Source organism: Anoplophora glabripennis, unplaced genomic scaffold (genome assembly GCF_000390285.2).
Source record: "Anoplophora glabripennis isolate ALB-LARVAE unplaced genomic scaffold, Agla_2.0 scaffold377, whole genome shotgun sequence".
In the NCBI taxonomy this organism is placed as follows: Eukaryota; Metazoa; Arthropoda; class Insecta; order Coleoptera; family Cerambycidae; genus Anoplophora; species Anoplophora glabripennis.
In genome coordinates, this window is record NW_019416510.1 from 434,702 (window position 1) to 498,007 (window position 63,306).

At 32.9% G+C, this 63,306-nt stretch overlaps 1 protein-coding gene and 1 pseudogene across 1 annotated transcript; both read left to right on the forward strand.

Annotated features, from left to right (window-relative positions):
• The first annotated feature begins 30,215 nt into the window (after window positions 1–30,215).
• LOC108911418 (piggyBac transposable element-derived protein 3-like) lies at window positions 30,216–31,271 on the forward strand. Its single transcript, XM_023454792.1, has one exon. The coding sequence runs from the start codon at window positions 30,216–30,218 to the stop codon at window positions 31,269–31,271; it is 1,056 nt and encodes a 351-aa protein (XP_023310560.1).
• A 447-nt stretch (window positions 31,272–31,718) lies between these two features.
• LOC108907307 lies at window positions 31,719–59,750 on the forward strand (annotated as a pseudogene).
• Window positions 59,751–63,306: the final 3,556 nt, after the last annotated feature.

Here is a 63,306-nt window from a genome sequence, read left to right on the forward strand (position 1 = left end):
GTAATGAGTACTTGTGGGTTAGGTGACTCTAAAATATGATATTCGAGTTAACAGCGCATGCTCCACCTCCCTCTCATCCTGATAAAATAGAGGACGCAGACAGTTGAAGCTCATTGTACGCTTGGTCTTAGGAATGGTACACAACTGTAAAATATATTTATTAGTGTTTGATTTTAAAATTAATGTGTAATATAGTGTAAATTTCCTGTGTTGTGATCATAGTAAATAAAGTGAGCATATTTATATTCATTACTAACTAGACTGAGAAAAATATTTTCAAAATGGAATTATCACGAGAGGATTTAAATAAAATTAATAATGGTATTACTGGTGAATTTTGAAAATATTGCAGTAAAGCAACTTGCTCTGTTAGACGTAGATAATCCTTATATAATTAACAAATTGTCAGTTGGTCAGTTGTGAATACAAAATTTGGAAAGTGTGTATTGGCTATACTGTTTGATGAAAAATATAATTGTGAATTTAAATGTTTTTTTGCCACAGAGAATTATGAAACATTTGTCAGAAGATACTCTTAATAAAATGAATTCTCCCAACATTAAATACACATTAACTTATGTAGGTCGAAGTGTTCCAACTTTTAAAGATGCTAAATCCATGGCATTGATAAAATTTGGATTTTTAGAATTTTAATGAAATAAATCTAGTAGTAATTAATATATTTAATATTAATACTTTTTGATCACGTTAATTTATACATACTATTTTTAATTGACAGCATCTCATAACTGGTTTTAAGTCTTCATCAATCCTTGCTGGTAATTACTTAATATACTTATACCGAAATATATTTTTATATATTTATATTTATTACAGAAAAATATCAATATGTGGATGCAGTATGCTAGTGAACACTGGACCAAAGCAATAGATATCAACACCGCCATTAATAGACTGGGGAGTGAATTAAGCTGCCTAGGTTNTTTTTTTATAGATGGTTGTGATAGGTAGGTACTTTTCCAAATTCCAAATTTTCAATTTTTCTTTTTTTGCAAGAATCACGAGTTACAGCCTTACGAAATTCTTTTTTTGAGGTACATACCTACCACACCTTTTTCTAGTTTTGAGAGTTTCTTAATTGTTGACATTGTCGACATTGTCTACATTGTCGACTCTTCCAAATTAAGTCTTCATCTAGATCATTGTCTACGCGTAGACAATTGCATTGTCTACGTCGATATTGTCTACCCGCCCATCCCTGGTTGTGAATACAAAATTTGGAAAGTGTGTTTTGGCTATACTGTTTGATGAAAAATATAATTGTGAATTTAAATGGTTTTTTTTGCCACAGAGAATTATGAAACATTTGTCAGAAGATACTCAAAATGAATTCTCCCAACATTAAATACACATTAACTTATGTAGGTCGAAGTGTTCCAACTTTTAAAGATGCTAAATCCATGACATTGATAAAATTTGGATTTTTAGAATTTTAATGAAATAAATCTAGTAGTAATTAATATATTTAATATTAATACTTTTTGATCACGTTAATTTATACATACTATTTTTAATTGACAGCATCTCGTAACTGGCATAAGTCTTCATCAATCCTTGCTGGTAATTACTTAATATACTTATACCGAAATATATTTTTATATATTTATATTTATTACAGAAAAATATCAATATTGGATGCAGCTATGCTAGTGAACACTGGACCAAAGCAATAGATATCAACACCGCCATTAATAGACTGGGGAGTGAATTAAGCTGCCTAGGTTTTGATCGTCATCATGCAGCCAATTACGATATGAATTACTGTTTCTTTGAAGACAAAGTATTAGCTTTAGTGGAAGAAGCTGATATGTTTGAAGGTGGTTCATCATTATGTACCAACTATTGCAACGGCGAGATAAATTTGGATCAATTCTGTGGGGAAATGATAAGAATTGGTTTAAAACGTTTCGTTATTTCCAACCTTTGGAACTATTTGCCCAAGGAAATCATCGAAAAATATCAGTTGGTACGTCCAGATGTTGATGAAGAAAGGATGAAAGTCAAGATGAAGAGGAAAGTCATTGATAACTGACTATCTTTTTTTTAACAATAATTTATTTCATTGTATTTTGTATAATATATTTGTAACGCCCTTTCTACTTTGTTTTGATTTTGCTGGCGACAGTTCGGTTCAGACGTTACTTGTGGCCGCCCCCGGTATACTACCAACTCTAAACGGAATCTTAATTCGCAAATTCGAATTCTAATTTACTATAGTTATTGACGTCACTGACGTCCCTGTTTGGACGCCTAATTTTATGACGACCCTTGACTACTAGTTTATCGGCAGCGGTGGTTGGCAGCGGGCGGTGGTGAGTGACGTCACAGAAACGTACTCCGGATTAAATCTTTTTGTTCGGATTGTCTCGGGCGCCAGTTTCCCTATCTTTTACGTGGGGGAAACTCCACGTGAACCCTACCCTCGGCTTTGAGTAAGTACTCGCGATAGCTGCAGTGAAGAAAGTTTAAATTCAGGGGTCTGTTATATTTCTCTTAATTTTAATCAAAGTAGTTATTTGAGTGTAGTGTTATTTTATTTTTAAAATAGATGGAAAACAATACGATATTCAAGGTAATCAATTAAAAAATGTTGGGGAGCCTAAAGACGAGCTAGACGCAACGACATTGAAATACGTTAATGAAGTTGTGAATGTTTCTAGAAGAAATACCGTTTCCGCTTTCATAACATATATACAGAAAGAAAGAAGTGAAATAGATACAAATAAAAACGGTGTCAGGAGTGATAGAACATTTTTTAAGAGAAAGTTTCAAAATCAGGGATGACTTAAAGAATATCATACAAGATATAAATAAATGTAAGCAAGTCATTGCAAAACATCATTACAATCCAGACTCTTGAAGATTAGTATTCCCATCTGTATTACTATCAGAAGCTGACTCATAAAAATATTAGAAATGGTCAATAATGACATAAAACGACAAATTGTCAACGAGTTACACAAACCGGCTCGATTAAATTGTATCAGAAGGAAAACTATAATAAAAAATTTAGGTGATCTCTGGCAGATAGACCTGGCTGAAATGCAAGATTTTGCTAACAAGAACAGAGGCTATCGATACATACTCATAGTAATTTAATGTTACTCCAAATATGTATGGAGTAAACCGATAAAGAGCAAAACCGCAGCAGAAATCTCTGCTGCAATGAAAAGTATTCTTCAAGAAGCTGGATATTCCTCGACAAATATACAGAGTGATCATGGATCGGAGTTTTACAACCGCCAATTTTCGAGATTAATGTTAAAAAATAATATAAATCATTATTCAACATTTAGCACAAAAAAATCAGCCATCGTAGAACGTGTTATTCGGACTTAAAAAAACTGGTTATATAAAGAGTTTACTATTAGAAATAGTTTTAAATGGCTTGATATACTTCCTTCTATAATAAACAAATACAACAATAAAATTCATCGTACGACAGGGATGTTGATGTAAAACGTACAACACAGTTAAATGTGTACAACCGTCCAAAGGTGGCGTTGAAACCTAAATTTGCTCTTGGTACCATCGTTCGAATTAGCCGCCACAAAGGTGTGTTCGAAAAAGGGTATACGGCAAACTCTTCTACAGAGCTGTTCAAAGTGATCAAAGTGAATATAACAAACCCTAGAACATATATATATACTAGAAGATATGTATGGAAAGCCAATAAGAGGAAGCTTTTATGAATGCGAACTGCAAGACTAATTTTCCTGACGTTTATCTAATTGAACGAGTTATAAAATCAAACAAAGACAAATAACTCGTAAAGTGGAGTGGACTCCTTGCCAGCGAAAATTCATGGATAAATAAAGCCGGTATAGTTTAAAAAAGTATATTGTATACATAATAGTTTCAATTAATACATGTAATTTTATTTATAAATTTTATAAATCTGTATCAGCCAAGGTATATTAATAAAAAATTAATAAATATGTGCAGTGTTTTATTTTTATTTTTTATTATAGTGGGAAGAAATAATCAATTTAAAATCTATTTTATATAATATATTTATTAATTACAAATTAGTTTACATATTCGTGAGTTCATGCCTAAGTAGTTGTTGCTCACTCCTCAGACACCAACATCCTTTAAAGTGAGAGTTATTATTTAAAAAAATATATCTACCAATTGGGCATATACATATTATTCCAGCAATCATCTTTATAGACATCGCAAGCAAAACATCGTTGTCTAAGACTACGATCTTGTACATTACAAGATTCACACAGACTTCTAACTATCCCAACATTCATCAATTTTTTCTTGCTGCAGCTGACACATTGTGTTGTTTTTTGTTCGACAGGTTCAGGATTCTCTTCAAGACATTTCGAACAAAGTCCCGTATACACATTAATGTCTTTTTTGTCAAACATGGTATAACAGTTATGACAGGTTACCATATCATCAGCTCTAAAACGGACACTAATAACTTCACTTTAGAATCCCAGTCTTTTGGAAATGGCATCTTGATAGTTGATTTGTTGAAAATACAAACTCACTAAATTTTTCTGACAATTGCAAGAGTTATAGTTCCTCTTTACTGGAGGTGTTTAAAAGCACTGCACTCCTCTACCAGTTGTGGTCACTTATATAGGGGTTATTTTCAAATAACCGTTATAAAACATTTATGACATCAGAAACGCTATATAAACCGAGAGGTTTACTTTTTTACCAGTTTACCTGTTTATCAGTTGCAGTTTGCAAGTGATAGTGAGCTTTATATATTTTGATGTAAAAAATGCCTTTATTGGGAAGACTTGATTACCCCCTTTTGGAATATCTTGCTGTCCATGAATTGGAGGTAAATTTTCTTAAAATGTTTTGTTGAAACAAAACAATCTGAAATGTGTTATATATGATATCTGGATGGATGAAAACGATATGAGTGATGCTGGCATCGACGAGATGGGTGAAGAAGTGGATGAACCATATAATGGTGATATGGTTCATGACGATGGTGAAGATTCTGGCGTCGACGAGGTAGGTGAGGAAGCGGGTGCTGGTGACGAGAATGAAGATGACCCCGCTGGTGTCGACGAGGTGGGTGGGGAAGTAGGTGCTGGTGACGAGGGCGAAGACGTTGGTGGCGACGATGCAGATGAGGAAGCAGGTGTTGGTAGGGAACGTGGCGAAGGCGACGACGCCGACGTTGGCATCGACGAGGTAAGAATCTTCAAAATTTGTAAAATCACAGATTTCATATCAATTTTTTTATGTATATAGGTAGGGGATATGCAGGATGATTATTTTGGGGATGACGGTGTGGTCGATGACGTAAATAACGGGCCAAGATTTATGAGAGCTCGGTCCACCATAGTATCCAACGGAGATGTTGTGGACATTGGTCCCAACAATAGGGTTCATCCCCATGTAATGTTCTGCTTCACAACGTCCATGATCGTGATAACCTCAAACCCGAGATGGCCATACAAGTTGTGCATGAAATGCTACTTTATATTGATTGACTTCTCGGGTTTGGATTATCCCGAGCATAGGCATTATGATATCCACACTACAGAAGCATATGAGGAGGGACCAGAAGACTACTTCATCATGTCGACTGTCATTGGTGCAAGTCAAATTAACAAGGACTTGTGTTATTTGCAACAACGTTCCCTTCCAAGAACATTAATAGTGTTAGTGATTATTTTTACTACAGTTTAAGTTTTTGTAAATATAGTGTTAAGTTTAGTAATAAATTATTTATATACATTACATTTTCTTTAATAAATTATTTATACACATTATATATGCTATCTTTAATAAAAAATAATAATATAACTTTGAATATATTTTTTTCTAATCTTAAGAAAGCTATTAAGCTTCAATATTCTCAGTTGTACCTAAACCATCAAAGTGAAAACGTGTATTTGTGAAATTTGAAATTAATTTCATTGTAGTTGATATACAGGGTTTCAACATGCCCAAATTTACTCTAAAATATCATTCATTAATGGTGAATGTGTTGCTCATTATCTGTTAAAACCACAAGTTCCATACCAGACACTTGATGTCAAGTTAAAAAGAGAAATTTCATATTTGAAATATTTTCATCACGGATTAAAGTATGATGATGGTTTTATAAATTATGCAGTGTTGGATGAAATATTGATCAAACACATTATGAATTGTATCGTAAAACGGGAATCATGTGTAAGGGAATCAAAATATTGCTTATATCACTATTAATAAATGTGTTTGTAGTTTATGAAATTGTATGGATCTTAAAATGGTTAAAGGACGTTTATAAGAATGGGTGAATATGGTTCGAACACTAAATAATAATGGTGTCAAATAAATTTAATAGTTTTTTATTTTATATAATCGGGTAAGGTTGCTTAAGTTGTACCACGGCCTAAGTCGTACCCCGGATACTTATAAATTTCGCTATCTAGTGGCGTTGACGTGAGCTATTTAGTCGAGTGAGCAAACGTAAACAAGTGGATGGCCGACCGGCTTTGTGAAGCAGAAATAATTAAAAAGTAAGTTTTTTTATACACTTTTCATTAAAATTTTTGACTCATTTGTAAGCTTTTCATAGCAGGAATGTCATCCTCACCTTTTCTCTTTGTTAACGTCTATTTAGAATACTTACTTCGCAATAATTTAGGCATATTCAAACGGTAAAATACTTTTAGGTTATGTCAGAGGTTTTAGTTTTAAACTTAGTCGTACCTGTGCAAAATTCCTCACTCGTACCGGTACGACTTAGGTATTAAGTAAGAAAAATGTTCAATAATTTACATTATTTTTTACCAGGTAATAAATATGGCGAAGAGAAAGTACAATACTTGGAAGCAGGAGGATATGGACGAAGCTTTACAGAAACATCGGAATGGAGAAATTGGATTTAATGAAGCCTGTAGAAGATTTAATATACCAAAGCCTACACTGCGACGATATTTGAATAAAAGAACAAAATTTGGAAGACCTAATAATATGTCACCAGAAATGGAAGAAATATTTGCACAGCATTTGGAGAATTTAAGCAGGCAAAAAATGGTATTACAGGTTTATGAAAGAGCATCCTACTTTGTCCTTGCGTGTTCCAGAACCAACCCCGATGGCCAGAAGTAAAGGGTTTAATAAAGAGCGAGTTAATGAATTTTTTGATAAGTACGAAGAAATACTGGATAGATACAAGTTTGCTGCACACCAAATATATAATATGGACGAAACTGCATTGTCTACCGTTCACAAACCTACCAAAGTTATTACTCAAAAGGGAAAACACCAAGTGGGTGCAATCACAAGTGGAGAAAGAGGTCTGACTACAACAGGCATATGCGCGATGAATGCAGCAGGCGAATTTATACCACCCATGTTAATATTCAAGCGTAGCAGACTGAATGATGCCTTAAAAAAAGGAGCTCCACCAAACACAGCATTTGGTTGCTCTAAAAATGATTGGATAACATCAGGACTTTTTGTTCAATGGCTTCACCATTTTATTAAGTGCACAAGATTAGAAAAAAGTGATCGAAAACAAATTTTGCTTGTACTAGATGGTCATAGCACACATACCAATATTTGGAAGCGATCCAGATGGCTTGTGATTATGGCATAGTAATGCTATCTTTTCCTGCTCACACGACACATCGCCTACAACCGTTGGACAGATCCTTCTTCAAATCAATGAGAAGCTGTTACAATGAAGCCGCATCTTCGTGGCTACGCTCAAACCCTGGTAGTGTCATAAAGCAAGCCAACGTCGCAGAGTTGCTTGGAAAAGCATATCCTAGGTCAGTTCGAATGGATATCGCACTAAATGGTTTTAAAGCAACAGGGTTGTGGCCAAGTGATAGAAATGTCATTAAAAAAAGAAGATTTTGTGGCTTCTATTTCTGATCCATCAAATCAAGAGTTTGGTGACCCAACTGAACCAACTACGGAATCACCCGCTAGAGCTACATGGCCATCAATATTAACGCCACCAATAGTTGCATCGCAACTAATAACGGCTGTATCTCCACCAACAGTTTCATCTCCACCAACAATTTCATTTCCACCAACAGTTTCATCACCACCGTCACTATATACTACAACGCCATCCTTAGCATCCAAAGATTTAACGCCACCCATCATTCAACAATACTTATCTTCTACAATATCACAAGATACTTCACACGATGACAATATAGTAACAGTTGATGAAACTACCAATAATCAACAAATAAAGTCTGTCTTGAATGTTTTGTCTCCTGTGTCTTGCATAAAAACAGCAATTCAAAAGATTAAGAAAGGTACTAAGCCAATAATGGAATTAACTTCAAGTCCGTACAAAAATGAAATAGAATCCAAGGTTAACATAAATAAAAGGAAGAAGCCTGTATTAGATTTAAAAAAAGTCAAAACAGAAAAAGGAATAAATAAAAGTACAAAAAGAAGCAACTTAGATGAAACAAGCAAGAAAAACAAACAAATAAAAGCTAAAGAATCGTGGTTATGTCAACTATGTTAGAAAAATCGTGAAGAAAACATGATCCAGTGTATAAAATGTAAAGGGTGAATACATGACCTATGTGCTGGGGTTGAAAACTATAGAAAGAAATATATTTGTGATATATGTGTCCAATCTTAATAAATTTCTAAGTATTTTCCTTTTTATGAGTACAATCTCATTTTATTTTCTGTGTTATTTTAGTAATTAGGTTCGACTTTGTAACTAATAACCAAAGAAAAGTTGATCTCAGACTGAATTGTTTGTAATTTTAAGTTGTCCACGTGATCTCTGGTTATTATTTATTTTTCTTTAAAGTTTAATATATGTTCACTAATATCTATTTTCTAAGTACGACTAAGGCTATAGGTTGTACGAATTAGGTGACTAAGCGCCTTAATCGTACCGAAAGTATATTTTTGAAAAACGTTAAAATACTTATTTTGATAAAAGATTTTCATGTTTCTGTGATTTTTAATTAAAAAGCAACTAAATAAAGATTTAGTAGATGCAGAAGATTTTTTATTTCAATTGCACTGAATATTACAGTATTATTTCTTTTTAACTAATTTATTTGTTTTTATGACAGGAAACGAGAAAATATATATCTAATGTTATAAAAATAAAAGGAAATAAAAGTCAAATTTAATGTAGTAGTGTACACTTAATATGCATATAATTGGCGATGTAAAAAATAAAAATAAATGTTGATGAAAATATATAAATGTAAATAAATAAACATAAGTGATAATTCTACAAAAATAAAGAAAATGAAAGATTAATAAAAAAAGGAAAATATTAAATTAAACATATATTTAATATATACTGTGAAATACACAAAATTTCATAATGAATTTGAGAGCTAAACATCTACACAGATAAAGGAAAAGTTAAAATTATGTAAAAAGAAGGATCAAATCCAACACTGGAGTTATATCAAATCTTAAATATTAAAAATTAAATCAAATTATATAAAACTAAAGATAATACACTAGATGGATAATAAATAATTAAAACTCAATTAATATATCATAAGTTATAAGGAATAAATGATACAATTTTGTAAAAAAAAATAATATAATTTAAAATGATCCGAACAAATGTCAAATTTAATAAACTTTTGAAAATTTAAACTATTAAATTTAAGGAATATAATGTAAAAATAGCACGAAAAGGTAGTTAATGTAACAAAGAAACACCTGAACACGTAAAATAACACGATCCTAAATTTGTTAGAGAAAATTTAAAAAATTACAGAATATATCAATAACGATAAAGTAACGCTGAATAAAAATTTTTAATATAACTCCGTGCCAGATAATAAAAAATAGTAAAATGTTAAGTTAACTATACCTTAAATGAATTTCCATGAGTGAGATAAGATTCACAATATTGTAAATTATTGAATTTTCATAAAACCAATGTAACACGATCCTCAACGGAAAGACTTCTAGAAATTATAGTTAGTGTGTGGTAAAATTCGAACAATTGTGTATGGGGTGAAAGACTAAGGTTCAGAGACTACAATACTTCATATCATTCCATATAAAAACATTTTTCTTGGAAGAACTTTCAAAGTGAAAACGGTTTCGTAGTACCTACAAGTTAAAAAGACTGAAAAATACAGAATTAAAGTAAATGGACAGCATAAATATAATAAAAGCAAGGGGTATAGGACAATGTTTAAACCCAAACGCTTAGATTTTAGTTAGAAAGAGTTTTTTTTGAGGAATTTGCATGAATATGTTAAAAATTGTATTAGGTTAGAAAATACTCGTACTATATATTGCTGCATATCAAAATATTCGTTATAAGCCAAGGAATCCAAAAATGATAATCATTTTTCCTAAAAGACTAGCATAAGTCCAAAATTTCCAGGCAAAGTTTTCACAAATTCTAAAATGTGCAAATTGCTTAGCAACGCTGATCATTTGTCTAGATTATTATAAAAGCAAGGACGGGACCAAACAGTGGGGAGTAGTAATTTGGCAGTCGTAGAAGATGTAACATCTCCAACCTAAAAACAAAGAAACAAAGTAAAATCACAGTTTTAAATGATAAACAACGTACCCGAATACAAGTAAATAACCTAGTAAGACAAACTGGTATTTCTAAGTGAGTAGTGAACAAACCTGGAAAAATCTGTCAAAACCAAAATTCCCCAAAAGTGTAAAGTCAATTGTACAAATTCTCATTATGTCAAAAAACTTTTTTGAAAAGCTAAAGACTACAGTGTTAAAAGTCAAGTGAAGTGTACAGAAGAATACCAGTGCCAGAATATTGTTCCAGAAAGAAAGATAAATCCAAATTGTACAAGTTATGTATCCTGGGCCATTGAATATGAGGCAAGAAAATACCAACGCATTGAAATGAAAACCCAAGACCAGATAAGGAAGTAAAATAAGGTAGCAACTTACAGTACACGCTTGATATATCATAGGTAGCATATTTCATATGACCATAATAAAATTCGAATTATTCAACAAAATTTGCAATTTAAATAGAGAAACATTTTTATTTAAAATCAAAAAGCGCACAATTTAACTTTAAATTCAAATTTCAAAGGGGATAATAAAAGTATTGATCGATAAAATTTTCAACAAAATTAGAATAAAGGGTAGGATTAGATTATAGTAATAGAAACTGAATTTTTGTCAATTATAACTGGAAGTTATGTGTAATACATTTTAATTTGTTACAAGTTAAATTTAATGTTTTATTATCCAAATCTAGTATCAATTATCAACTAAAATAAATTTTAAAGTGCAAATAAAAAAACCTTGCTGTGCATCCAGAGAAGGTTCGCCAGGCCACCCCACCAGAGTGACGACAACGAGGTACCTAGTCCACATCCCCGACGCTCGACGCAGTGAGGAATGTTACTCGGACCCTCTATGGAACCTTATTTGAATCTTGTTATAACCGATATCCTCTATATGTAGATATGTATACGAATAGATAAACATAAAATAAAGACAGTTGGCAAATTAATAAATCACTTAAATGCACATAAACTTTTAAAATATCAACAATACTCACAGGAGAAATCCAAACAAATCTTCGAGTATGTGACAACCAGTAGTAACTGACTCGAGACGCCTAAATTTGTCTATTCTGTCAAGAGTCTGTTACAATCTTTTGTAACAGACACTCTGGATATAATAGACAAATTTACAATTAGACGTCCGGAGACAGTTATTACGAGTGTAACAGACAATTTTCTGATATAATGAACTCCCTAGACCGTTCTAAAGTGTTCATTATAACAGAAAACTTTATATAGGCCTCTTATACAGGGTGATTCACAGACGGTGATCAAAAATGAAACCTCGTATTCTTTGGTGAATTTTAGGGGTCTTTATATAAAGTTTTTATTTAGGACGCTTCGTTAAAAAGATACAGTGTGTTAAACTTAAAAAAATATTTTCACTTACTACTTTTTAAATTATTTAAAAAAATTTAAAATGTTTTTAACACTTTGTGTCTTTTTAACGAAGCGTCCTAGATAAAAACTTTATACAAAAGACTCCCCTTAAAATTCACCAATGAATACGAGGTTTCATTCTTGGTCATCGTTTGTGAATCACCCTGAAAATCCATTTAAATCCCGATAAATCACCAATGATTTTAAATGTTCTAAAATTATCTTAAATAAGCTAAATCAAATCAAATAATAACAAAAAACAACATACATTTCTCAAATCAGATTAAATCAATAGATAAGAAAGAAATCTTTTAAATCAGTCAAATCATGAGTGATTTAACATCAGTGTACAGATTTTTGTTTAGTGTAGATTTCAGCGATTAAATGTCTTACTACCACAGTGAAGTGAGAACCACTTTCAGCTAAAGTATAGGTAACGTGTATTTAGAAAATTAAAAAAAAAGCAGTAATATTTTTATGACTTTTCAAGAAAATCCACGTTTGAATTGTTGCTTGGCACCACTGTTATCATTCTTGGATTATATACAGGGTGGTCCGTAAGTAATGGTCGATAGAGACATAGTAGATTTTTTACTTCAAAATATTACGATTGGAGCCAACATGCCTTAATAAAATGTTGATAACAAAAAAGATACAGGGTGTCAAAGTTGGAAATTAAAAATTGAATTTTCGTAATAATTATAATATTTTTGAGTGTATGAACGTGAAAATTTAGGGGTAGATGTTTTTGTATACGAGAAATCATAATTTGTTATCTATTTCGATGTATCTTCTAGAGGGCGCCACATACGCCGTGTTTATGACGTAAATACGAGCATAATTTTTTTATCCACAACGTTAACGCTTCTTTTTTTTAAAAATCTTAAACCTACATTATTTTCGTGAAAAAATGGTATACTTGTCATTAGCTCTAGAAATTGTCCGTTTTCAAGAAAAACGCATTTCAACAATCTGCTGCATGTTTCATTACAGGAAATTTTATCGTAGTGTGCGACAATGCCAAGACAGTTTTGACAATTAGAAAAAATCATTGTGACAGTTAGCAATTATTTCAAATTGTATTTATTAATTTTTGGTAAAAATCAATTAAGTATTTAAAAGAAAATAACGAATTATGCCGAGACATAATAATTTCTCGAATTTGGAAATGAGAGATATGACGGTTGTTTATTGTCAACAAAATTTCAATGGACGTGCTGCGCAACGTGAATATTGCCGAAGATTTCCAAACAGATTGCAACCTGGTAAACGACTGTTTCAAAATCTATTCAGAAACTTAGGCGAAAGTGGTTCATTTCGTCCTAAACGTGATAATTTAGGTCGACCAAAAATGATTACGCCTGACCAGGAAGACGAAATACTAATTCGCATTGCAGATGATCCACAAACTAGTTCAAGACGATTAGCTGCAGCCACGGGAATTAATAAAACATCAATTTTAAAGACATTACATGAAGAAAAATATCATCCATATCATTTTACACCAGTTCAAAATTTATTACCTGTCGATCTTCCTTCAAGATATCAATTTGCAAGTGATATTCGGAACAAGCAGAATACTGACTATACATTTGTCAACAGAATATTGTTTACAGATGAAGCGACATTTACTCGCCGAGGTATTTTCAATTTAAGAAATAAGCATTGTTGGGAAGTTCAAAATCCTCATGTAACTCGAGAACGGCACTTTCAACATGAATTTAAGATTAATGTTTGGTGTGGGATCATTGGAAACCATTTTCTAGGTCCATATGAGTTGCCAGGAAATTTAAATGGTACAAGTTATTTAAATTTTTTAGAAAATAGCTTTGTTGATCTATTGGATGCGTTACCACTGAATTTGAGGCAAAATATGTGGTTCATGCAAGATGGCGCTCCGCCACATTTTACTCATCAAGTAAGAACATATCTAAACCAACACTTTCCTGAACGTTGGATTGGCCGTGGTAGTATATTTCCTTGGCCGCCACGTAGTCCAGACTTCAACCCTTTAGATTTTGGTGTATGGGGCACAATGAAGGAAATTGTTTATAAAAACACTATAAATACTCGCGTCCAACTTTGGCAAGAAATTAGTAATGCCTCAACTTTTTTTGATCCAATGGTATTATTTAATATTAGACGATCTTTCATAAATCGTATGGACAAGTGCATCGAGGTGAATGGTGGACATATTGAAAATTTACTTTGAAACATTTCCTATTTTTCCTTAGGTACATATTCAGTTTTTTACTTGTTAAACGCTTGATAAAATCATAGTTTTGTTTAATTAAATTTCTCCTTTAACTGGTTTTGTAAATAAAATTTATCAACTTGATAATTTGTATTTTAATGTGTACAAAGGGATAATGTTTAATTGTCAAAATTAATGTTTTCATTAGCGCACACTACGATAAAATTTCCTGTAATGAAACATGCAGCAGATTGTTGAAATGCGTTTTTCTTGAAAACGGACAATTTCTAGAGCTAATGACAAGTATACCATTTTTTCACGAAAATAATGTAGGTTTAAGATTTTTAAAAAAAAGAAGCGTTAACGTTGTGGATAAAAAAATTATGCTCGTATTTACGTCATAAACACGGCGTATGTGGCGCCCTCTAGAAGATACATCGAAATAGATAACAAATTATGATTTCTCGTATACAAAAACATCTACCCCTAAATTTTCACGTTCATACACTCAAAAATATTATAATTATTACGAAAATTCAATTTTTAATTTTCAACTTTGACACCCTGTATCTTTTTTGTTATCAACATTTTATTAAGGCATGTTGGCTCCAATCGAAATATTTTGAAGTAAAAAATCTAGTATGTTTCTATGGACCATTACTCACGGACCACCCTGTATAAGATGGTTAGTGCTACTAAACTTGGAATAACTGAATTCAGGCGACAATTAGCTGACAAGTTGGTTTCTGATGAACAGGAAAATGGGGAAAGCAATTCAAAAACGCCAAAAAATGGTCTCACACGTTTCTTAAACCAGGTAGATCCAGATAGAATACACAGAAGACCTTGCAAAAGTAAGTTGTTACTAAGAATTAAAAAAAAATAATGAGTACATGGCATCCATCTGCACGTGGTTGGTCAATTTCATAACCGCGCTAAACGAAGGGTTCAACAAAAGTACTTTATACACTCATTTAAGTCCTGGCGTCACCTAAGGAGACGGAATGTTGAAGAGCTAGTCGAATAACAATATAAACAGAACATATAGACCTGAAACAGCTATTAAAAGGAGGTAATATTTAGTCAAATAGGAACTCTCCACGAGGGCATATCTACCACGACACAAGGTCAGTCTCCAAAAGGGATGACAATGACGTAACGGAGAAATGCTCTCCCTTCTCAGGATGTTACACAAAAAAACAAATTCCTGTCTCCATCGGAACTAAACAGAAAAACTGCACTCTATTCACTTTCACTGAGTGAAATACATACCATGTAACTGGAAGGGACCCGACTTTTACCCTTCGAACAAAAGTGTGTCGGGGGCAAGTGACGGAGACAAAAGATGCGTGCAGGGTAGGTATCCACCTCTATTTCATTCATTGAAACAAATGGAGCATTTTGTGTTGTTGGACTTTTATTTACTTTATTTACAATTTTTAAGGTTTTTTGTGAATATTTTTGTTGTGGTGATAAATTTATTTTTTATTAATTTCTACCTTATGATACTTACACTTGTTAAAGGGACTTGGCAAGTATATGTTTTTGAGTTCTAAAGAAGTGTAAGTTTGTAGCTTTAGTGAGAGTTCTTTTCACATGCTTTTAAAAGTGAGGTTTTAAGTTTTAAACAAATTTAACCAAAAATGGTGATTGGCCGTTGGCTGTAGAAACGAACAAGATAGAACGAAACCAATATCTTTTCATACGTACGTAAAAAAGTTAATTTAATGAAATACTGTACTGACCAACAAATCTAGGCCTATATGTTATAAATATGATAACTGCTGATCTTTGTAAACAAACTATAAAATATTATTTTGAGCGTCATTACCCAAGTTTTTGAAGGGTTATACTTTTTTCTATATTGACTTAGGGCCGGTATTATGTCTGGTTGACCGTACGTTCGAATTCGGTTAAACAACACCGACCGAAGGTTAGAGAGTCTCTTGAGCGTCGTTTCAGTGAATTAGCGGTTTAGGTTCAGTTTGAGGGTCAACTGTCAGTTGAAAAAGTTGAAATTATAGATTAGTTGCATGTTGAATAGAAGTACAAAACCGTTTTATTTTATTTTACATTTGTACGTTTACTAAAATGTGATCTTCATCTGAAAATGAACGATTTCATAAAAGTAAACGACTTTAGAAAGGCAGTAGGGAGTGATTCTTCCGATAGTTTTGATAATGAATATAGAAGAGTACATAGAGCTCCCAGAAATTTTACAATTCGTCTAGATCATTTTCAAAGGTGGAATGATGAAGAATTTAGAATGAGATTTCACCTAAGTTGTTGTTGTTGCGACGATAGAACAAAGAATTGGAAATGATATAGCACCAAAAACTCGAAGGTAATTATCAAGTTCATATTAAACATTTAACTAATTTTCAGATATCATGCCGTAACAGTAATGCAGCAAATTCTTGTTTTATGGTTTTGTGCAACTGGATATATGCTTCAAAGGATTGGTGACTTTGCGAGCATACACAAATCTACTGTAGGTCAAACTGTAAAATAAGTAATAAATAGTATAAATTCATTAGCATCTGAATTGACTTGATAGAGAACTTTTTAAAAAATAGTACACAATAAATACATATTGTGGATTGGTATATGTATAGAAGTACTATATTAAGCATTTTTTATTTACAGGAAGAGATAATGCAGAATATTTTAGAAATAGAAAAGCATATTTTTCACTTAACGTACAGTTGGGGGACTATAATTTGCGGATTAGAGATATTATTGCGCGTTGGTCAGGTTCAACTCATGACCAGGCAATATTTAATATATGAAATATATTAAATCCATATCTCCATGTCTCCATATTTGAAAATGGAGACTTTGGTAATGCAGTATTGCTTGGAGATTCGGGATATGCTTTGAAAAAATATTTAATAACACCCATACTTAACACCGCAACACAAGCAGTGCAGCTTCTTAATGAATCCCAAATTAGGAGTCGAAACCCCATCGAAAGATTATTAGGTGTACTGAAACGAAGATTTCCCATTCTCTCACTTGGAATAAGATTGACTCTTATCATATCAAGGTGCATCATACCAGCATGTGCAGTTTTACACAACATAGCAATTGAAATGAACGAGAATGATCCCATTCAAGATCCAAATGTAAATGTCAATGTTGAAGAAGCATAACAACATAATGTGGTTAACGATAAATCAACATAATTTCAGAGACGAGTTTGTTTTGTATTTTTGAAATTTAATAGAATCTTGAGTCTTAAAATATTTTTTTTTGTTTCAATAATTTCATAACATTAAATTATAATTATAATAATGGAAAAGTAAAAAAATGTGTGCAAATATAGAATTTATTGAAATTTAATATTATTTAATATTTAATTTAAATCTCCTAATTGCTTTTTAAAAGACATGTTTCAAGTTCTAATTTTACGTTTTGTAATTTTTGATTTTTTATTTTGAGATCATATATTTCTTCTGCAATGAGAAGATATAAGAAATAAATATAAATAAAAAAACGTAGGCGCAGGTCATAGTCGACAAATTTAACTTTGCTTTTGACATTACAGAAAAACAACTAATCAAGGCCAAAGAGGAAGAACTGCAATGTGGAGAAATAACAAGTACCCGACTAATTAACGCAGTAGTACGTGCAGAAGAAAGCACAATAGAAGAAGATGGCTGCGATGAAATACTCGCGGCAGAAAGCGAGAGAATAGAGCGGGAGTTAATAACAGAAAACGCGAAACCCAAATATAAATCAAAAACAAAAAGTACCCCAACCTATTTACCCGTACCGAACTGTGCAGGCCCGTCAACTTCCGCAGCTCCTCAAGCCGCACCGGCCCTCACGAGCTTCCTCCAAAAAGAAGAAGAGTAAAGCGGTAGCAGCACTTCGTCCGATGAAATCCGAAGAGAATTAATTCGGGAAATGTTCAAACAATATACGAGAATATGATAAAAAGTCATAAAATTGAAATAAATTGGCTCTTTTCAGAGCTAACAAAATGTGTGAAAAAGAATTCGACTCTAAATCTCTAACGAAGTAATAAATTTTCGGAAACATACAATGATTGAAGGTGCAAAAAGATCACCTTCAGAATACGACGTTGAAAGAAAGAAAAAAGCGAGGGGCCCTTCGGGCCCCTCGAGTGGCCGCTTCACGGCTCGCGACGAAACCGTTTGCTGTACCAAGTCAGCAATATCACCATATTATTACATAGCATCTATACTCATACACCCAACACCGTGATGTCAAAAGATTAGTATTTTCATATGATTACAGAACACCTGTACACCCTATACCGTGATGTCAACAGATTCGTCATGAGACGTCTACTGTCGGAGATAAGAATTGACAAAGTTTAAAAAAAAAACACGACTTTTGTGAAATAACGGACATGACCACATACCACTTTTAGAACCTTGTATATCGCCTAAAAACATCTGCGGGTATATATTAAGTCATCATATTATTATAGACCACCTATACGCCCTATACCTCGATATCAAAAGATTTGTCGTCAGACATCAACTTTCCGGAAAAAAATTGCCAAAGTTGCGAAGAAACACATTGTCCATAAGTGGAAAGGTAAGTCCGACGCAGTGGATATTAAAAAATTAAAACAGCCATAAGTCGGTCCCCCTAAGTTGTAAAAAAAACGAATAATACGACCTACCCACGATTCAGAACGCGAAAAAATCACCTTTACAATACGACGTTGAAATAAAGAAACAAGCGAGGGGCCCTTAGGGATTGGACCCCACTTTTTCAATGGTACACTTAATGGTGAAATGTATCACTATTTTTCAATTAACGATTTGCCTATTCTACTAGAGAATGTTCCTCTGAATGTAAGGCAAAATTTGTGGCTACAACATGATGGTGCTCTGCCACATTATTCTACTCGTGTGAGAAATTTTCTAAATGATCAATATGGAGGACGATGGATTGGCAGGGGTGGACCCATTCATTGGTCAGCAAGAAGTCCCGATCTTACGCCGTGCGATTTTTTTTATGAGGCTATGTTAAAGACATCGTTTATACAACTCCTCCTATGATGTTTATTTGTGATTCTCTATGCAAATTATTAGTCACTTGTCAAGTTAATGGCCGGTAGAGTTGTTTTGGTGACTTAAACGATTAAAATCTTATTTTTGTGTAACTTTTTGGTAAGTATATATTTTTTTGAACTTAGTTTTATATGTTAGGAATAGAATAATGCATAATTCGATATATTTTGTTTGTTTCTTTTCTCACGGCAAGACATAACCTGATTGTTCCCATTTGGGAAGCCTAAAAAGTTATAATGATATCATTTATAATTATCTACATATTCTGCTTGTTTTGTAGATCTACAATGGATATTCCAATCGATTTTCCCGAAATAAAAGCCAGCTCTTTTTAGGGAGAAAAGAAGTTGAAGCTATTCGAGAAATACCTTCTCTTAGCGAAGACGATGAATTTATCAGATGATGAAGACGAATGTAATTTGTTACACAAATAATAAATAATGTGTTTAGTGTACCAAAGTATATTTTCTTTGCAGTGGAGGTACGAGTCTCTAACGTTTTCGACGATGAATCCCAAGATGCTGACATTGCTGATAACTCAGACATTTCAGATGATAATGATGACTTACCATTGACTCAGTTATTTGGACTTCCCCCAAATACAAGATTTTTCTTTTTGGATGATGAAAACATAACTTGGAAACCTTAAAAAACTGAAAGGAATCCTCAGGATAATCCATTTTTGGGAGAGTTCTTACTACCCGAAGACATTTTACAGTTGCAAGATACTTATAATTTGTTCAAATTTTTTATCCCAGATGATTTTCTATCCACAGTAGTAGAACAAACATGCTTATATAGCACACAAAAAAGACCCGATAGACCTTTAAAAACTGACCTCAAAGAAATTGAACAATTTTTGGGCATAATTATATGGATGTCCCTAATAAGGCAACACTCAACTCGAAGATATTGGTTAGTCAATACAAGAACACCCCAAATAGCCGACATCATGCCTCTCAATAGATTTGAGGAGCTGAAACGTTTTTTACATTTCGCAGACAATACCAAAGAAATTAAAAGTACAGATAAAATTATGCCGGTATTGAATCAAATAAAAGAATCCTGTCAAAAAATTCCATTTGGGGAGCATCTCTCTTGTGACGAACAGATTATCCCATTCAAGGGAAGAAGTTCCCTAAAGACATACAATCCCAAAAAAAAACACACAAATGGGGTTACAAAATGTATGTTTTTTCGGGAGTAAGTGGCTTCAGTTCGAATTTTGAGCTTTGTAATACTAAGGCTAACGCTAACATAAATCTACTACCAGGGGAACCAAATCTTGGAGCTGCAAGCAATATTATACTTCGATTATGTATACCAATTCCAAGAGGCATAAATCACAAGGTTTATTATGATAATTATTTTTCTGGCCTGCATTTATAATCTTATTTAGAGAAATTAGGTATAAACAGTGTTGCAACAATAAGACATAATTGCCTCAAGGGACTATTCTCTTTAAAAGAGTGTAAGTGAAAAAAAAATGAAAAGAAAAGGACGAGGTGCACATATTGAAAAGACTGCAAATGTCGACGGGATAGATATTCGAGCTTTACAGTGGTGACAATCGTGTAGTATCCCTAGTTTTTACCTTTTCTGGAACATGCCCACTTACCAAAGTGCAACGTTTCTTCAAGTTAGAAAATTGCAAAAAAGACATTGATCGCCCAGACAATGTTTCAGTTTACAATAAGCATATGGGAGGTATTGGTTTGCAAGATTCTCTTCTAGGACTGTATCCCATAAAATTGAAAAGCCGTAAATGGTACATGCGCATATTTTGCCACATGATTGACGTGGTAATAGTGAATGCTTGGTTGATTTCGAGAAGAATAAACAAAAAACTAAAAAACAACGAAAAGCTCTCTCTATTACAATTCAAAATAACACTGGCACAAGATCTGTGTTTATTAGGAAAAATTAAGGAAAAAAAGAGAGGGAGCCCTAGCACCTCCGGTACACCTAAAAGATGTTTTGAACCACATCCAACTCAAAATATCAAATTTGACAATACTGGACATTGTCTTATACGTACCGATTACCGAGAAAGGTGCAAACAATCACATTGTAAAAGAAAATCTAGAATCATGTGTGAAAAATGTGGTTTACATTTATGTTTAAATAAAGAAAACAATTGCTTCAAATCTTTTCATAGCAAGTAGGTGTTTAGTTTAGGTTTTAGTAGTTTAAGTTCACAATGTTCCCATTTGGGAACAATAATATTTTTCCTTTAATCAAATAAATTTTGTAAAATTACTTATTGCTGTTTCATTTGTATCCATATTTATCCCAAAAAAATAAATATATTTTTTTTAATTTTGAAATAAATCATGCAATAGAGGGTTAAATTTTGAATCCACCTGGACAAAATCTAGTATATGGTTCCATTTGAAAGATTTCGTTTATCTACGTTTGTTAGTTTTCGAGATAAATAAATTTTTCCTAGTTGCTGCAAACGCCATTTTTTAAAGAAATTATTAATTAACATAGAAACGGTGCATATAGATACCATAATTATTAACCACATTAAAATTAATCGAGTAATGCAAAAATGCAAAAATATATAGGGTGTTGTATTTAAAAAACAAAGTTCATTGGCGCTCAGGGGAACTAGGACATCCTGTATAATTCAAACTAATTTTAAAATGTGGAGAACTTGACTGGGAGCAACTTTTGTCTAAAATATTATTTTCCTGGTGCTACCATAACTGAGTTATTGGACTTTGGCGCTGAAAAAAGCCAACCTGTATATGAAAGTGGCCCAAAGTGCAATGAAAAATGGCGTAAATGAAAAAAAGTTATGAAAAAGCATCCATAGAAAATAAACAAATGGATAATACCTAGTTGTCAGATATAATTTTTTTATTAAGATGCAAGAGGTATTTGTAAAAAGTCCTCAATTTTATCCAGTTGCAACGGCTTCCAGTAGTGGAACTAATACATTTCGTGATCAGCAGTTGCAGTTGAGTGAAGGTAAAGAGCTGCTTATTGTACATATAATAAAACCTTTTTGTAACATTTTTATTTTTGCAAAGTCAAAAGGAAATTGACTGCAAGTAATGAATATAATAATTCAAAATNAGTTTGGATCATCGTGGCTTTGGCTGACCTGAGGTAGCAGGTAGCAAAGGTGTATAAAATAAATTTTCCAAAAATTATTCTCTATAATTTTCGTGTTAATAAATCAATAAAAAATAAATCTAAGTTAATGTTTTGGAATTTTATGAACTTTGTTTTTAAAATTTAATTTAATTCAAATTTCGATATTTCATTAAAATGTTATTGCTTATTATGACTATAGGAGAAAAAAATTGTTTCAGTACTAAGAAGTCCAATGAAAAAATAGTTCAATTATATTCATAGCCATCATATACAATATAAAAAAATATGCACCACCTACAACTTGAGGTATTTAAACCTAACAAAGATAGACGCAAAAGTTGGGAAAATCTATTTGCAAAAGCTTACCTGGATTTCATGTAATAACAGGATGTGATTATAATCCTGCATTTTTCAGAAAAGGAAAATTAAAACCTTATAAAATATTTAAAAAAAGAAGAATATCAAAAAGCTTTCTTCAAGTTTGGTGATAGCGAATTATTTGAAAATAATAATGAACAACAAAACAATATTATACATGGATTTATATGTAATGAATACAATGTTGGTGGGATAATTGATGTTGATACTGCTCTGCTTCAAATGTTCATCAACACGTATACGACCTCGGATGTTAACCCTTTGAGGACTACTGGTTATCAGTGAAAACCATATTACTAATATCCACTAATATTTTTCTACCGGTAGTACGTGTTAACCACAGTGTTTAATGTGTTGCCTACAGATCATTGTCCTTGCGCATTGCATCCGTGTTTGTTCGTCTTTAGCGACATTTATGATGCTGCACTGATAGCGTTAAGAGCGTGTTTGAGGTTGCCTATTAGTTTTGAATTTTTTCATAGTTTTTGTTATATTTTTGCACTAAGAATAGCAGGTAAGTGTTCCATAGTGTTCCAGTAAGTAAACATATGCATATTTATTGTCGGTTGTAAAAAATATTCTGTATTTCTCTAAATGAGCTTGACGTGAGCAGATTTTTGTGTGGTTTCCTCCCATGGTGACCACTAGGAATATATACTTTTAAAAAATATTTTTTTTTCCTTAATATTCCTAATATTAATAGATTGTATGAAAGTATTTTTAATCCTAAAATTTGACAATAAATGTGGTGGAGCATATTTTGTAATTTAATTCCTTGCATTTCAGATAATATGGTTTGCTGGAAATTGTCTGATATCGAAAATATGGATCCAGGTCGTGTTTTCGATCTTCTAGACGAAATACCGAGCGATAATGAATCTCTTGTAGAAGATCTAGACGAGGTTATGAATGATGAATTGCCGACACCTGATGCTTCCAATAATGGCGATGTTTTTGACATCGAAAATATGGACATAATTATCGAGGATAATGACGTTCCAATAACGACTTACACTGGGACAGCGATGATGATATCCCTCTCGCCAGACGACCTGATATATTCCTGCCAGATTACTGGTCTGACGATGTTTCCAACATTATGAAACCAAGTGCTTTCGCAGAAGCAACTGGTCCGGATTTGCCTGATGATATTGAGACACCGACAGACGTATTCTTGCATTTGTTTCCAGAAGATTTGATCACCCACATTACATTCCAAACCAACCTATANCAAAAAAGACATTGATCGCCCAGACAATGTTTCAGTTTACAATAAGCATATGGGAGGTATTGGTTTGCAAGATTCTCTTCTAGGACTGTATCCCATAAAATTGAAAAGCCGTAAATGGTACATGCGCATATTTTGCCACATGATTGACGTGGTAATAGTGAATGCTTGGTTGATTTCGAGAAGAATAAACAAAAAACTAAAAAACAACGAAAAGCTCTCTCTATTACAATTCAAAATAACACTGGCACAAGATCTGTGTTTATTAGGAAAAATTAAGGAAAAAAAGAGAGGGAGCCCTAGCACCTCCGGTACACCTAAAAGATGTTTTGAACCACATCCAATTCAAAATATCAAATTTAACAATACTGGACATTGTCCTATACGTACCGATTACCGAGAAAGGTGTAAACAATTATATTGTAAAGGAAAATCTAGAATCGTGTGAAAAATGTGATTTACATTTATGTTTAAATAAAGAAAACAATTGCTTCAAATCTTTTCATAGCAAGTAGGTGTTTAGTTTAGGTTTTAGTAGTTTAAGTTCACAATGTTCCCATTTGGGAACAATAATATTTTTCCTTTAATCAAATAAATTTTGTAAAATTACTTATTGGTGTTTCATTTGTATCCATATTTATCCCAAAAAAATAAATATATTTTTTTTAATTTTGAAATAAATCATGCAATAGAGGGTTAAATTTTGAATCCACCTGGACAAAATCTAGTATATGGTTCCATTTGAAAGATTTCGTTTATCTACGATTGTTAGTTTTCGAGAAAAATAATTTCTTTCTAGTCGCTGCAAACGTCATTTTTTAAAGAAATTATCAATTAACATAGAAACGGTGCATATAGGTTTTATTAAGACGCAAGAGGTATTTGTAAAAAGTCCTCAATTTTATCCAGTTGCAACGGCTTCCAGTAGTGGAACTAGTACATTTCGTGATCAGCAGTTGCAGTAGAGTGAAGGTAAAAGAGCTGCTTATTGTACATATAATAAAACCTTTTTGTAACATTTTTATTTTTGCAAAGTCAAAAGGAAATTGACTGCAAGTAATGAATATAATAATTCAAAATTACCAAATATTTCCAAAGTAATATTAGATGTGAAAAATAATAAAACAAACAATTCCTGTGATGGGGACATACAAGCTGTGTTAGTCCCATAAGTAGCCATAGCCCAGCAGATATGTCTCTAAACCAAGACAATGCACCAAGCATCAGGCAAAAGATGACATTGAGAGAGTACGAGGCCAATAAGGAAAGACGTCATCAAAAAAGGATGGAAGAAACCTTTTGCGCTATTTAGAGAATTATTAAATAAAAAATGAAGTATCTGATGTCCCAGTCATATTGTTTAAATATAAGACTGAAAGCATAGCCACCGCGTTACTGCAGATGTTTGAAAATATGTACTTTAATAATAGTTTATAAATAAATACCTATTTGTAAAAACGTTAACAAACTTTATTTGGGAAATGGGAATGAGAAAACATAGAAGAAATTAAAAATTGGATTGAAAAAAGCGACCATGGCACCATTTATTTTAGACGTAAAGTTTGTTACAAAGACTATACTGGCAGTTTAGCTGCAGTTAAAAAAACATACCATGTCAAAAAAACATAAAAAAATATGTCTACTATTAAAAAACAACCGTGTTTATCGCAAAAAATGTTTACATCGTCTAGCGAGAAAATTATAAAACAAAATGAAATAAGAATTGCTGGCTTTATAGCCGAACATAATATTTCTATTAACGTATCCGACAATCGTACTGAGTTCATAAAGTCAGTTGTTCAGTCAGGTATAGAACCAATTATAATACATCCAACAAGAACGACAAGAACATACAAAAATGTTTATTTGGAAGTTACTGAATATTCTATATTGAAAGATGAAAAAATAGAAAAGATGGGGAAGAATACTCCAATTTTTAAAGATCTAGGTAAAGCTGTAAATATAGAGGATGTCAAAGTACTTCTTGAGATATTAATATACAAGAATTTAGAGATGGGAGTCAACTTATATCTTGAAAAAAAACAGAAACTAAAAATTAGCATCAGTTGTAACCAGAATCATAAAATCTGTTGCAAAGATGGATGATGAGCTTATTCCCAATATTTTAAATTTTAAAGGAAAAACCAAATGGCTCAATGAAGAAATTTTTAGATTTGATATCTGTAAAAACATTAGCTATAGTAAATTAACTAATTGTGAGAAAGGAACCAAATTCTCAAATGGAAGAAGAGCAACAATTTCAAATTATGATGGATGTTTTTCTAGATGAAAGAAGCATAGAAAGAATTCCTGTTCTCAATTTTTCTTCATTTAGATTTGATTCTATATCAATAGACTCACCTATGACAAATGCTCATGATTGGGAAGGATGGACAAAATATGTTCATTTTAAAGACACAGTTATTGATAGTATTAGTTCAAAAGTGGATGAGAGTGGCGGTTCTAATTTGTTTAACATGTTTCTCATAGAAATGTCTTCTAAATTTATAGTTGTTGTTTCTGCCTTGATATTGTCTGTCGTAAATTTAATCCAAAATAGAGAGTGATGAAAGGAAAATCTAATATATTTCTTGTTGAATTTGCTTTAATTTATCTTGAGAAAACTTCAAAAGAAGTAGAAAGAAGAAATTTCGTGCGGAAGAACAAAATGTACAGCCATTATAAAAAATGTTATTAGGCAAACAAAATTCGAAAATTTTTTTATTGGTAGATGAATCTACATCATCATTCTTCTACAAAAAGTATGGCACTTGCTACGTTGAATATTTATGGACCAATTTTTAACATTAAAAACATGTGTCAATTAATTAAACATTTTTTTTTAATTCGAATAATGTGCTCTACAAACAGAATTTGATAGGTTTTGGGGCAGATGAGGCACATGCTATGATGGGGTAACACAAATTCATTAAAAATTCTATTATCAAATGATATTCCAGATTTATTTGTAATGCAATGCATTTGCCATTCTTTGGCACTATACGCTCGTGAAGTTTTGCCCGACTTGATTGAAAAAATGGTACGGGGTGTATATCAGCAGTTCCAAACATTTGTTAATATAAAACCACATAAATGCTACAACCTAATCAAACTAGATGGTTATCTTTGAGTGCTGCTGTCGATAGAGTTTTAGAACAATACGAAGCCTTAAAGCTTTATTTTGGTATCGAATTATATGACAGTGTCTGGAGCTGATGAAATTCATAATTCCCTTAACGATCCTGAGACAATGTTGTATTTAGAATTTTTACAATTTGTGTTGCCCATTTTTACTAATATGAATGCCAAGCTTCAATCTGAAGCGCAAGATACATTTACTTTGTTCAAAAATGTCATCCGCATTTAAACTTTTACTGAGCTTTTATACATTTTTCGATCAACCAAATCACCGTTCTCGACGATTTTGGTATAGTCTAGAATATGCAATGACGTTTTTAGATATACCTCTGGCTTTTTTGGTCTCATTTTCACCCAATTCAATACAATAAGCTTTTGCTCCAGTGCCATAGAAACTTGTAATTGGAATGCCGGCATATTCATCTTTCATTTTACCGAGAGTAGACAGATTTTTAGGCATTCCGTGAATATTGTCTTCTTTATAATTTGAAGTACCAAACCAACAAATATTATTTTTAATATCATTGTAGATGTTATCTGTCTGAATTTCAATAATTAGAGAATCTGTGTCAGTGTACCTAACAAAGAGATGCCTTCTCTCCATAAGTTTTAAAGTTGTAAAAAAGTCATATGTAATGGTTTTTGAAATATCAAGTATGGAGAATGCTACATATAAAGGTTTATTATAACAAATAGATAAATGTCCCATTTGGACGGCAACTAAATTTTCTGCAAAAAATAGATAAAGATTTAAAATTAGGCATGCTTACAAAACTTTCAGCCCCTTTTCTATGGTGAATGTTTTCCCATAAAAACGATAAAAGTTTAATATCAACCCTTTTGTCTAGTTTTCCATAGTTTTTCCATATATGGAGTTTATGTAAAATTTAAATAGATCCCTTTCAAAGACATTTTTTGATTAATTTCGTAATTTTGTATTTAAGTCTATGTATGGTTTAGCTAGTTGCGAACATTCTAAAATTTTATTAATTTTATTTACCTTTAATCCTTGCATTATACATTGCTTTAAATTTCTATAATGAATTATATATGTTCATTAAAGGTACCCTGTTCAATGTCGAGACATCTCTTTCTAAAATTCATTGTATTCTGTTATCCGATATCAGATTTTCCAGTCCAAATGATTAAAGTTAATACTTTATGCATAGACTGCAATATAGCGGTCGGGAACAACATGTATATAAGAACAGTAGACAATGATCTTCAGATATACAAAGGCCTTGCAAGAGTACATAGAAAAGCTTAAAGAATTAAGAAGAGAAATTGATTTATATTATTTAAAAATATATGTGTTGAAACAGTTGGAAAACTTAAAAATATGATAGTAATGGACAGACAAGCATTCAAATCTGAAAACAATAAATTTATCGTTAAAGAATTGGCAGCTTTTGATGGAGAGAGGACATTTCATTGTTTGTTCAAACCACCATTTCCCTTCCATGTGCTCTCTGTACAGTTACATAGACAAGCATCGTGGCTAACAGAAAATCATCATGGTATTGAGTGGAGAGATGGATTCACGCCACTTCACAAATTCAAAACAATTGTTCAAATTATACCAACCACTGCAATTTACATAAAAAGGAGAAAAAGGGGACTTTATCAGGAAATTTGTTAACATTCCAGTTGTTGAAATCTACACCTAAATGTTAGCATTATCCCGGCCACAAGATGGCGCTACTAGGATTGTCTCTTATAATTATTAACAAGTAAAGGTATTATCGAATGTTTTTCTTCAAGCTATATAGAATCTAAAATTGGGACCGTTATAGTATTTTTATGTAACTGCCGTCAATGACGCCAATTACATCAGGAAAGTTAATTTGATTGAAACTATCTCTAACATTAATAAAAGCATTTCCTGTAGGCCATTCTATAATCATTGGTGCTAAATCAAACAATGCATTGGTTCCTTTCTATAGAGCAAGAGCCCGTGATCGCCAGACCTTCCTCATAGTATAGAAGCTGAAAGTTTCTCTGCGCATGTCCCCAACAGAGGTAGGAACGATCGGCGATTTGGAGTTTGGATCATCGTGGCTTTGGCTGACCTGAGGTAGCAGGTAGCAAAGGTGTATAAAATAAATTTTAAAAAATTATTCTCTATAGTTTTCGTGTTAATAAATCAATAAAAAATAAATCTAAGTTAATGTTTTGGAATTTTATGAACTTTGTTTTTAAAATTTAATTTAATTCAAATTTCGATATTTCATTAAAATGTTATTGCTTATTATGACTATAGGAGAAAAAAATTGTTTCAGTACTAAGAAGTCCAATGAAAAAATAGTTCAATTATATTCATAGCCATCATATACAATATAAAAAAATATGCACCACCTACAACTTGAGGTATTTAAACCTAACAAAGATAGACGCAAAAGTTGGGAAAATCTATTTGCAAAAGCTTACCTGGATTTCATGTAATAACAGGATGTGATTATAATCCTGCATTTTTCAGAAAAGGAAAATTAAAACCTTATAAAATATTTAAAAAAAGAAGAATATCAAAAAGCTTTCTTCAAGTTTGGTGATAGCGAATTATTTGAAAATAATAATGAACAACAAAACAATATTATACATGGATTTATATGTAATGAATACAATGTTGGTGGGATAATTGATGTTGATACTGCTCTGCTTCAAATGTTCATCAACACGTATACGACCTCGGATGTTAACCCTTTGAGGACTACTGGTTATCAGTGAAAACCATATTACTAATATCCACTAATATTTTTCTACCGGTAGTACGTGTTAACCACAGTGTTTAATGTGTTGCCTACAGATCATTGTCCTTGCGCATTGCATCCGTGTTTGTTCGTCTTTAGCGACATTTATGATGCTGCACTGATAGCGTTAAGAGCGTGTTTGAGGTTGCCTATTAGTTTTGAATTTTTTCATAGTTTTTGTTATATTTTTGCACTAAGAATAGCAGGTAAGTGTTCCATAGTGTTCCAGTAAGTAAACATATGCATATTTATTGTCGGTTGTAAAAAATATTCTGTATTTCTCTAAATGAGCTTGACGTGAGCAGATTTTTGTGTGGTTTCCTCCCATGGTGACCACTAGGAATATATACTTTTAAAAAATATTTTTTTTTCCTTAATATTCCTAATATTAATAGATTGTATGAAACTATTTTTAATCCTAAAATTTGACAACAAATGTGGTGGAGTATATTTTGTAATTTAATTCCTTGCATTTCAGATAATATGGCTTGCTGGAAATTGTTTGATATCGAAAATATGGATCCAGGTCGTGTTTTCGTTCTTCTAGACGAAATACCGAGCGATAATGAATCTCTTGTAGAAGATCTAGACGAGGTTATGAATGATGAATTGCCGACGCCTGATGCTTCCAATAATGGTGAAGTTTTTGACATCGAAAATATGGACATAATTATCGAGGATAATCACGTGATTTCCAATAACGACTTACACTGGGACAGCGATGATGATATCCCACTCGCCAGACGACCTGATATATTCCTGTCAGATTACTGGTCTGACGATGTTTCCAACATTATGAAACCAAGTGCTTTCGCAGAAGCAACTGGTCCGGATTTGCCTGATGATATTGAGACACCGACAGACGTATTCTTGCATTTGTTTCCAGAAGATTTGATCACCCACATTACATTCCAAACCAACCTATACGCATTTCAGAGACATGGTGAAGGAAGAAATTTCAAACCAACAACTGCAAAGGAGATTAAAATCTTTTTGGGAGTTAATCTCCTTATGGGTTTGAAAAAACTACCAAGCTTCAAAGATTACTGGTCTTCTCAGGAAGAAATGAGAGATCCTTTTATTAGTTCCGTTATTAGTAGAGATAGATTTGCTTGGTTGCTGAGTAATATTCACCTTAATGATAACGCAGTTCAACCACAAAAAGGTGAACAAAACTACGACAAGCTATATAAGGTAAGACCTCTACTCTCTAAGCTTCAAGAAACATTTATGTCGTCCATGAAGCCTAGCGAGTTTCAATCCGTGGACGAGAGCATGATAAGATTCAAAGGGCGTAGTAGCTTCCGCCAATACATGCCAATGAAACCTATCAAACGAGGCTACAAAGTTTGGGTTCGAGCGGATTCAACAGGATACAAGTGCGAATTCCAAATTTATACTGGCAAGGCTGATCAAGTAACAGAAAAAATTTTGGGCCATAGAGTTGTCATGGATCTCACTCGAAAATTGGTAGATAAAAATCACAAGGTGTTTTTCGATAATTACTTTAATTCTGTCCAACTTCAGCGAAAGTTATAATCTGATAAAATACATTCTTGTGGAACTATTCGAAAAGGGCGTAAACACTTCCCCGAACTCAAAACAGACAAAGCCATGAAACGTGGAGAGGCTGATTGGCGTGTTTCAAACGATGGAATAGCTGCCCTCAAATGGATGGACCGCCGAAGTGTCCTACTTCTAGGGAACTACCATGATCCCTCAATTATGGAGACTACTTCCAGAAAAAAGAAAAATGGTTGTGCGGAAGAGATACCGTGTCCAAGGATGATTCGGGATTATAATACTCATATGGGGTATGTTGACCGTTTTGACATGATGAAAAGCCATTATGAAGTTGACAGAAAGGCTCATAAATGGTGGCATCTGATTCTTTTTTACTTTCTTGATGCCACCATAGTTAATGCCTTTATTCTCTTCCAATTGCAAAGATGTAATTGCAAAACCCTTACACTAAAACAATTTAGAATGTCTGTGTTGCGAGGACTTATAGGTATTTTTGAACCTGCCAAGTCCGGAAGACCTTCTTTAGAACGACCTCCAAGTAATTTCAAAAAGGTTGTTCCATACGAAGTACGTTATGGAAAAGCTCTTCATATGCAGAAAAGATCAACCTCAGTCCGGTGTGCTAAATGTAGTACCCTCAAACATGTTCATAGAACGATTTGGAAATGTACGACCTGTCAAGTGGGGCTATGCCTAAATAAAGACAGGAACTGTTTTGCCCTGTTTCACATAAAATAAAAGAATCATTTTGCGTCATTTGTTTTTTCATTTTTCAAGTTGCAATTTTGCAAAGTAAACTTGATACCTGTATTATTCAGTTCCTAGTGGTTAGCACTAGTAACCAGGTCCTGCAGGAAAATTCTGTATATTTTTTGTTTATTTAAGTGATATTTCAACTTATGGTTATGTTAATAAACACATTTCTATTCAAAAATTCCCATTATTTTTTACTTCACAATTTTCGAATTAATTCCGGCCTCAAAAGGTTAACGAAGCTTTTGACCGTAAGAAATTGCGAAATATCGAATATCGCTCGAAAGCGAGTTGTTACAGCAATGATCACTATGATCACCTATGATCAACTATGATTACCTGAAAAATCTAACCACATATCAACCAGAAAATTCAGGAAAATAACACAGTACCATTTTAGATGATTTGAAGGGGATCAGCTACCAAATTATGTCAGTAATTCACTAAAAACTCTCTCAGGTACTTAATTATTATATCAAATTATTATACATAAAGTATCTATTCATAATTCTATTAACTTGGTTAAATTTTTACGCAAATTGACGGAGAAGGCAATATTGAAAACGATCAAGCCATGGACTGGAGTAGTAGTGATGAAGATAATGAATATATCGACTACAACATGAAAATTATTAAAATCATGGAACATTTATTTAAATCCAGTAATAAAACCATATTTTTTATTTTGTATACGATGGCTATGAATATTATTCCATTGGATTTCTTAGTACTGAAACAATTATTTTCTCCCGTAGTCATAATAAACAATAAAGTTTTATTATTCACTTGGATTCACTCGGATATATGACGAGTTTATTTCCAAAAAGCAGTTACAAAACAAAACGCAGTTTTTTTCTATGCTTTGCATTTCAAACTGCAGTTAAAAAGCAGTATTTATGTTAATGTGAAGTTTATGTGTAGCAACGTATGTTACTCGATTTTTGTTTTTGAGTAGTTTTGGTGATTTTAAACTATGGAAGGAGTGCTCGTGCGCTCAAGGTTGTCGTGGGCAAAAGGGTGTAAACAAGAGGACTCAGGTCAAAAACATTAGGTATTTATAAAATCAAATTAGAAGTTAAGTACCTGTTACATATGTTGGTAATCCTAAAAGTAGTAGGTATGTTGATAACACTGTAACAAGGAAGTGGTCGTTCAATGGTTCGGGGTTAGAGCACGGTGGTGTCATTGTATTGTACTGATAGCTTAACAGAATAAAGTGTACGTTTAAATTTATATAACATAATAAAGCTCCGTATGAAACATGGTGTCAGGTGTAAATTAACCATAAAGTGGTTATACTAAATTTGGCAATAATAAAAAATAATGTAGAGTATGTTTGGACTGTGGAACATACAAATTGTTTCAATAGGTTAAAGAATGTCATAAGCAATATGCCAAATTAAAGTTGTTTGATTCTAAATTACCGTAGTAGTACAGTCTGATGCTAGTAAAAGCGGTTTAGGTGGTTGTTGTCTTCAACAAGGGCAACCAGTTGCATTTTGTTCACGTAGATTGACTGATTGTGCGACTCATTTTGCACAAATAGAGAAAGAGTATTTAGCAATTTGTTTCTCATTAGCTAAATTTAGAGAGCTATCCATATCTCTCTTATTGGAATTTGAAGTAACGAAAGTGGTTGTATTGATATGTTAGGTAATNAAATGATGCTGCTATGTCATCCTCAGAGGCTACAAATTTCTTTAACATAATTCAGAGAATATATGTATTTTTTTCTGCGTCAACGTTACGGTGGAATATACTTGTGAAGCATGCTACAAATTTAACACTCAAACCATTAAGTAACACTAGATGGGAGAGCAGGATTGATGCCGTGAAGCCTTTTAGATATTATATAGGTGATATTTATGATGCATTGTATAGCATTTAAGATGACCCAGAAGTTGATGCATTAGCAAAAGATGAAGCTTTAAGTCTGATGAATAAAATGAAGGAATTTAAATTTTTGTGCTCTGTGGTAATGTGGTATGACATACTAAATCACATTAATCCCGTTAGCAAATTGATGCAATCCAAAGAGTTTGATTTGTCTTCAGCAATTTATCTACTTGAAAAATCATTAACTTATTTTAAAAATCTTCGTACAGATGAATCCTTCAAAAAATTCAACGTAGATGCTAAAGAACTTGCAACAGAGTTCGACGTGACAGCAAATTTTGAAAAATCTGAACCTAGAGCACGGGCCCGACGTGTGAAACGGCAATTTGATTATGAAAGTTCAGATGAGGCAATTGAAAATCCAGAACAAAAGTTTAAGATAGAGTTCTTTTTCCACACAATTGACGTAGTTTTAAGTTCTCTAAAACATCGATTTACGCAGTTGAAAGAACATAGCGACAATTTCTTATTTTTATATGACATTCACGGCATCAAAGATATGTCGAGAGGTGAACTATTTAAACATTGCCAAGATTTAGAAGCTGTACTCACTGATGGAAATTCTTCTGACATACATGGTATGGAACTTGCCGATGAACTTTCTTCATTATGCACTCTGGTTGAACCGGGAAAATCGCCTTTAGAAGTTCTTAAATTTGTAATTGGATTAGATTTTGCACCAAATGTTGCAATTGCCATAAGAATTTTACTTACATTACCTATAACAGTTGCAAGTGGCGAAAGAAGTTTCTCGAAGCTTAAATGTATAAAAACATACCTACGTTCAACTATGTCTCAAGAGCGACTCAGCGGATTGGCGTTGTTAACTATTGAAAGAGACTTAGGCCAAAAACTAGATTTGCGAGAGTTAGTGTGCGATTTTGCAAGTTTGAAAGCGAGAAAAGAAACATTTGTTTAGTTTATCGTAAGTTGAAAAATTTAAGTTCCTTTGTACCAAAGAATATATTTTTAATTACTGTTACTTATTTTCAAATATTTTTTTTTACAAAATAAATAAAACAAGTGCAAAATGTTCGATTAATGCCTATTGCTATTCTTTGTGGGAAAGGGTGAGGCGAGATCAGTGGTTTGGGGCGGTAAGATGTTGCTTTGCCCAGGGCGCCAAAATATCTCGAGCGGCCCCTGAGATTGACTGATTGTGCGGCTCATTTTGCACAAATAGAGAAAGAGTATTTAGCAGTTTGTTTCTCATTAGCTAAATTTAGAGAGTTATCCATATCTCTCTTATTGGAATTTGAAGTAATGAAAGTGGTTGTATTGATATGTTAGGTAATGATAACCTAACATTTCAATTATCCTACTATTAAACAATTTTATTATAACTATGGATGATTCAAAGACAAGCCAAAAGCCAAATTTTACCCAAAGAGAAATTGAAATACTTAACAAAGTAATACGCAATAACAAATAGTTAACAAAGTTGTGAAACCTAAGTGCAAGTCCTCAAAGATTTGTACGATTTTTAAGTATGGAAACTGCGGGTCCGAGAAAAATATTTTTGGTAACCGTTCCTTCTCAACCCACACGAACCTAGACTTAAAGGTGGTTGTGTAAACACCGTCTTCGGATCGTCCGTGTCACACACAGGTCAGTTGATTGAAATTAATACATCTTTAGATTTACGAAAATAATAGCAACCTATGCGTGCATATTATACTGTTTTTCAGTTGTAATTTTATCAAGGCAGTGTAAAGATTATTGTGGACGAAATAGTGATTTTAATAGTAAGTAATCTCAATTTTTATGACTAAAACAAGTGTGGTTCTCGCGTAATTGTTTATGTAGTATTATTATAATTTACCATTCCCAACAGATGTATATATAAAACCATCTGGTTATCCTAGATGTAAACAAATGTAATTTCGAATAGCGGCCATTTTAAAATTATTTATGGCGCTGTGAGACACATGACCGTATGAGCTGCTTATTTTTATTTCTAGATGGTACGTAAGGTAAAAGGGCCATTAGTTGACACCGTTCCAATAGTCAACACTCAATACAAAATAACCCATTGTTAGGCAACTGTGAATAGCAGCTTTGTATAGTTTACAATGTACACAAATGAAACTAGACACTACTATAGACATCTATTTACATAGTTCAGAATCATTCACTACATTACTCATTTCAAAATGGTGGCATATGTTGATCAGGTGTAGATATTTCTTATTGAAAATCTTAAGAAAGTTAATTTTACTAACACTGTAAATAGTGTATTTCCTAATATTTCGGTCTGGCTGAACAGGTGCTTAAATATACAGGTAAGACAATAGACTTTCATTAGCAAACCGATTTTTGCATGCAGGCACTTTTTTTAAGGATGTCACCTATTGGATCGATTTAACATTACACTAATGTTAAACCATTCCGTGACATGGGTGACAATACCATTGGTCCCGAGGCAGTTGGTATAAATTTTAGGGTTATTGCATTTAATTGCCGCTTCCAAAAAACGTATTCCAATGAAAGAAAAACACTCACGGAGTGATCAAGACCAATAGTTGGCCTGTCAACTATTAGTTCCGATATGTCAACTATTGACTCTTTGTAGGTTTCACGCATAATGACAACGCCAAGTCGAAAAATATTGTGCTACTCGAAGGAACAAATGGAGGAAAATATCCAAGAGGAGTCACAGTTGCAACTGCAGCTAAAAAAAAAATGTCCCTAGGATTACCTTGCCATACAAAGTGCGAGGCCAAACTCCTCGAGAAATAAAATTGGGAAGGGATTGTCCTCACAAAAGCCAAGCAAAAGCTGCTAGCTTCGTGGGCAGTTAGTGTGTCCAGATTAGGTTTTCCAATTGGAAAAGACCAGCTTTTAGATTGCGTCCAGCACCTAATGGTTGACTTAAAAAGAGAAAACCCACTTACTAACAATCGTCCAGGCAGGAGTTGGTACAAAAGTTTTTAAAAAAGATATCGGCAGATATGTAACAGAACTCCACAAGACCTCTACAAGAGCAGCAGGTACAGAAAGTAAATTAAAACCTTAATTCCCCATAAAAATGCAAAAAATCCAAACTGGTCATACAACCTACCTACAACCTAAATGGCCTAACACGAACTGTCAATCCTGAAAAAGATCTAATAATTCGAATACCTCGGTAATTTTCCTGTCCGATATACTGCCTCCATAAATATCTGATACAAATGTTGCTTCTCCATTTTCAGAACATCCAACGAGCACTTTAAAGGTATTTTTTCCATTGTATGTGGACTAATAGCTAGCATCAAGGATGTTCCTACCAGTACAATTGTACTGAATCAGTACAATCGTCTGAAAAACAGTACGTCAGTACTACATCGCCAGTTTTTACCATATTTCAGTACATTCGTATATTTCAGATAAGATAACCACAGACACAAAAAGATATAAGAAATATTCTCTAAGTCTGTGGTCTTAGAGCACAGAATAGGAAACTACTTCTAACTGGCGCGAGTTTGTGGTACTCGTCTATGGCATAGTTTTGTGTATTTTGACATGACGTGTTCTGTGCTGCGACTGATTGTTTTGTGTTGAACGTTGAACAGTTTTTTTGCGATATTCTGTTAATGTTTAATTGTCTTGATATGGACAGGTAACTAAACATGCCATTTTATTTTTATTGCCTTGTCAACTATAGAATATAAATCTTTAGGTGGTTAATCAAACTTTCAAATAATAAATCTTGTGATTTGGAATCGGAAATTGCTCTAGAAAGACTAGAGTCTGCCCATAGTCATGATAGTCAAAGAAAATTACATGAAAAAGGAAATAGTGAGGAACTAGAACATATTGAAGAATCTAAAAACCAGGGGGAAAGTTGTGATGAAAATGAATGTAATAACAATGAAACTGAAGAAAGTGCAACTCCTCGTAAAAAGAGAAAACCATTTACACCGAAATTAATCCCTTCAAACGTCAATAAAGAGTTTTTATGGATTGATGATAAACAAAGTATTCCATTTTGCAAAATATGTCACACTAAAATAAGTGGAGGAAAGTTTCACTTAAAACGCCATGAGAAATCTGCAAGTCATATGAAACGTATTAATGCAGCAAAACAGACCCCAGAAGTAGAAAAGTTGTTAATTGAAAGTAGTAAATCATCATCATTAATAAAAAGAGCCGAACTTAAATTGGTTGCATATATCTGTGACCAAAATTTGCCTTTCTTATTAATGGATACGTTGCCTTTAATTAGTAAAAATGTATTTCCGGATTTTGATATCTGTAGGAAATTAGAAATTAAGAGAAAAAAAGCTACTAAGCTAGTAGTAAGTGTTTTGGCCCTGTTTTTTCAAAAGGAACTCTTTGCAAATTTGAAGTCCGCGAAGATATAAGTATACAAAAATGCCTTACAATAATTGTAAGATTCTGGAAAGAAAACAAAGTGGTTGATAAAATTTTGGATTTAGTTGAAATAAAAAATGCTTGTGCAGAAGAAATTTTTTTGTCAGTAAAAAAAATACTAGATGAAAATGTTATACCTTACAATAACATTATTGCTTTTTCATCAGATAATGCCTGCACAATGATGGGAGTGTCTTTCGTGGTGTTCAAGCAAAATTCAAAGAAATTATACGGAATATATATGTTCAAGGATGTTTATGCCATTCTTTACATTTGTGTTCTTCAGCTGCTACTAACAAATTGCCAGATGTAGTAGAACAGTTCGTTAGAGACATTTATTCATATTTTGCACATAGCAGCAAAAGATTATCAGAATTGGCCGAGTGGCAGGTTTTTGCTAATGAAAAGCCACATAAGATGCTATACCCAAGCCTAACCCGATGGCTGTCGCTAAAGGTAAGCCGTTAAACAATGTCTACATGTTTATGTGATATAAAAATATTTTCGTTATTTAAGGCTGTAGTTGATAGAACCTTGGAGCACTGGAACTCACTAACTCTGTTTTTCCAACGAACTTCGATAGAGGATCATCTTCCTACTGCAAAAACTATATTAAACGCTTTAAGAAATCCTCTTTACAAAATGTACCTTATGTTTTTAGCATACGTGTTGGAATTAATTGTCAAAGTGAATGTAGAATTTCCAATTTTGTTGGGTCGGATATCAGGTTTATATAGTGATTTTAAAAAATTTTATTAAACGTAATGTAATTAGTTTGAATTCAGATTATTTGGATGCCATAAATGTAAATAATCCACACAAATTTGTTGATTTAAGTCATATGTATTGTGGTGCTAGATCCGATGCATTTATCGAAGAGGTGTTAGAAAAATCCTTACTCACTCAAAGAGAAGTAGATGATTTTAGGAAACATGTATTGGCCTTCTATATCGAGTTATGTATGCAAATAAAAAAGCGATTTGAATTTAATAGTAAATATTTAAAATTTGCTGGAAATTTTGCACCCTCCATAGTAAAGTCTAAGAAAATTAGATCAATTGCAAATTTTATTAATTTATTTCCACAAATTAACTGTGATATAGAGACAATTAATATCGAGTGGCAATTATTGGCTGAACAGGACTTAGCTAATTTTAGTAACGATGTCCTTCAATTTTGGAATTCTGTGGAAAAATTAAAAGATGGTTTAAATAATCCAATGTTCCCCAATCTGATGCAGATAGTTATCATTATATTGATTCTACCCCATTCTTCAGCTAACGCGGAAAGGGGATTTTCGCAATTTGCATTAAATAAAACGAAGACAAGAAATAGATTAAATATAAAAACGTGTGCTGCAATATTAATAATTCAAAGTAAGTTAAAAGAATATAACAGAGGTGCTGTGGACTGGGAGCCTCCACAAGATATTTACAAATATCAAAATGCTTCAGTAGAAGCTACAACTATTGATTAATAAAATGTATGTTTATTATAAATAAAATTATATGGTTATAAGTGGTTTAATTTTATGAAATATCTGAAACATGAGAATTTTGTTTTTTACATATTTTAACATTTAGGATACTGATTGTACCACATTTTGTCAGATCTCCTCCGTGGTGAGTCTGTCTGTGAAGACGGAAGTGTCATGCACAAAGCGGTTATGGTTATGTATCGCGTTTTCTTTAAAATAGGAATCAGATTTGACGTTTTATTATCATTTTACGTGTTAAGTTTTTAAAAATTTATATTTCCCGCGTCAGTACAATAATTTAGGTCCAAATCAGTACGTTGGCATCACTGGTTTCAGTACAAAAAAATATATTCCAGGAACAACACTGGCTAGCATGTATGCTTGTACTTACCCATACTAGTAATAGTATAATCTTTGTGTACTGGGTGGGTTTCTTGCTGGATTTAATAATTGTTATTAACCATTTCTTTCACATAATGCATTATTTTTTATACAATTTAAAACACAATATCAAAAAATAAATACCAAGTATTTGTGAGGTTAAATTTGATACCTAACATTGATCGCAGGGCCCTTTACATGTAAATGCTCTATCATTAACAACAAAGTGAATCGTTTTCTGGGCCAGACTTTCATACCCCAAGCCTTCCATTGAAAATGGGTAATTTGAAAAAGAGTATATCTATCGAAAGAGGTACCGTACTGCGATCCGGAAATTTAAAGCGCAGTAGAGCCCTGCTATCATTTTTGCACTTGATGAATATGGAGTCGAAAATTAGAATTTCATCAAATGCATTGTCAACACTGTGTCGTCGAAAAATAAATGCTTCTCGGTTGTTAAAGATTACATATGACTTAGTTAAACGAAGTAAGTATTTAGATAACTATTGCTAAGCCTGAATTATTAAAAAACAAAAAAAATTCTTTATGCACACGTTTAGCGATTATTTAATAAAAGACGATTAGAGGAGGCAGCGGAAATGAAAATGAGTAACCACATTTCCAGAACCCCCTGGCAAGACCAAAACAGTCACGAAATAAACTGCCTGCGGTTGAAATTGAATGCAAAAGAGATGGAAAAGTCCTGGGTTATGTTAATTCTGCAGTTAAAGAATCAATGGACTTGTTAATACGCCACAGGGACGAATGTCATATATTTCAGAAATAAGTATATTTTCGCGAGATCTAACCAATCTCTATGACATGACAGTCTTAACAAAATTTGTGATGAAATTTATTAGAAAATCCAGGTCCGATAATAGGAACAAAGTTACGAAAATACGTAGCCACAGTGTGTCAGTGTTTAATATGACGGAAATTCAGTGTGATTGGCTAGCTCGTCCTTTAGGCCACGACATAAGAGTGCATCGAGATTTTTACAGAATGCATGAAAGTGCAATAGAATTGACTAAAATAAGTAGATTGTTATTAACAGTAGACGAAGACGAACTTGCAGGAAAAATCTAAAAGTGCCTAAAATGACATACTCTGATAAAACGACACTGTTAACTTCACCTGAAGTTTTCGATAGAAAAGTCTAGTGGTCAATAGTTACACTCTAATATACCTCTCTAGCTTCATAGCTATAGGCCCGGTACATATCGATGGTATAGGGTTAGGGTACAAAGGTGCTAAGTACCAATTTTGGGCAAAACGTGTTATTTGGCACATATAAACCGCCGAAGTCATTATTATCTTGTAAAAACATAAGCTAAGTGAAAACTGTATATATTATCTTCGTAGCGCCATCTTTCAAAAGGAATAAGTATCTCTTATATATAGGTTTCTACAACTTATGTGTCAAGTGTACTTAGAACATTATTTTGGACTACTAATTTCAACCACAATTTTATGCAGGACAGATAGATCTCTTTAAAATAATAGGAGTTTGCCTTATAAACATAGGTCTGGAACGGCCTCGTTTTAGAGATACATGGTGTTGAAGTTGTTAAAAAAATATATTTTTTGTTTATATCTCAGGAATCTATTAACCGATCTCAATAAAATTTGGTACAAATAATGTTCGATAGTAGGCCTTGCATTCCCTAAAATATGTGCTCTAAAGATTTAACCAATGGTGTACAACTGGACAAGGGTCACCCCTTTTTATAAAACCAAAAAAAAAACACACCAGGAACACTGCCTCACAAGTGATGTGGAAAGAATTTTGTTGATGTGCTTACAAATTGCACTAACTTTTAAGCATAAACATAAATATTTTTGTAATATTATGATTTGAAGTGTCTGCCACAAGGGGATTGTATTTGTATGAATAACTTGAAAATGGTTAACCTTAGGGAAAAAATTCAAGTTCACCTTTTTTACGTATTTAGTGCAATAGAATATAAATCCGTTATAATAACTTAAAAAAAATACAGCGGCGTAGGTTTTTTTTTATAAAAAGGGGGTGACCCTTGTCCAGTTGTACACCATTAGTTAAATCTTTAGATCTCATATTTTAGGGAATGCAAGGCCTACTATCGTACATTATTTGTACCAAATTTTATTGAAATCGGTCGATGGATTCCGGAGATATAAACAAAAAATATATATTTTTTAACAAATTCAACACCCTGTATCTCTAAAACGAGGCCGTTCCAGACCTATGTTTATAAGGCAAACACCTACTATTTTAAAAAGATCTATCTGCTCTCGAAGTTTCCTGCATAAAATTCGGACCACCCTGTATACTTCGCATATATCTTTCCCACGGAGAGAAAACAATTGTAAACGACGACACTGTATAAAGTTTAAATTCAATCAGCTCGCCGCTTGGCGGCTCGCAAAGAAACGATACAATAGAAAAATATTATAAACCCCTTATTCTATATAAATCAATTATAATAGCGAACAAATCCATATAAAATAATTTCATAATTATATTTGCCTAGAAAAATACATTAAAATTACATTACTTAAATTATCCCTTAATTAGATTGCAATAAAACTGTCGTACCGTAGGTAAAACAATGCGACATTAGCAAGAGGCCGAAGAAAATTCCAGAAAGTATTTATATCCCATTTCACAGGTACAATAATTTAAGAAGGGTATAAAAGAGATTAACAACCCGAAAGAATTATCATTAACGATTAAATAGTGCGTGCGAAACGTATACCTGGCGAAGTTGGCGTTTGGGTAGCTATGTCAAGTAAGAGGAACAATCGGACCATATTTCTTCCGTGAAAATGTAACTGGGCAGGTATATCGGCAGCAAATATTGTTACCATTTTTTGAGGAACTTCACGACGATGAAATCCATCATGGATACTTTCAGCAAGATGGCGCAACAGCTCACACCTCTAACGGGACTTTTAGAGTTGATTTGAGAGTATTATGATGATCGAATAATTAGTCGAGATAGATGGCCACCACGTTCTCCTGACCTTACACCCCTAGACTATTATTTGTTTTTTTTTTTAATTCAGTATTTGCTCAAGGATACACACGATTGAAGAACTTCAAGAGGCAATTACAAACGAAATTAGGAGTATTACACAAAATGTTTTACAGAATGTATTTAATAATATGAAAAGAAGAATTAATACCTGCTTGAACAACAATTGACATCATATTGAACATTTATTGTAAAAATATAGATATTTTTTTAGTTATCCATATGGATTTTCTGTAATTTTAAGATAAAATATTCAATAAAATGTGAAAAAATCCCAATTACTCTGTTATTACATCCTGCATGTAACTGTTGTTAGTGCTTCCCACTTAAAATTAAGTCAAAACTTTTAAAAAATAAAATCGCTGCACACTCAAAGCCGTTATTCAAAATTAGCTACATCAAACTTTGATTTAAACGTTTTTCTAATTATAAATGAGATATGAATTTTGGAAAAGTTAGGCTAAACCTACATCATCTGATTCTGTCATCCTCTTTAGTAATAATTTATATTACTAAATTATTTGACGTTTGAAGGTAATTATTTGTTTACCATTAAAATCCCACAACCTGCGCTCTTGATTCTAGTACTGGTATCAAAAACTGGTATGCCGCACATCAAAAATCAGTATGAGGCGGCACGGTCAATCATTCTCGATCACCCAGTATATGAACATGTGTAAAATGACATAGATGCCTTGGAATTACTTAAATTTTTTTACATGACACTGTAATTGTTTTTTGTGTTTATTTCGATTTTGAATAAACTCATTATAATAAAACAAAATTTTTATAAATTATGTATATTTGAAAAATTACAATATTTTAGGAAGGTATGTCATTTTAAGCATTACTCCTTTACAATTGCAAGGTAAGGCTGCCGCAGTTATGTTTATAACATGTGTTCTTGTTGCATATTGTTACCTAATTCAATTACCGACTGTTAAATAAAAGAAATTAATGCTCAAGAGCAACAATCATAAAGCTACAGATAGATATGGTACTATGTAACAAGAAAGCATACTATTTTTGAACAATTGCTATCAAGTTTTTAATCATTAAGAGAAATATTAACGTAGTAGGTGGAAGTCACGAACGATTTTGACAGCTAAACATTGTTGTTTCCACAATCTATGACGTTTGTAATAGTTTTAATTGAATATTTCAGATAATTAACGAATAGCAGAAAATGCCGAGACATAATAATTTCTCTAATGCAGAAATGCGAGATATGGTTACTATTTACTGCCAGCACTATTTCAAAGGACGTGCTGCGAAACGGGAATATTTCAGAAGATATCCAAACAGGCTGCAACATAATCACCATACATTTCAAAATCTATTTAGGAATTTAGGCGAAAGTGGTTAATTTCGTCCTAAACGTGATAATTTAGACCAACCGAGAATCATTACGCCTGATCAAGATGATGAAATAATGGTTCGCGTTGCAGATGATCAAGTTAGTACACTTAGATTTTAGGAATCACTAAAACTTCGGTTTTAAAAAGACTACGCCTCGATAAATATCACCCCACCATTTTCCGCCTGTACAAAATTTATTGCCAGCAGATCTACCATTAAGATACCAATTTGCAAGTGATATCCGAAACAGGCAAAATCTTGACCCCACCTTTAATAGAATATTATTTACGGACGAGGTAACGTTTATCCGCCGTGGTATTTTTAATTTAAGGAATAATCTGGAAAATTGAAAATCCTCATGTTAAAAAAGGAAGACATTTTCAATACGAATTCAAAATAAACTTATGGTGTGGGATCATTGGTGACAATTTTTTAGGGGCATACGAGTTCCCGCATACCTACTTTGAATGGTGAGAACTACTTACATTTTTTACAAAATGACTTCAATGATCTTTTGAAAGAATTGCTACTAAATTTAAGGCAAAATATGTGGATTATGCACAATGGTGCACGGCAACAGTATACGAGAGAATCCAGAACATACCAATTTTCCTAAAGACTGGATTGCTCGTGGTAGTTATTTCCCTTGGCCAGTACGTGCCCAGACTTTAATCCGCTTGATTTGAAATAATTAAACTTGTAAAGTTAGTTAGCTTAGCTTTTTCTATTCTTAATTTGTGTAAAACGTATTGCATTTCTAACTATGATTAGACCTATAATTTAACTTAATTTTTAACATTTTAAAAAAATTTTAAATTTTTGATGAACTACTATTACGTTAATATTCATCTGCTGCTGTAAAAACATGATAAGCGTATAAATAAGAATTATGCAGCCGATTTTTAAAATTCGATTATCGAAAATCGTCAAATTTAGAGGTTTGCTGGGTAAAAATTTTAGCGAACATTTATGCACACATGTGGCTTATGTGCCGCCCTCTAAAAAATACATTGAAGTAGATACCCAGTTAAAATTTTTTGTGTAAATGTTCAAAAAGGTTCAAGTTATTGCAAAAAATAAATTTTGAAATTTCACATTTAACACCCTGTAACTTTCTTATTATCAATATTTTATTAAGGCAAGTTGGCTCAAATCGCAATTTATTTAAGTCACAAATCTACCATACTTCTATGTACAATTACTTAGAAAATAATAATTTGATCGGCGATTTTAGCTTGAAAATTAATAGTTTCACAAAATTATGCAACATGCACCAATTTTTATAGAAATATATTAAATATTTCAGGCATATTAAATACAAAACATTTTGTCAGGTACCTACTGATACGAATATTAAAAAATGTAGGCGAATAAGTCAAGTAAGAGTAAAAACTCAAATTTAAAAGGTTTTATTCGCGCTAAACGCAAAGACGCTATCAGTCGACTTTTAGTTAAATTTTTAATCTCGCACCGAAAGAGAGAACACTGTGAACGAGCGACCCGAACTTCTATCCAAATGTTTAATAGAATCAACCGATGTATAAGTTTTACCCATAACGGGCATATTAAGTGGTTAATTACTATTGAGATGTAAATTTAATATAGTGGGTGTAGCATGAATCTTCGTTTTACACCGTTTTTACGTCCTTGCAATAAGGATTCTGTGCAGCAGGTTTGTAGAAATTAGTATATTTTGTTTTTGCTTATATAAGTTTTCTCTCTCATGCAGGCGTTTTTTTTTGACTTGGGAGTTTTAACGGGAGTTTGGGCATCTATCGCTACCGTTTTTCGTCATGGATTTACCTTTTTGCAAATCTCTTCTGCAACGAATTGAATATAACGATTTATTTTAAAAGTTGTTTGTCTCTCTAAATGAATTTACTGAAATTTGATTGTCCTATTTAATCGTTTTCTTGTCATAATATAGCAAGTAATACTTGCACAAGTTGGGATCTAATAGATCTTAAACTTTTGTTCCCTAATGATAATTATTAATTAACTACAAGTCCTTTTTTTACTTTATATGTTCGTGGACTCGGATTGAGCGTTCGTTTTGTTTTTCTACGCATTCCCAGTCTACCCAATTCTTGCAAGAGCTAGGCTTTACTTTTTTACTATTTTTTTGCATTATTTAAAATTAGGTTTAAACAAATTGCTGTCTCCTGATTGATATTCTATTCTAATTAAACAGATTTTCGGTATTACATACAATTTAATTATTATTTTTTCTCCTCTCTATTTAGTTTCGGGAAATAATTTTTAGTAATTTTATAACTTCCCATTGCTTAAAAAAAGAAATAATATTTATTATAACTTAAACATACAAAAAAATTACTTCGCGATCTTAAAAAAAGAACAGAGATACATGAAACTACTTCAACGCCCACAAGCAGCCGCTTTTTAACCCAGTCATTATAGACATGAAAGAGCCTGTTTCGGGAAAAAAATACTAATAGAAGTTTCTCTGCGGAATATTGTTCGGAAACCTGTTATAAATAAAATATAAAAAAATCAACTCGAGGCTAGTTGGGAAACTTTGTTTTAACAGTTGTCAAAGTTATGGAAAAGTGGTTTTTTGACTCACGTAAAAAAGCTATTATTCATAGCGAAAAAAAGTTTATACAAAAAAGGTAGGTATTAAATAAGCCTATAAAATGAAAAAAGTCCGATTAAATTCCGATAATTTGTTTATGCACAAGAGCTCAAAAATGGTCGAAAATTGCCGTTTTTTTCAATTGCTAATAATTAATGCAATTTTCATCGCAGACACTTGTAATTCAGGATTTTTGAGGCTTTTTACACCCTTAATAAGTGGTAAAAATTTCAGCTCGAAAGCTTCATTGGTTTGGCGTTGGCGGAATTTGTTATCTAAGAAGATGCTATTTTCAATTCATTTTTCCCAAGCTCACAGGCGTTGTAGGGTTTTGATCATTAGTTGTTTTTGTACCTAAATAGTTGTATTGACATAGGCATTTACTGAGAATTTAGTTTTTCAAATTTAATTTGTTTAAAATTGACTGAAAAAATGTTAATATTTATTAAATTGTTAAGATAGGTAATTATTATAAAATAAAATAGTAACCTCTTTACTTTAGTTTTCTTCGAATTTAAAAAAAAAATCGTTGTTGTAAGTTGATTAGAAGCTGAGATAATTTTTTTTATTTATTTAATCGCAGTGACCTTAATTATTAATATTAAGAGCCGAAATTTGGAGAGAGTATACATTAAGAGCTATATTTTCATGTCCTACATTAACATTAAGGTGAATTCAACTATTTAATTTCGAAAAAGAAGATAGCGGCGATGCGTTCTATTACTTGGTCTAGCGAACGAGTGGGGAAGGCGAGGCTTAGCATGCGCGCTTAACGATGTAATAAATATTAACATTTTTTCAGTCATTTTTAAACAAATTAAATTTGAAAAATTAAATTATCAGTAAATGCATATGTCAATACAACTATTTAGGTACAAAAACAACTAATGATCGAAACCCTACAACGCCTGTGAGCTTGGGAAAAATGAATTGAAAATAGCATCTTCTTAGATAATAAATTCCGCCAACGCCAAGCTAATGAAGCTTTTGGGCTGAAATTTTTTCTACTTATTAAGGGTGCAAAAAGCCTCAAAAATCTTAAATTACAAGTGTCTGCGATGAAAGTTGGATAAATTATTAGCAATTGAAAAAAGGGGACAATTTCGGCCATTTTTGAGGTCTTGCGCATAAACAAATTATCGGAATTTAATCGGACTTGTTTTATTTTACAGATTTATTTAATACCTACCTTTTTCTGTATAAACCTTTTTTCTCTATGAATAACAGTTTTTTTACGCGAGTCAAGTAAATGTAACGCTACCTAAAGGTGTAAAAGTAACCCGATTTATTTTATAACAAAAAATTGAATAGTAATCTACAACTATAAAAGAAATGAAATTTTAGCATACGTTTTTGCGATTTTCTGTTTTTTTTTCTATAAGAAAAATAAATACTAGGTACATATACAGAATAAATGGCTTGTCTACGATACAGATTAATTATATCGGTCTGAGTTGTTAATTGTTTTATCAATTTTTAGTTACAGAATAAGGTTGAATATAAAGTTAAATATAAGGTTAAAGGGGATCCTGTACAAAATACATATTACTAAATTTTGTTGGGACTAAACTCAACCCTTCGACATTTAAAACAATTACCTTTTTCTCATACAATATATAACTAATGATTGAGGTTAGGTATAACTATGAATTTAATTTTAACTCACTTCTTTGTTATTTGGAAAACGATGCATCTGGATTTCTTTTTGCCTTGTGCTGTTGCACCCCGGAACACAACAAACCCTATTTTAAACACAAAGTTTAAATGAATACGACAAAACAGCAAGGCACGAAAGCACCACTAAACTGGGAACAACTGCAAACGTAAACGAAATCACAAAATCCTATAGGATTAATCATCAACGTGCGCCTCTTACGATTTGAACCTGAACTACTGACGGATAAACCGTTATTCTCGTTAAAGATTCCAGGCCGTGATCGATCAGTCATTTTCAGCAGGTGTGTGTGTGTGTGTGTGTGTGTGTGTGTGTGTGTGTGTGTGTGTGTGAGAAAATGTCTCGCTGGGGAGATGAAAAGACATTAAAATTCATTAAAAGTCTTTATCGGAGCTACGAATGCCCGCGGCCACCATTGTACAAAAACAATATAGTAAGAAATAATGCTTTTCAAGATTTAATAACAAACTCTGACTAAAAATTATAAAAACCAAAATTAAAAACTTGAGGCCTGTCTACCACTCTGAAATGAAAAAAATTGACAACTCGAAGCGATCAGACTGTTGTTTTATAAAAAAAAATGTTTTTTTGTATTTCTGTGAGCCGTAATTTGTTTAATTAGGGGTAATCGAGAGGATAAATTAGTTAAATCTAGCTCTAATAGCCACTATCGCGCGGATTCACTCGAGTTACAATAGGCTAGTGGTTAGTTAACATCTTAGAAATCGTGAAAAATACCGATAATTCGAGTTAAGAAGGGATGGTCGAGGGCTCATTCGATTCGGGATGACGTCTAAAAAAATTTGCACAAATATCGCATTCGCACATGAACAATCGCAAAAGTTAAGATTAAAAAAGGGGTTCGATTTTTTTTGCAAATTACTCGAAAAATATAAGCGTTAGCGTCCATTTGAAAAAAAAAAGTTCCTGAAAGAAGAGGAAATTTCGTATAAAAATGTTCCAACTCCGGAATCTCTATCTCCATTATTTATAATTTTAATTTAATGTTGATAGTTGAAAATAGGGCTTTTAACGTCGAAGGCAATGCACGTACGGCGCACGATGTCCGATTCGACCATGCTAAAGAACAAAATCGTAGACTTCCGATAGGAATAAGATAAAAATATGAAAAATATGAGTTTGAAAGGTGATATAATTACCAATGAGAGAAAAATAGTCCCATTAGGTAATAATTATATTCATCCCCCCCCCCCAAAAAAGGGGTCAAAAAATGAATATCCGAACAAAAAACTACATATTACTGGCTATTTAAAAAAAAAATCGGTTTTTATGGACTTTCCTTGTAAATTTTCAACAGAGAAATCCGAATCTGATGTTAAAAATAGTCGAAAAAAAATTGTTGTATCCTCATTTTTAAAATTGAAGGTTGTGTGGTCCTTTTTCTGATAGAATTCCAGTAGTTTCGCTGTTACGGCCAATCTACACGGTTTTTTTACACCTCAAATAATGTAGAACTGATTTTTTTTTTAATCTGCAGGTATAAATTTTGTAAAGTTCGTCTTTTTTGTTTAGGAGATTGGGCTCAAAAGTGCTGTGCGCATGGAGATTAGGTTAGTTTTTCAATTTACAGCGAAATAAATAATAATCTCAGCAATGAAAAGCCCGGAGATTTTTATAGAGGGGTAGTTAGAATAAGTATTTGCAATAGATTATATTAAGTGTAAGCATATAGTATAGACCCGAATATTCCCAAAAATCTGTCTTTGCTTTCAATCTGTGGTTTGTATTCGATTATTCCATGGGTGTGACTTTTTACTTCGCTTCGCTCGAGAAAAAAACGTCATATATGTGAAATAATCTGCTTCCATACCCGTGTTAAAAGTACTAAAGTGTGCGCAAAACTGTTATTTTGCGCATACGATTAAATAAAATATATTTTTCAAATCAGATCTTAATCTTTAATTAGAAAATTAGTTTAAAATTCTTAATTTTTTTTACTTAAAATACTGTTATCCAATTTTATGAGTTGTATTATTTGTCATATCTCAGCATGTCACGAAATAACAAGATAAATATAACTAAAGAATCTAAAAAACGTGGTCGGCTATCGAAAAAAGCGATAAAGAGCATTAATAAAGGCCGAAAAAAGATGAAGATAGGAAATGCTTCTATGAAAACAATACGTATGCGTACAAAAGAGTTGAAAGATCAGTTAAATGTTTTTCAAATGGCTGTGAAAGCGAAAGAAGTTGACTGCAATTATTTAGAAAATAAAAAAAACGATAAAGAAAATTTATATACATTCAAATTAATTAGCTTTGGCATTCTTTCTAGAATATGATTATCTGTTAAGAGCTATAAAGCCTTGGTTAGCGACGCAATTGCTAGAAATTGTCCTATTTATCCATGTTATGAATATGTACATGATGCAATGGTTGAATGTCACCCTAAAAATTATAAAATGAGCGAAAGCGAAGTCTTAGTATCTCTGCGGGAAATTTTAAAAAAATCCGCTGAAAAATTATGCGAAAGTGTTGCTGCTAATTGGACAGAAGAGAAATATTTACATAAATTGGAATTAATTGTGACTTTAGATTTTGACAGCTCATCAGCACAATCCGCATCAAAAATACGCTGATTCTAAAAATCAATGCTCTGATCAATTGCAATCGCTGTTTGTTAGTAGTTTTATAATAATTAAACCAAGTATAAATTTAGATGATTGTTCATGGGTGAACCCTTCCTCACAGAGCGTTACATTTTGTCGACCCTTACGTATAGGCTTAAAGAAAGAAGATGAAGCAGCAACGATGTCTGAGCACAATCGCCTTAATAAAGAAATATAAGAGCTTATTCCATATGGTTTTAAGATGCAGAATGGAAAATTTTTCAAAATTAAGTACGATGGAATATTAGATGGAAAATGTTTGAACACGATTGTAAAAAATAGTGCAACTAGTAGATGCCCTGAATGCCTATGAACTAAAATTTTTCTAATTTGAAGGATGAATTTACGCCAAACGAATCTTCTCTTCGGTATGGGTTAGGATTGTTACACTGCGAAATAAAAACGTTTGAGTATTTGCTACATCTTTCGTACTTACCGAAAGGAAATCAAGTCATGGGATGTACGAAAACAATTCAAAGGTTAGTTTGCAATATTAAAATTGGAAGTTTAATCAAATTTTTTTGAGTAAAAAAATAGCATTTTATGCAACATAAGATTTTTCGATACAAGTGCATAAAAGTCCCAGTGAAACGAGAATATTTTTTCATATTTTTATCTTATTCCTATCGGAAGTTCTACGATTTTGTCCATCAGCAATCGAATCGTACACCGTGTGGCGCTGCGCCCGCTACGAATTTTTTTTTGCATTGTTCAACAAATAGGACCATTGTTAATTAACTAAAAATTTTAGAGTTCATGTTAACATTCAATAATTATTATAAAAAATAGATGCTAAAACTATTTCGCTTCGGGAGATAGTTTGACAACTATATTTAACGAGTCCTTATTGCAACATCTTAAATAGTTAAGTATAACTCTTTAGTTATTAATTTTCTTAGCAAGCAAAAAATTAAAAATTACTAAAAAGTGGTTAGAATATTTTTTTAAAGGGAAAATAGGGTTGGCACTGTTTTTATGTTACAAAGTGGCAGTAAAAAACATTAACAATTTTTTTTTAGTACATTTGTTTAAATAATAGATAGATAAATATTTGACCACTGTTTACATACATTTGTACAAATGTGGTATGTCAATTTTCAGTTTAAGTTTGAACTGTAAAACAGTTGATATTATTATAAAAAAAGTACCTACAATGTTATAAATCTATATACAACGTTAAAACAATTTTAACAAAAATCACACAGAATAAAAATTATACAATATGTCTACATACATTCGCACAAATTATACTCTGAACTGTAGAACCATTTCTGCTGTCATAACATATAAGTTAAAAAAACATATAAATCGTATACAGAACTATTAATAAAAGTCAACTTAATATTTAAATTACAATAAAATGAGGGAATACATAAGAGAATGGCAGTATAAAAAGTGCACCTCAGGAGAAAATCATACAAGAAAATTATTTATTAGAAGTTAAGTAATATTGGTATCTTCAAAATTTTCCTTTACAGAGTAAAAAGCTTTATTTGTAATATAACTTTTTTTTTTATTTTTAAATGTTATAAATTGTAACGATCTAGTTATTGGGCTTAGTTTATTATACTTACATATTTAAATTTAGGAATTTTTTTTTGGATTTTATTAATTTAAATTTAGGTCTCAAAAAATTTGCTTTCCTTGTATTGTAACTATGAAGGTCACCTTGTACACTAAAATCTGTCCTATTACTATGTATGTCTAAAAGACCGATAAAAAATAAAGGCAAGGGCATTATACTAAATTTAAAAAAAAAAGGACGACATTGATCGTGGTGATTAGCCATGGCTAAAATACGAATTATTTTCTTTTGTTGACGAAAAACTTTTCCGGACGCACTGGGATTACCCCACAAAACGACAGCATATGAAATGCGTGAATGAAATAAACTAAAATAGATACCACGTAAGATATCACTATTTACGAGCATACTTAGGTAACTGTCTAAATAAAAATATTATACTAGACAACTTTACACAGAGGTTATTTACATGATCTTTCCAAGATAATATTTATATACAAATGCAATAAATTACATATCTTTCAAATAATAATTGTTTCTTAAAAAAGTTGTTTATAATCGTTTTTCTTATTTGATCAAGTAATATATTAAGAATTCTTTTCTTTCTCTAAATTTATTTTTTAGTTTGGTATTCTCCGGACATCAAAGCAGCCTTGCGATTTGTTTACCGAAAACAGCTATAATTTTTAAACTATTAAATTACAGTTATGGATGAAAATTCAGAATAATTTTGTAAAATATTAATTGATCTTTCAAATGAGCTTTTATACGTAATGTCGGTAATATTTGGAGTGGAATATCTATCACTGACCGTTTTTTCATTAATCTTGCGATAATCTACCACAATTCGCCATTTTTTATTGCCAGAAGCATCAAGGTTTTTGGGTACAATCCATATGGGACTGGACCAGGATGAATCTGAAGGTATAATAGTATTATTCTGTAACATTTGATCAATTTGTTTTTGTACATCTTGTTTGTGTATATCAGGGTACCTATATGTTTTCCCATGAACAGGAATTTCCAGTTTTTATTTAATGTTTAACTTGGTTAGAAAATATCAGGGGATCATCGGCGAAATAGAAGATGTCGTGGTAGTCTTTACAAAAGGGAATTAAATGTCGTTTTTCTCCCTTGGATAAATGATATGTTCTTATTAAGTCCGGTATTTGCTCTTTTTTATATTTGTATTTTGTCTTAAAACGTCGCCAAAATTTACTTATACAGGAATAGTTGTCTTTAACCTTCCAGAAGTCACATGCGGACTCTCGCTTCGCAGCCAAATGTTTTTGGTAACAAATAGTATTGCCACGCCCCCTAAGGAGATGTGCTCTTCAGTCTTCCGTCTTCAGTACCTTTCGTTAGTCATACTGTTAGTGCATGTTCAAGTGGGCAGTTCGATTTGTACACTTGTTGAGGAAAGGTTTGTTCCAAGTTCACATTTTATATCGTAACGTGATGGTAACAGCATCGTGAGTGCTTTTGGTGCGCAAGTCATAATTGTGTAGTTCGTATCGGTGTGACTGACTTGGAACGTTTTATGATCGTTCAGTTACTATTAAATTACCTGCGTCACTTGTGAGAAGAAGAAGCTATATTTAAGTTAATTTTACTTTTTTTTTTTTAAATATTACGGTCCAAGATTGCTGAAGAGTTTAATAAAAATGAATATAGCCGTATCTAGTAACGATTGTCTCAATCGATGGAGGGTGATTCTGAGGAATTATACAAAATTTACTGACAATAATAAGAAAACCGGTAAGTATTATTATAATTTTGTTTGTTAACACTAATATAAACCGCGTAATTGAATGATGGCTGTAAATAATTCGAGTTTCAAGAAGAGATGGATAACATTTTCCTTCATAAAAAAATGTAAATCCTGCAATTTTATTGAACACAGTAGATGTTCATCAATCAATACTGGTCCGAAAGGCATTGTTAAAACATTAAAAATTCCTATAACCATATGGCAGTATCTTTTTCCTGAAATTCTGATAAAACTACTGACATCACAGAAATGCAGGCACTAATAGGGCTATTATCCTTGGCTGGGGTTACAAATTTGATTGAAGGGACTCTATACCCGAAATACTTAACATTTTTTTTTACAACACTGTTAAGCAGTACGAATTCACGACGAGAAAGTAATCAGCAAAAGCGATTGGCGAAGTCGTTCGCAGAAGACGCAATCTATGCAGTTTCAAATGGGCGCATAAAAACTGCAAAACACATGACACTTGCAATGGTTCTAAAAAGTATGACAAGTAGCAGAAATGTGGTTAATATTATCAATAGATTCGGTCATTCATAAAAATTCTATAAATTCCTTGATAATTCCAGATTTTTCCATTTTCTCAGATTCGTATACATCCTGTAGTTTATGTTACAACTGTTATGGAAACATTCATCGATCATAAAGATTAAAAAAAAAACAACAGAAATAAGATTTTATAAAGCTATATGAAAGAATCTTCTGTATTCAACAAAATTTTTATTTTCATTGCAAATGTTATTTTGTCCCTCAAAAAAAAATAGAATTTTTATATTAGATACTTTAACAGCTTATTTGCATATACATACAGTGAAAATTGGTTATAACGACGAGTTTTTCAAAGTTGAAAATTGAAAAACGTTGAAATTTGTCACGAATAAAGATACGTGGAGGAGACGGAGATGAGGTAATTAACAATGTCTCGAAAAGGGTGCTTTGTATTGTGACGGGGCTTCATTCTTAATAAGGATTAAATCGAATTTATAAAATTTTTATAGAGTACAATATATCGCAGCGATAAAATTGAAAGCGTCTGCTCAACAACAATAAAATAAAACTACATTCCTATAATGTTTTGTTCTGTAATAGAGAAATGATTAATCTGTTTGTTTGCCCATAATGTGGCAAAATTATACCTGCCACCCCTTCGTCCGGTAATTTACATAATCCGATTTAATTACTTAAGGAATGTGTCTAATCTTTTGGAAAAAGGTTCTAGATATATATTTAATCGGTCTTCACAGGCTTTTTCTAGGAATCGTGCCTCAATGATAAGTTTAGAATCATTGCCATTTCTGTATTTAGGGACCATGTTAAATAATTTTTAAGAATTTTTTAATTAAAAGTACAAAAATAATTAGAATTCGAAATTTTACAAGATAAATATAATTAACTAGCTTTTAGATAGAAAATCTTTCGTAAAAAATATTTTTTTAATAAAAAGTATCCTATGTAACTTCTAATACTTCCAAGAATATGTGTACAAAGTTTCATGATGATCGGTTAAGTAGTTTTCGCGTGAAAGTGTAACAAACTTACATTCACATTTATAATATTAGTAGGGATTGTTGTTTAAATAGATAAATAATAATATCCAATCACCTAGAAACTTATTTTAACTCACATACACAAAAATAAATTTATTAGACAAAATAATACCGAAAGTAATAAAAATGTTATAAAAATAAGAAAAAGTATCGTTGGTTAAATTGACATATCTCGGTTGATTTTAATTGTACAAACTTCTACCAGGTACCATTTTAAAGGTCTTGAAAGTAGCTTTCATGTGAATACGGCATTACATATACCTAAATTAACTCAGAAAAAAGTTATAAGACGAAAATCGTTAAAAAGGGGCAAAAATTGGCCAAAAATTCAAAAAGTACCCAACTTTGATCCAATATATCTCGGTTTCTATTAGTCCTCAGGTACTTTTATAAACGCTTATTTTAAAGGAAAAAACATTAACTTTTTTTTCTGTGAAGCAATGCCTATACTTAACTCCTCTCAGAAAAAAGTTGTGGGCCAAAAACAAAAATAAACCGCATTTTTTCGGTTTTTAACTTGTTTTTGGGCACATTTTTGTTAAAAATAAATTTGACTTCAGAAGGTCTCATTTCCATGGGAAATTCAATTTGCTACAACTTTTCTGTTGACAATTATAGTGAAAAATTGCATAGTTTTCGAGTAATACTCAAAAAACTGAAAATATCACCTTTTTACTTCGTTCTCAAAAACGCACCCCTTTAAAAGGTAACACTCCGCGGTTTTATTATTTTTTAAGGTCAATTGAACATTCAAACAATAAAATTTCTGTTACGTTGTAGTTCCTATCTAAAATACAGAGTCATTAGCATATAGCCATTCATTTCGTATTTCGTACCGGTACCGTGCTTCTTATCGCTACTCCTATCCCTTACTTACACCCCCTTCGCTCCACTTCTAAACAAAACTCGCCTCTGACAGCGCATCGTATATTCAGTATTCACAGGGATAAGAGGTAATTCGCATCTCGTGCCAGCGCAATTTCGTAATTTGAATAATAAATAAAATCTTTTGATTCTTTTAAGTTAAATCGTTGCTGTTTTTTATTTTCTTGGATTGTGAGATTGTGAGTTCTGAGGTTATATTTAAATGATTTTTAAATTGTAGTCTATAATTAAAATATATTAAATATTAGAGGTAAGAATTAAGTAACACATTATGAATAAAACCAGAAGTTTTATTTGGAACCACTTTGAGAAAATTTAGCCTATAAACGTAAAATGTAACTTTTTTTCAACTAAAAGTGGTTCAACGCAAAAAGTGGACCTACAACATTTATGAATGAAGTAATAATATGTATATACAGGGTGGAATGTAAGTATTCGTACGCAGTTTATGACGTCAACGTAATGCAATCTGATCAAACTTTCCTTAGTTCGACTGACATTTAAATTTTAAATCTAACCATCAAAGTGAGCCCAACCCAAATAAACAGAGAAATTTCTGATCATCCTACTGTTGCAATAGAAGAATTTACCCCTACTACTACTACTAAACTACTATACGACGTGTCTCCTTTACCAAAGCTTCTTGTACCATTTAATAAAAGATAAAACGTGGTGCCATCGAACTAACTTCAACTGATAATATAAAGAAATGTGAGGCAGCAAATAGAAATAAAAATAAGAGTGTGCTGCAATGAGAATCAAAAATAAAAAGTAAGCAAAACAATGAAAAAACAAAGTCAAGATGCGGAACTAAAGCAATTGGTAGCAGAAAAACATGGAATGAAAGTGATGATAAGCCATTGGTACAGAATTCAAGTTCGTGACGGATTTTCGGTGCTGCATTGCGGAGGTAAACTGTTTCAACAGTACTTTGTCGACAAATGGATTAAAGTAGAGGCGAATATGTTGTGGCGACTAAAACAGCATCAAATTCAACTTCGGCGAAGGGAACAAGCGCTGCGACGTTACAATCGAATTATTGCTAGAGGGGACACTCCAGTACAATACGTTGACCATGTCTGCGTGCAAGCTTTTACGGCAGCGACCGCCTGGACGCTATGGCGGTGGTAGCCCGGCACGGTAAACCAGATCTTTTCATTACATTCACCTGTAATCCCAGATGTGCAGAAATCTCGTCAAACTTAGAGCATAATCAGAAGTGGGCCGGACCTAGTTGGTCGGTCTTCCACGTTAAGTTATTAGAATTCATGGATGATATAATTCATAAACAGCTGTACGTAATTGTTCTGGATTAAGTATCATTATGTCACAGAATTCCCAAAAAAGGGGCCCTCCCCATGCACACATCATTGTTACTTTCATTGACGATGACAAACTTGAGGATTCGGAGTCCGCAGACAGTGTTATATCCGCGGTGATACCAGACAGAATCGAACAACTTCCGTTGTATCAATGTGTCGGGAATATCAGATACACAGTCCCTGCACTAAAGCAATTGGTAGCAGAGAAACATGGAATGAAAGTGATGATAAGCCATTGATAAAAATGTCTAAAAACGAGACATGTTTTTAAGTGGAATGTTTCAAAAAATATTGAAATACAAAGAAGTGGATGAAGTGTCCAAATTGCTCTAAATGGTTCCATGAAACATGCTTGATGTACGGAAACAGGTGCATTGTGTGTGCAAGAGAAGAATTACATAAAAAAACAAATTACGGTTTAATTATATCCAGCTGCATCTTTCCGTCAAACCTGCGATAACTCAGCCCACAGAGAGGGAGAACTGCCGCATTTCCTTAATTTTTTTTTCTTATTTTGGTATGGCTACAGTTTCATGTTCATTTATAATATGTTTATAATATATGTTAATAAAAATGAAAAATAATGAAATCAGACAATTTTGAAGAAAAGCATGGCATTTCCTCCGTCTATACCATATGGTTTTTTTATCAACTATGAAATAATTGTTTAACTGTATCTCGGAAAGGTCGCGTTTTCGAGATATAAGGAGCTAAATTTGAATTTCTCTCATGTTTCTTTTTAATATCTTTGGAATAAGCCATATTTTGAGGACTCTTCCTGCTAATCATAACTGTTAGTTGATGCGAGAATGTTAGAGATGGGATGAGACTGACTACAACTATTTTAAGGTACCTCCAAGCTAAAATTTGTATTATGTTTGTGCCTCAAAGCGGTCGACTGGGTACCAAATTCGACTGTATCGCAGTTTTCTCACTATTTTTTCTCCCTTGATATTATTTGAATTTCCTAGCCGTTGCTTGCAATTCATTCAAGAGACATTTAAAGAAAACATTAAAAAAGTTCAAATTTGGCGCCTCATATCTCGAAAACGCAACCATTTCGTGATAAAGTAACCAAGATAAAAAATGAAACATCCATACAATAATTTTTGTTCTTTACAGACGATTCGACTAGTGGAAGCAACACCCGCCACGACGATGAAGCTGCGAAGTGCCTCTCCTAAAAATAATTACTCCAGTAATAAGGAACAGAAGTTAGGACTGATTCTAATAAAGAAACCGATTCTACTTCAGTTAGCTCTCAACGGTTTAAAAAGAACATTTCTGGTGCATTGTCGGAAGAAATAAACTTAATGACAAACAATCACCAACACATCACATCCTGATAGCAATGATGCTGTTCCGATACGACAACGCGAACTAGCTTTACGAAGTAATTTGAAAAACAAGTGACGACAGGCGCAACCGAAAAATGTTGTGAAGCGTATCCCGTCACCTATCGGTGTCTAACCAACACCTCTGCAACGAGGTTGGTATACAAACATCCGTCGATGAATTTTCGCAGCGCGAGACGACGCTTTCGACTCCCGCTCACGACAACGAAAATGTCGTACCTGTAGCCGTAGCCGTGCAGCCGCCCAGGCGGAGACACGCAATCCCAAAAAACGTTATCTGGCGCTTACCTCGTATTGCTACAGCGGCAGCTTTGGAAGCACAATGCGCTACGGTACACCATTGTGGTGACTTCGACGAACGCTGTATTTATTGCGGTGCAAAGTTTTTCCAAGGCGAGTAACCGCTTGGGATGTTGTAGAATGGATCGTAAGCAGCGCTTCCTCTGGGCGAGTGTCCCCCTTCGCTTAGAAACCGTTACCCGGGAAACGATCATATATCCGTCGAGTTCAGAAATCAAATCCGATTAATTAACAGTCTGTTTGCCATGGCGCCATTGAAAACTTCTCGACCTAATATCGAAAACGAAGGTCAAGGTCCGTGGTGTTTTTTCGTGTACGGACAAATCTGTCATTTTACGGGAGGTGTACCAGATGCTTAAAACCTCAATAGTCCCAGATTTCAACATATAGTCTTTGGACCCGGACGACGCGCTCGAACATCGACGGGCTTTCTTTCGGGGACATGTACATTCCGATACTTTGGAAACAATCGAAACTACTTTACGAAGCGTAAATAGGTATGTTAAGGTGTATAACATTATAGGAGAAGTATAAAGAGAGAGAGAATAATTTTAATATCAATTTTTTGTGCCAAGATCACAATTTACCCAAAACTTCTAGCGACACGGCGCGCGGCGGCTTTTTTGACGGAATAGAGTTTCGTGTTGATTACGACTTTATTCGCGATCGGATTAGAGACACAATGATCATCACGAATTGAAGAATTTCAACTCATTGACGGATCCCAGGGTGTACCCCTACTTTTTCCTAGAGGCGATGACGGATACAGCGAGAATTTGGCTTACCATAACCATCTCACAAATACGGTTACTCTGAGGGAATTCTATAGGTACAGAATTCCAGTCCGTGACGGATTTTCGGTGCTGCATTGCGGGGGTAAATTGTTTCAACAGTACCAATATGTTGTGGTGACTAAAACAGCATCAAATTAAACCTCGGCGAATGGAACAAGCGCTGCGACGTTAAAATCGAATTAGTGCTAGGGGGAACACTCCAACACAATAAGTTGACCATATCTGCGTGCTACCAGCAAGCTTTTACGGCAGCGACCGCCATAGGCAAAGGCTGGACGCTATGGCGGTGGTAGCCCGGCACGGTAAACCAGATCTTTTCATGGCATTCACCTGTAACCCCAGATGGGTAGAAATCTCGTCAAACTTAGAGCATAATCAGAAGTGGACCGGACCTAGTTGGTCGGTCTTCTACGTTAAGTGTTGTTCTGGATTATCATTACGTCACAGAATTCCAAAAAAGGGGTCTTCCCCATGCACACATCATTGTTACTTTCATTGACGACGACAAACTTGAGGATTCGGGGTCCTTACACAGTGTTATATCGACGGTGATACCAGACAGAATCGAACAACTTCCGTTGTATCAATGTGTCGGGAATATCAGATACACAGTCCCTGCGGTCCTATGAATCAAACGCCATATATGCGGAATAGCAGATGCAGCAAATTCTACCCCATAGGTTATGCCGAGGCTGCACGATGAGGCGGTAACAACCGCCCCATTTATAAAAGACCGCGGGATGGAAAAACAATTTTAACCCCCAATACCCGCCTGGAGATTACAAACTAATATGTAGTGCTGACCGAACCGCCGAGAATTGTTTGGAAGGTTCTTAGATTTAACGCGGCGCGACTAGATTTTTTAAGAATATAAATTAATTTGGTTGTTTTGTCTAGAGAGAGTATTGGTAAAGCGTTCGAAGAGTTTGGAAGTATTAGTAACGCGATTGTAGAGTGAAGTATTGTGCAGTATAGTTATAGTAGTAATTAATTGGTGTATTTAGTTAATAAATAGTTAATTATCAACAAGTGTGTTAATTAATCGAACCCAGGGATTTGTCACCACATAAATTTCGTGACAATAGCTTCGCACTTGCCAAGTACGCTTATCATATAAACTTCGAGGCGGTGGGATCGCTTTTGTCAATAAAGGATCTGTTCAAATATGTATCCAAAGGGTCCGAATCTATCACGTTCTTACAGGATACCGACGACTCGCTCAACTCAAATTGATGAGATTAAAAAATACCTTGAAAGCCGTTGCGTCAGTTCCATGGAAACCACCTGGCGACTGATGGAATTTAGGATGAGTGACAGATTTCAGGCAGTCTTAGTTTTATCTGTTCATTTACCGGGAGAGAATATCTTCCTTTATGATGAGCTAAATGATGATACTGAACACGTCGAACACCGTTTACGTGTACCTTCGAAACTGGAAGCATGGTTCGCGTTGAAACAATGCTCTTCGGAAGCTCGACAGTACAAATATGTTGAGATACCTGAATATCATACCTGCGATGGGAAAGTAGGTCGTTGGATGATTAGGAAACATATTGCTAAAATGATCGGTACTATCGCGGTAGGTCGCTCTGCCGATCAATCAAAGAAATACTTTTTAAGTAGTTTTCTTGCTCATGTACGACGAGCAACGTCTTTTGAAAACTTGCGAACTGGAGACGGGCAAGTATTTGATACTTTCAAAGAAGTTGCGGGCGACGTAATTATTTAAACGATTTAAATAAGTACGAACTTTGTCTCGGCGAAACTATTGTAAGGCGTCGTACTAAGATATTACGCGAGCTATTTGCTTTCATATGTTGCGTGGCCGTCGACGAAAATAAGATAGACATAATTCTAATCGCGGAGTTTTACTTATTCAACAATCTTTTAAATTACACAAAAATAACTTGAAAATGGTTTGTTTACCAAATAACATTGAAAACACATTTTTTGGAAATTAGAAATTAAGTGCACTTATCCAATTTCCAATATCTTAGAGGAAGATTTTGTACTTGACACTAGTGATCAGTGGCGATCAGTGGATGAAGAATTGAAATTGAAAACCAAAAGTGACAGTAAAAATGTCAATAAGGGAATATAGCCCAGTCATTATACACATGAAAGAGCCTGTTTCGGGAAAAAAATACTATTAGAAGTTTCTCTGCGGAATATTGTTCGGAAACCTGTTATAAATAAAATATTAAAAAATCAACTCGAGGCTAGTTGGGAAACTTTGTTTTAACAGTGGTCAAAGTTATGGAAAAGTGGTTTTTTGACTCACGTAAAAAAGCTATTATTCATAGCGAAAAAAAGTTTATACAAAAAAGGTAGGTATTGAATAAGCCTATAAAATGAAAAAAGTCCGATTAAATTCCGATAATTTGTTTATGCACAAGAGCTCAAAAATGGTCGAAA

Bases quoted from the DNA above. Each gene is read 5' to 3' on its own strand.
- LOC108911418 (XM_023454792.1), top strand. From the start codon at position 30,216: ATGGCTTGCTGGAAATTGTTTGATATCGAAAATATGGATCCAGGTCGT.